Genomic DNA, 72,089 nt, shown 5'->3' on the forward strand with positions numbered 1-72,089 from the left:
CACTTCATGTTAGATATCAATTATGTATGAATAAGTAGAAGAGAAGAAAGCAAACATGAATAAAGTGGAGCGAGAAATGGTGGTCATACTGACGTGAGGCCAAATAAAGATATATACCTGAAAAGGATAGATCAAAGTAGTCTAAGTAGAGATGATGTAACTAATGCTAATTATTCAGGGCATCTTCACATGGCCTCAACCTAACCCAGATTGAGAAGAAGATGGGATTGAGTGAATTGGGTTCCCAATTGAGTCTGGTTTATTATGCACTTCTGGTTGGCATACAAATATGGTACCTGTTGCTGCTTTGAATAGGCCAAGGGCAACAATATAAATTCACTTCCATTAGTCAAGGGCTTGCTGATGTGTCTGAGGGATGATAGAGCCTACAGCCTATAAATTTGACCTGCAAAGGGGGGAAACACGTCAAAGGGAGGATGAAGCGTAAGTATGATAGCTCAGACAAGGTCATCAAGAAGCTAGAGAGCTCAAAGCAATAAATGCTAAGATGTCTTACCTCATTGTGACGCCATTTATTTATAACTGAATTCGCCTGGAGTTAGTTACGAGTGGACGACCAGGATGCAATTTGCCTTGTGTCACACATCGCTATCCTAGTTTTGCCACGTAAGCCCATGCCATTGGGCCTGCCATGTATGCCTACATCAGTACCCTTTTACGCAGAGATGAATATTGCATGCCATGAAGATACATTTTGTAAATTGCAACATGACTCCCTAATCCTATGGGGAATAGGAGGAATGCAATGGAACGAGAACTTCGGATCCTTTGATGCATGTTGAACCGCTTGGAATGAATATTGTCAGTGATCCAGTTTCATTAGTTGACAAAATGCATGCCTATGTCTGTGGGAAGAAGTTCTGCATGCCATGAACATCTAGTTGCATCAGTACAAACCTTGTATTTTATATGTATTTATATTCCTTCCAAACTGAGAGAATGAGTACAAATACAAATATGTAGAGGACAAAACCTTATTTTGTATGTATTTGTACTTGCACTCTTCCTAAATTGAACCTTAGGCTCGGTTTGAAATACAAATTTGTAGAATGCATAACCTTGTACTTGTAATATTATGTATTTATACTGTCTATATTTGTATTTGTGCTCTTTCCAAACTAAGCCTATTTGTACTCCTTCCAAACTGAGCCTAATAATATAGTTTAGGTAATATTTCTTAAAGTACCCTAAGGCTATGTTTGGTTTGAAGGAAAATGTAGGGAAGGAAGGAAAATGTAGGAAAACCTTTACAAACCTTGTATTGGTTTCCCTATCTTTTCCTTCCTTTCCCTACCTTTTCCTTCAAATCAAACATAACCTTAAAGTTTAGAAAATTGATTAACTTTACCTTTACCCTCTATTTGGTTTGAAGGAAAAAGTAGGGAAAGGAAAGCAAAGATAGGGAAACCCATACAAAGTTTGTAAAGGTTTTCCTACATTTCCTTACTTTTTCCTTTAAACCAATCATAACTTTATTGTTTACATATTATCTTAAAGTACCCCTAAGTTTTCTAATAATTATCATTGTCATTAAATATTAATGAAAAAATTTCAAATTTTCAAAATAAAATGCACCTGATAAAAAATTTTTCATTGACTCTAGTTTCCTGGCATTGTCGTATCTAATCAAGCATGAACCACCGGCCCTGATGGCAACTTCCTACATGTACAAGATACCCATATTGTAATTTCACCAAAACTGTCAAAATGAAATGGTGAAGGAAAGTGTGTTGTACCTGTACAGGTACAAGTCAAAACGGGGGTTTTAGGAGGTTAATTGGGTTAGACCGGCTTCATCAATGTGTTTCCTCCAAGTTTAGGTCACTGGTCCAATGCTGCTTGTAGAAGAACAACAGGCTCAAAGAGTTAGAAGGCAAAGGAATCGGGTTAAGGGGTACTACCCTAATGTAAGCTTCTTATTAGGTTAAAATAGAACCAGTCGGGGGTTAGGTTACCGGTTCAAACGACCATTCGAATCGAATGCTTAGACCGTTCTGACAAAAAAATAAAAAAATAAAAAAATGGTCAAAACTACTCGAACAGTTAGCCGCCTGGTTCAGCAGTTCGTTGACCAAAATCAATGGTTTTGGGGGGAAATCCAGTTTTTGGGGAAAACTAAATCGGTCACCTGACCGGTTCCCAATTTTTCCGATCTAACCATCTAGTCCGGTCCGATTTTGAAAACCATGGCAACAACGATTAAATACGATAAATTTCGAAAAGGAATTTTGGAGCGAAAACAAACAATACCCATACCATAATTTCACCAAAGCTCGCAAACAATGTCGAAATCACAGGTTCGCTCTATGAGCTGGCAAACAGAATGGATGTGCTTTGAGAGCTTTGTCGCTCTTTGATATATGCGGAAGGCAATCATCCAAACAGAGGTAAAAGGGTATTTTAGAAATTTTTGAAAAATATGTCAATCACGTGATGTCACATGTGATGGAGTGTGTCAGAAAGTTAACAGTAAAGGAGGTTTTAGACACTTGTCAGAAAAGATAGGGATACCTTAAGACAATATGTAAACAGCAAGGGTAGAGTTAGTCAATTTCCTAAATGCAGTTACCTAGGTAAGTTTTTCCTATAAAACACTTACCCGAGTAAGTGCATTTACCCATGTTCCTTTATTTCTCATGTAAACAAGGCAATGACCAATGACCATTTTAGCCATAAAAATCCATTATTAAAAGGGGCATTTTTGTCCCATTCAAGTGTTGGCAACTTTCCCCCTAGGTGGGAAAGTTGTTTACCCACCTAGGAGATGGGTATTACTTACCTAGGTAAGTGGTACCTAGGAAAATAAGCTTTCCCTAATCCCCACATAAATCTGAAAAAAGAACATGGGATTCTTGGTCAATGGGAACCAAAATCCCATTGACCAACTTTAATCCCTCTCAAAATCCAAAAAAAAAACGCCCCCTAAATGGGAAAATTATTTACCCACTTAGGAGATGAGTATCACTTACCCAGGTAAATAAACTTTCCCTGGTCCCCACATAAATATGAAAAAAGAACATAAGATTCTTGTTCAATGGGAACCAAAATCCCATTGACCAACTTTCCCCCCTCTCAAAATCCAAAAAAAGAATACCCCTTAAAAGTACTTTAAGAAATTTGCCCTATAACTTATTAAACTTTAAACTATAGCTATGGAACGCATGAACTTGTAAATTTGTTAATGGTTCAGGTCTCATTACAAAAAAAAAAGAAAAATGGTCAGGTCTACCTGATAGCATTGAACTAATTATTTAACCGATTAATTAGGTTGGTTCTTGCTACATGGCTGATGTCCTATTTTTTTCTTTCTTGTAATTTTTATATTTCATGTTTAAAATGGTAAATTTAGTAGATAATGTGTAAGACAATTGTAATTAAAAACTCTTGTTTTATCAAAAATACAGACAGTTTAATATTTACTGCCATTTTTATTAAGATTATACCATCAAAAACAAAGTTCTAATTATGATATGTAAATATAGATGACAAGTATAATCAGGTCAGACCCGATTATCCTGATTAATAATTGGTTTGATTCTAAATCTATCTTATAGAATCAATTAATAATTAATTCATGACTAGTCCACCTATCTCAAATGAAACCCGACCCATTGGAGTTCCATGCACTTCCATGAAATAGAACCAGCTGCTACCATCATGGCAAGAAGTGCATACAAACACCCCAATAATATTAGGACATGTTAAGCAACCGAAATAGCAAAAGGTCGAATTTGTTTTGATTTGGAAACAGGTTGCGCATCTTTTCAAATACAACTATACAACTGGCCGTTATATGCACTTCCTGTTATTTCAAATCAAAATCACAAAAAAGTTAAAAGATAAAAATCAACTTTATTCAAAATTTGAAATGCAGGTTCCTTCTGCCTATTGATATTTAGGGTCCATTTGGTTTGCAATTAAAATCAGAAGCGGAATCAAAATCCCCAGAATTGTAATAAGAATGATCTATTCCCATACTGTTTGGTTCAGGCAAGAATTGGAATCAGAATTGGAATGGGGAATGCCATTCCACCAGGAATCCCAATCAAACAATTAGAATCTGATTAATGGCCATTCTAATTCTGATTCCAGACTAGTACAAAGAGGTATTGATTCATGGGTGTTGGCTAGAAATTAAAAGCAAGTCATTTGCAATAAGAAATTTGTACATATAAACAAGGTACATTCCCAAGTAGCTTTATCTGATCAAACAGAGCTATCAAAGCACCCATTACCATTAGAGCATAAATTCATGGGTATTGGTGTTGGGTGCCTTCGAAGTAAACAACCACTATAAAGATTACAGCATGCGTTAAAGAAAAGCCACCCCTGAAAAGTCACCACCCACAGTGTTAGGTAGATCACTTTATTTACTGGAAGTTCCAAATCCCTTACCCTTTTCCCTTCTATATATAATTGCCCAATGGTTCAACATGGTTCTCTGTCAAATGCCTGCCCATTCTTGAATAATCTTTTGTCATCTTATCCTTCGTACGTACAAAAGGAACTTTGAGCCAATGGGCAATGGGCTGTCCCATTGCATATGCCTTGCCCATTTTGAGAATGTCCTCTTTTGGGGAAATAAAGTGTCTATTGGCCCAATACCAGTATGGGCTTAGGGAATTAGTGGAGATAGCAAATAAGAATATGAGGTCTTAGCCAATTATTTCCCTCAAATGAGAGTTATGATTCAATGTTGTGGAGTGATGTTTACAAAAAATAAAAAGTTCTCTGGAGAGAGAGAGATTAATTTTTCATTGTAGTTTGTCTTGGGGTGGGGTGAGGACTAGGGAGGTGTAAAAGGTAAATAGATGAAACATATATAAAGAACAACGGGACATAGAATAGAAGAGCTTTCAACTTTATAAGTTGGAAACTGTTATCAGATGTGTGTGGTATTGAACATTTGGGAGCACGTTTCCTTCTCTTACTGGTTTTTAAATACTTTTCAATGAAGACATCCTTTAAGAAACACGCATTTAACCTTTAAAAAACAATATCTTAGGTCTCCAGACTCAATAAGTTAGGAACTTAGGAGGGGAGCGGCCCAACAAAGTCTTGGGCCTGGTATGAGATGATAAGATATAAGATAGTTACTGATGAAGGAAGATTTGGCCCGACCTCACAGTTATGTGACACGTGGCAAAGGCAACAGCTCGGCACAAAAGCAAGCCTAAGGTGCAAGTACCAAGGGGAAAAACCAGCGGTCCAAACTCCCTATTAGGGGCCCGAACTCACCCTTGGCCCCAAACCAGAAAGTAATCCGAACTGGCCTGCATGCAACAGTTCGGGACATACTTCGCCGAACTGGCCTACCTTGCAACAGTTCGGGACATACTTCGCTGAACTGGCCTGCCTTGTAACAGTTCGGGACATACTTCACCGAACTGGCCTGCCTTATCAGTTCGGGATACACCTTGCCAAACTGGCCTGCCTTATCAGTTCGGGATACACCTTGCCGAACTGGCCTGCCTTGTAACAGCTCGGGATACACCTCGCCAAACTGGCCTGCCCTATAGCAATACAGGACATACCTCCGAACTCAAGACTTCGCCTCGCTCACCACTCCACCACATCGCCTTCAGGGCACAAAAACCAAACAAACCGTACTATGCCTAACACCGAGGAAGTCCATACCCGAGGGTGGCGCACCTGACTAACTTGGGATCTGAAGCTTGACGGCTGCACTCCAAACGGCCACCTACCACCGCCTCCTGACACCGCCATCTCTAGTTAGAGTGACGGTTCCGACAAAAGGCAGCAATGGTTCTGTCCCAGCAGAAAGGACGACGCCCGAATTGACAGATGCAAGGGTAATCATACCCGACCTAACAAGGGCCTCAGAGCGAGTGCCGAAGTGATTATAAAAGTCCCCCTACCCCCAACAAACAAGGTATGTGAACTTTGTGTCATCTAGTCTATACTTTGCCTTTGAGAGATTACTAACTTGAGCTTCGGAGTTATCTCGCCGGGTTCCCCCCGGAGTTCCCTCATCTTTTCCGTTTCAGGCTCCTCACCGCTCCAGTTCAGAGGCGAATTCGTTGACAGCTAAGACCGGCCGGATTTTGCTCCATCAATTGGCGCCGTCTGTGGGAACGCTTCTAAAAGCCTCCCTCTAAATCTCTCTTACCTACCCTTCTTTCAAAAACTCCAACACTAAAATGGCCTCCTCCAACAGTGTCTGACGTGGAACAAAAACAACCACTACCGGAGAACAACTCCATGTTCCAGTAGTGTGCATTGGGAAGTTCACCATCCCCCTTTCAGTGGATGGGATCCCAAGTTTGAATGTGCCACAGGCGGTGGCACCTCTGAACACTCCTTCGTTGAACATTCCTCTTCCACTCCCCATTGAAACGAACTTCGCGGAACCAACTGTTGTCCCACTAGTAGCTTGCCAAAACCAGCTAGATGATCTAATGCAATGCATGCGGGCAATGCAGGCCCAAATGCAGCAATTCCAGCAGCACCAACTCCAGCAACGCCAGGTGTTGCACCACCTCTCCCAACACCATTATCAGCAACAGTTCCCTCAGCTACCCTTGAACCAGCCACTTCTCCTCCCCTTGGCACCCTGTTGCAAAGCAGGTCAAGGCCTCCCCTCAAGGTGGACGACCTCACCAAGGAGAGGCTTCCCGACCACAGAACCCTCCTAATAGTCAGGCCTCATCCCCGGGCCAAAAGCAAAGAAAGATCACCCCCGCCTCGCAGCTCGCGGGTGGGTCAGGAACCTCGCCCACGAAGTCACCCCAATGCTCCAAGCCCGAGTTCCCAATCACGGAGAACCGCTTCAGTGCCTTGGCAGCAGGCCAGCATTCCGGGCCCATCGAGCTCGGCAACACGGAGGCCAGCAGCGCCAACACCAGGCCCACTCAAAGAAGGTGCCGGCGAAGTCGCCGAGCTGCTACCCGAGCTCAGAGGCAAGGAAGAAACGAGATCGGGCGAGGTAAAAACCATCCCCATTCTCTCAGTTCCTTCCTCCCTTTCAGCAGAACTTCTGGCAGTCCCCTTACCTAGAGATTTCAAACTCCCATGTTTGGACAAGTATGATGGGTCCTTTGACCCCAACGACCACGTCGGCACGTTCCAGTCGCAAATGCACCTCGTCAGGGCTAGCGAGTCATGCATGTGCGTGGCCTTCACCACCACCTTCAGAGGGGTGGTCCGCACCTGGTACCGAAACCTCGCTTTCGGGTCAATAAGAAGCTGGGCCCAGTTCGTGCAGATCTTCACCACGCACTTTGTTACCAGCAAGAGGTGCCCTAGAACCGAGGAAAGTATCTTCGGGGTAATCCAAAGAGAGGGAGAACCCATCCGGAGCTACATCAAGTGGTTCAATGAAGCGTGCTTGCAAATCCCTCGGTTAGACCCCGCGGTACAGCTCGTCGCGGCCAAAAGAGGGGTGACGCACAAAGAATTCAAATGGCACATGGTGGCCAGCCAGCCCGCAACCGTAGCCGACTTCCTCAAGCTCGCGGACAAGTATATGAGAACAGAGGAAGAGATCAACCAGAGAGCCGAAGGCGGGGTTGAAAAAAGAAAAAGAGAAGGCGAGTCCTCCAACCCTGACGACAGAAGAGGCCAGAACCGAGAGGCGAAGCCAAGCCAGCCGTCTTGAGCTCCCTTAGCAGTTCAGGCGGATTACACGCCGTTGAACACAAGGCGGACCGAGATCCTGATGACGATCAAGGATGCCCCTTACGTAAAGTGGCCACCTCGCCTGAAGAGCAACCCCAATGAGAGGAACAAAAATTTATATTGTAGTTTCCATAAAGACCACGGTCATAGCACCAAGCAATGTAATAATCTCTGCGACAAGATAGAGGGACTTATCCGTCGCGGGTACTTGAGAAATTTTGTACATTATGACAATAGTAATAAAGCGGGTCGGCAAGGGGAACACGGGAAGGATGTCCCCGAGACAAGCAGTAGACCGGCCGAAGCCTTGCAGTGACCCCTCCCCAGAAGAGAGGCCAGTCCGGGGAACCATCCACGTGATAGTGGGCGGTTCGGTGGTGGCAGGATGCACTTCGGCAGTAGCACGGACGTCAGTTCGCAAAGTAGCCCGAGAGGAGCAGAACCCTCCCAAGAGGCCAAAGACAGAAGAACCGATCTTTTTTACAGAAGACGACGTGCGAGGTGTTCACTACCCCCACGACGACGCGCTCGTCATAAAGCTAAGGTCAACGACTTCGAAGTCCGACGCGTACTGGTGGACTCAGGCAGTTCGGCGGACATTCTATTCAAATCGGCGTTCGATCAATTATAGTTGCAGAAAATCGAGTTGAAACCCGCTCACACTCCTCTGGTAGGCTTCAGCGGAGAGGAACTCAGGCCCCTGGGGAAAATAATAGTACTTGTGGAAGTCGGCACATGGTCGTGCGCGGTAAGACTCAACCACGATTTCTTGGTGGTCGCGACCCCCTCCCCATACAACGCCATAATAGGGCGACCAATTACGCATATTTTGCATGCAGTGGTCTCCACCTATTATCTGGCAATGAAGTTCCCCACGGACTTCGGTGTGGGGGTAGCGCGGGGCGACCAACTTGAGTCCCGCAAATGCTATGTTGCCGCCCTAAAGGGAAAAACCAAGGCAATCGACGACCTCGAACTAAAGCGACCTGCGGAGCATGGCGAGGAACGAGCTTCGCCCACTGAGGAAACAGTCGCAGCCCCAACCTCGGCTACAAATCCAGTGCGAACACTACAAATCGGTGCTTCCGTCAAGGAGCCTTTGCGAACTGAACTGGTGAGTTTCTTACTTCAAAATTTAGATATTTTTGCATGGTCCGCGGCAAATATGCCCGGTATTGACCCCGCCTTATAACTCACAAACTTAACACTAACCCTGTAGTCAAACCCATTAGACAGAAGAAAACGCAACTTAGCCCCAGAGCGTTGGAGGGCGGTCGATGAAGAAGTCGAAAAGCTCCTCGCAGCGGACTTCATAAGGGAAGTTCATTACCCGAGCTGGGTAGCCAACCCAGTGCTGGTGAAAAAAGCTAACGGTAAGTGGCGCATGTGCGTCGACTACACCGACCTGAACCGAGCTTGCCCAAAAGACTGCTTCCCCCTGCCCCGAATTGACCGCCTAGTGGACGAGACCTTGAGACATGAGCTGCTAAGCTTCCTGGACGCCTACTCAGACTACAACCAAATCAAGATGGACCAGTCCGACGAGGAAAAAACCAGCTTCATAACCGAGTTCGGCTTGTACTGTTACAAGGTCATGCCCTTCGAACTAAAGAATGCTGGCGCGACCTTCCAAAGACTTGTAAATAAACTTTTTTGGCCTTTAATTGGCATGAAAATCGAATGTTATGTAGACGACATGGTCATCAAAACACAGTTCTCCTAGGAATTAATAAAAGACATGGATTCTGTTTTCCAAATTCTGCATCAATATAAAATGAGACTAAACCCAAACAAGTGTGTCTTCGGTGTGGTATTGAGGCCAACCCGGACAAAATAAAGGCCATCCTTGATATGAGACCACCTCAGAAAGTAAAAGAAGTTCAAAGGCTAAACGGCCGCATAGCCGCTCTAAGCCGCTTCATGTCCAAGTCGGCAGACCACTGCCTGCCTTTCTTCAAGGAAATCAAAGGCAAAGGGTTCGAATGGACCCGAGATTGCCAGCTCGTGTTCGACGAGCTAAAGACCTACCTCGCCACAGTGCCAACCTTAGCCAGACTCGAGGAGGGCGAGGTCTTAGAATTGTACCTCTCGACGAGCGACGAGGTGGTCAGTTCGGTACTAATAAAGGAAGTAGATCGGGTCCAACGGCCCGTCTATTATGTTAGTAAAATTCTGCAGGGAGCAGAAACGAGGTACCCGTAGATAGAAAAAATAGCTTACGCACTGGTGATATCAGCTCGGAAACTCCGCCCGTACTTCCAAGCTCACACCGTCGTTGTCTTAACCAACAAACCCCTAAGAGAAGTCTTGCTGAAGACCGAGGTCTCCGGTAGGCTGACGAAGTGGGCCATCGAACTCAGCGAGTATGATCTCTAGTACAAACCACGGACCGCAATAAAAGCCCAAGCTTTGACAGATTTTATCGCGGAGTGCACTTTCATCCTCGAAACCCCTTAACAGGTTGAGCCCGAGGTGCCCAGTTCGAGCGAACCCAGAGCTCCCAAGCCAATAGAGTCTGAACCCCGTGAAGTAGTAGCTAATGTGGCATCTCTCCTGGTCAGGCGAAACGCGAACTAGGATGAGGAGCCCTAGATCCTTCACGTAGATGGTTCCTCGAACCAGCAAGGCAGTGGGGCTGGAATAGTCTTATGCGGCCCGGGCGACACAAAATTGGAATACGCACTACGCTTTGAGTTCGTGGCATCCAACAACTAGGCATAGTACGAAGCACTAATAGCCGGGCTGAACCTAGCACAAAAGGTAAGAGCAAAGCACTTAGTCATCTGCAGTGATTCCTAGCTCGTGGTCAACCAAGTTACGAGCGAGTATGAAGCGCACGATCTCTCCATGATCGCGTACTTGGTGAAAGTAAAAGAGGCCCTACTTGTTAGACAGTCTTGTATGCCCTTAGCTTCAATCGGATTTGATGTACTTTTGTTATTTAGTGGAAATAAATTACAGTGCATGTTTGATTCATGTTGTTTGGTGTAATTCTGTGTAAAACCCTAAAACTGGACACTTATAGAAACTTGTGTTAGTTTTAAATGTTCACAGCCATTGGATAAGTCTGGGGAGATTTATCCTGCCAAGGCTGATACTGGTGTGCCACCAAGTGTTGGGATGGCTTGTTTCGGCCATCAGGGTAAGACCCAAGGCACATGCAGTATGGGATTGCTTGAACCCTTGAACCGGACCAGATTTCCAGTATTGCCCTAGACCTTGGAGACAGATGGGAAAAACTGGAAAGTTACACCTGACCCCTAGACTCGATTATGACACATCACTGGGTGTCGGATTGGGCTGTCTTTGATGTGTCAATCAGTGAGATCCTTAGTGGGGGTCAAAACCTGGACATGTTGGGGCAGTCTGAGAATTCATCTGAGTGAGTGGTCATAGTGACAGGATCAGCCCCTTTGTCGGACAATGGTAATGATCGGGAATGCACTATCTCTGATGGAAACCAAACTACCAGTAGTTGATTTCAATCGTTGGAATTTTGTGTTGCAAAATTAAGATATATATATATGTATATGTACAACTTCAAAAGATTTGTAAAAGGTTTTAATTCCCGGGATCCATGTGAGTAGAGAGTGCGGCACTGTTCCTTGCAGCCGAGAGAGAGGTCTTCTCTTGTCGGGTAGTGCTTGATCATTAAGGGCTGAGAGGTTAAGTGTAAGACCATTTAGGATAATACCTGATGGGCTAATCTTGCACCTACCCACAGTCCCTGGGTTTTTATAAGATGGCTTGGCCCAAGGACCACTTAATGTAAGTGTTGGGCCCATAGGGTCCATGTGATGGGCTCAAGGGGGTCACTGAGTCTTTCAGTGAATTCGGCTGGGCCTTGTAATAGAGGCTGGGCCGAACCCATGTGGCTGGTGTGTAGATCAATGCTTGGGTCCCATGCCATACAAAGAAGCCCAACTGGGCAGTAGGTTGGAAACTAGTTAAACACTGAACACTTAATGGGCCAAAAGCCCATTTCGAACTGGGCTGATATGATCACCAGTTCATAGGGCGAATCTGAGATTAGTGTTAGTAAAAGGATTGGGTCTTTGACCTTATCCACTATAAGAGACCAAATTCAAATTAGATTTGAATCTGGTAACCTACTGATAAGATCAGGAGTTAACTAACTTAATCTGCAGATAGGATTAAGATTAACCTCTATCCAAATACTGATTTGGATTGGGATAACTCCCAAAAGTATTGGGAGGTTTCTTAATCAAGAAGAAAGAGGAGAAAACCCTAGCAGAAATATCAGATTTCGAACTAGGGGGTTTGAGTAAGCAAAAAACACATCCTGCAATCTGAGATTTGATCTCTCACAGACTCCAGAGAGAAGAGACAGTTCTACCCTCTTCGTCCCTGGACTTTTCCTCCTTCAGCCGCCGCCACTACCTGTTGGAAGATTGGATCTTTGCAGCAACAGGAAGTCAAGAAAGCAATTTTTGACAATAGTCTTGCAAGATAGACAAAAGGATTAGGTGTTCAAGGTTTCCAGAGGGTTCTTATGAAGAATCCAGTGTGTAGGACGCACCCTGCTGGTTCCGTTCCATCCACAGCTGTGTCATCTTCAGCAGGAGCGGATCTTGGTTACTTCTTTGGGCGTGAACACCAACTTTGGGAGATATTATTTCTCCGGATCAGGTATAATCCTTCTTGTTTCCTTTTGGTTCAGATCTGGTTTGTTTATGGTTCAAGTAGGATCCTTGAATAATGTATTTAAATTTAGGGAATATGATTCCCAGTTGGAAGAAGGTAAGATTTTTTTTTGAAATTCGCCCCCCATTCCGCACCCTTCTTGGCGTTCATTAGACAGATCCTACCATTCTTTCAATATGCATCCCAGGGTATCACCTATATCTAGGTCATGTATGAGCATGACTTGTTGTCAATTTCAATCAGTGATTTTCAACTCCTTGTGTACAACTTTTTTCATGTTTTGCTGAATTTTCTTTTCCATTTGTTCTAAGAAAAAAAAACAAAATGACAACACATAGTTGGGGTCAACAGATGGTTATTTTCAGTGTGGATGATCTCCAAGATAAGGCCCATCTGTTGGTGCTCAAAGCCTCAAACCCCAATTCAAGAACAAGAGATCCATAGAAAAAAGTGATAGAAACCTATAAAAACTTTCTTTAGTAATTGATTTATAGTTATCAGAGGTTATATGATCAAGGGTCTGAATGAATCCCTTAATTTTGATAAAATTAGCTATAGAAATCGCATACTGTGATTTACAGTTTATGAAACTGTAACTTTTGTGATTAACCTCTGTTTTGCAGGTGGTACGAACAGTCCATATTTTTTATTTGTGATTGTCTAAAATAAAAAATTATTAATTTCAGATCTCTCATGAATTAATTCTTAAATTGAAAATCAGTTTTGGACAATTTCGGACTAGATTGGACCAAAACTGTTTGGACCGAATCTGAGATTCGAAGGGGGCTGTTTTTCAGTCCATATTTCTCACACTGATTATTCCAAATCTGATGTTCAATTACAGGGATTAATTCGGCCCACCTGTAAAGCCCAGTTTTAAAGGGTTAAAACTGCAAAAGCACATTATTGTGAGAAAAGCTGTATGGGCCGAACTGCTAACTGCAATTCAACCCATACACCTAGTAAACATTAATTGTTAATGCTTTAAGTTTTAAATGGGTCATTCGATGGGCTTTACAGCAGTTAATTGATTGGATCAATTCTTCCTTTACATGTGATGTTTGGATGTATGATGTGCTACAACCATGGGCCGTAAGCACTTGGCCCATGTTAATTCGTTAGTGGCTCTTGCGCACAACATGGCTGAATGCACATCATTGCCATGGTATCCCTTAAGGTCATTGGATGACCCCTCTCTACTTGGTGGGCCCCACAACCCTGAAAAGGGATGCGTATGGAACCCCTAGCCGATTGAGGCCCACCAGAAATCTGGCTTTATGAAAGTCAGTGAAAGCCACTTTGGTTTGACCTAAATTAGAACTAGGGCGTAATTTTGTTCACTCCAAGCAAATATGAGTGTGTGTGATAGGGAGATCCATTTGATGGACTCTCTAAAGACCTTCCGTCATTAGCGCAATGATGGGTCCATCAGTAATGAGGAAACGCACCATAAAATTGGGCTATCCATTTGCTGTTGGTTCTGTTAGTGTTTCATTAGATGATAGGGGCGTCATAGACCAATGTGGGAGGGGCTTCACCAGAAAATGGGAACTCTCTCACGGTACCATGGCGTAACCTGAATATGATGGGTCTGCACTCACTGGATAGAAAGGTTTACCTGAAAACGGCTTTGAACCTTGTTTGATAGAGGCAAAAGGGAAGCTCATCTGATGAGTGGATATGATCCGTCACAGAAAGGTGGTGGGGTTATGCAGCTGAAACAGTTGGCTTCACGCACCCTATGTGATTTTCTACATTTCCAGAGACATTCCGTCGTCTCCGTCACTAAGAAGTGAGGGAAAATCTCAGAGATGAATAAATGGGAATGGAACATAGATTAAAAGCCATATCTATGTAGGTAACATGAATCAAACTAAGGTTGTGGACTAACGTTTTTGTTGTTTTATCATAAAATGGCAAACAGTCAATTTGCAAAGCTTCTAGACGATAACAAGCTTAAGGGCCCAAACTATGCTGACTGGTACAGAAATCTTATGCTGGTCCTAACTTCTGAAAAGTTAGATAAGGTGGTGAAAAATCCTGCCCCAGAACGTCTGGGTGATAGGGCTTCTGAGGCCCGTAGGAGGGACTACCAAGATTGGGAGGATAAGAACTCCCTAGCCCGCTGCTATGTCATTGCCTCATTAGACAACTCAATACAGAGGCAGTTCGATCAGATCGAACTAGCCAATGACATATTGGACAATCTAAGAACAATGTATGAAGAGCATAACCGTTCTACTCGACAGAAGGTCCTAAAATTGTTCATGACCGCGCAGATGTCCAAGGGGCAGAAAGTTCATGACCATTGTCTTCGGATGATGGGATACATTAACGAACTCGAAGCCCTTGGATCCGGGCTAGATCTTGGCATGCAAGTGGATGCCATCCTGAATTATTTGCCCTCTTCCTTCAATGCGTTCACTATGAACTACAATATGAATAAGCTGAATGTCAGCGTCCAGGAACTCAACAATATGTTGCAGAGGGCCGAGGATCTTTTAAAGAATGATGAGCCTGTGGTTATGCTTGCTGAAGCTAACAAATCGGGCAAGAAAAAGAGAAAGGCAAAGAAGCCCCAGAAGAAAGCTACAAAACCCAAGAAGTAGAAGAAAAACAAGGCATCTGATGTCTGTTACTTCTGCAAACAGACCGGCCACTGGAAGAGGAACTGTCCTGCCTACCTAGAATCTAAGAAAGGTAACATCGAAACTTGTGTCATAGAAAGTAATATGTTAGTTACTTCTGTGTCATGGAGTGTTGACTCTGGGGCTTCAACTCATGCGTGTAACTCACTGCAAGGGTTCAAAGCTAGCAGAAGATTGAGTGATGGTGAGGTGACACTATTCTTGGGAACGACTGCAAGTGTTGCAACTGCGGCGATAGGAACCGTAGAATTAGTTTTTAGAGAAGGAGTCCTTGTACTTAAAGATTGTCTTTATGTACAGAACTTGAGAAGAAATTTAATTTATGTTTCTAAACTGTGTGCTGATGGATATACTGTTTATTTTAGTAATATGATTACTGTTAAACGGAATAACAAATTCATCATACGCGAAGAACTGGAGAATGGTCTCTATGTTCTACATCCTTCTCTAGAAACTAACTTAACCGAAACTACGTCGGTCAAAAATCCCAAGAAAAGGTATCGTGATACAATTAATTCCACGTGCCTCTGGCATTACCGACTTGGTCATATCGGTATTGACCGAATCACAAGACTAGTAAAGGATGGTCCTTTAGATTTTCTAACCGTAGAAAATCTTCCCACTTGTGAGCCTTGCCTTCAAGGTAAGATGACTAAGCGGCCATTTGACAGTAAGCCTGAAAGATCTAGAGGCACACTTGACCTAATACATAATGATGTATGTGGTCCCCTGAGTGTTAGGACACGGAATCAACACGTGTACTTCATCACCTTTACAGATGATTTTTCACGATATGGTTACGTGTACCTAATGAGACACAAGTTTGAATCCTTTGAAAAGTTCAAAGAGTTTAGACAGGAAGTCGAGAAACAGTTAGGGAGAGAAGTTAAGGCCCTTCAATCAGATCGAGGTGGTGAGTATCTCTCTGACGAATTCAGCGACTACTTAAAGGACAATGGGATAGTGTCACAACTAGCTCCTCCTACTACACCACAACTCAACGGTGTTTCAGAGAGGAGGAATAGGATCTTGTTGGACATGGTCCGGTCACTTCTTGTACGCTCAGAATTACCCACATCATTTTGGGGATATGCATTAGAGACTGCTGTCTACGTGCTGAATCGGGTTCCAACCAAATCAGTTCCGAAAACTCCATATGAACTATGGACCGGAAGGAAGCCAAGTGTAAAACACTTGAAGATTTGGGGTTGTCCTGCACACCTTAAAAGAACAAGTGTGAAAAAGTTGGAATCCAAAACCAGATGTTGCCTATTTATAGGCTACCCAAAGGATTCCGTGGGTTATCTATTTTATGACCCAAGTGAACAGAAAGTGTTCTGCAGTCGAAATGCTCAATTCTTAGAATCTGAATACATCATGGACACTCACCATCAGGAAATAGTTCTTGATGAGGAGAGCTCACGAGCAGTGGGAGATGTCCCACAAGTTCCAGGTAGTGACCAACCTAGAAGCTCCACCCGGGCATCTAGACCACCAGTCCGATATGGTTATGACCAAGATACCTACCTGGTGGAAGCCTTGACTGGTGAAGAGGATCCTGTGACTTACGCGGAAGCTATGTTAGACATAGATTCCCAGAAGTGGGTGGAGGCCATGAGAGCTGAATTGGACTCAATGGAGACCAATGGAGTCTGGACTCTAGTAGATCCGCCCTCCGGGGTAAAAGCAATTGGTTGCAAATGGATCTACAAGAGGAAGAAGGGCCCCGATGGCAGGATTGAGACTTACAAAGCTCGCTTGGTGGCGAAATGGTATAACTCAGAAAGAAGGCATCGATTATGAGGAAACCTTTTCGCCCGTGGCCATGCTTAAATCCATTAGGATCCTGCTAGCTGTAGCAGCATACCATAACTAGGTCAAGTGGGTGCAGCGCCAGGCAGCCAAATACGTCATAATAGACAAACGGTTGTATGGATGGTCCTACACGCTCCCCTACTTGCGTTGCGCGCGACCTGCCGAAGCCGAGTTCATACTCCGCAACACTCATGAAGGTCTATGCAGCGAACACCTGGGAGGTAGAGCACTCGCCCAAAAAGCACTTCGACAAGGATACTACTGGCCAACGATGAAGGCAGAAGCAGTCGAGCTCGTCAAAAAATGCGACAAAAATGTCAGAAGCATGCCAATATCCACCATCAGCCAGATTCTGACCTCAAATACCTCGCCAGCCCGTGGCCCTTTGCACAATGGGGTATCGACCTCCTGGGGCCATTCCCGCCAGCAACAGGTGGGAGAAAATTCCTAGTGGTGGCAGTGGATTACTTCACGAAGTGGATAGAAGCCGAACCTCTGGCAACAGTTACGGCCTGAAACATACAGAACTTCTTTAGGAAGAACATAGTATGTCGTTTTGGGTTACCTCGGGTACTAATCTCCGACAACGGAAACCACTTCAAGGATATCAAGTTCCAAGAGTGGTGCCAGAACATGGGGATTCGGCAGAACTTCACATCAGTCGCGCACCCGCAGGCAAACGGTCAGACGGAAGTTATGAATAGAGTTATCCTGCGCGGACTGAAGGCACGTCTAGATCGAGCTAAGGGATTGTGGGCCGAAGAGCTACCAAGCGTTTTATGGGCTCACCGAACTACAGAAAAAACCGCCATGGGAGAAACCCCCTTCAACCTCACCTACGGCACTGAAGCAGTGATCCCGGCGAAAATCGAAGTACCAACATTGCGACTAGAAACATACGACGATCAGACAAACGGAGATGAGTTACGCACCAACCTTGACCTACTGGACGAGGTAAGGGACCTCGCGCACATCCGGACAGCAGCCTACCAGCAGTAGGTAGCTCGCTACTACAGTGCCAGAGTAAAGCAACGAAGCTTCCAGGTCGGCGACCTGGTCCTTCGTAAGATTATGGTGCCCGAACCCAGCGTGGGCAAACTTGGACCAAACTAGGAAGGGCCCTATAAAGTAAAGAGAGCGCTCGGGGGGGCATACGAGCTCAAAACCTTAGAAGGCAAACAAGTACCCCGAGCGTGGAACATTGTTAACTTGAGGCAATACTACATGTAAACCACCAAGCGAAGTGGACGAAATCGCTACAAGGTCTAAGGGCCATGACGCAAGCAAAGAAAAGTCGGGCATAGAATCCAGTTGGGCAAAAAATCAGTTCGCTACAAGAGCCTTTGCGCCGAAACAGGTCACGCGAGAACAATAAACCGGACAAGAAACAGTGGCATATTATTAGTTCGACAAAAAATCAGTTCGGGAAAAAGAACACTTCAATTGAAAAAATTCTATTCTGTTGCAAGAAAAAGGAGAGTACATTGGCCATCAGAAGGCACTTCAAAAAAAAAAAACACTTTTACATGCCCGGAGCTACTTCTCCGCCATCAGAAGGCACTTCAACAACACCCGAAGGCCCTGCCTCTCCTTCAGAATCCGGCTCGCCATCGGCAGCATTGGCCATCTCCTGAGTTATACGCGAAGTGGATATGGCACTAACATCGAGATCAGGGTACGTGTTCCGAATCATCCACCGGCTTAGTTTGAATCCCCTTCTGTAAGAATCCACCATCATGTCGTCAAAACGCGGAGAGGCAATATAGTCTTCAACAGCCTTTTTCTTGGTGTCTTCAATTCCTTGGGAAAAAATCTGTGTTTTCTCCCTGATGTCCTTCTGAAGATATTCAACCTGATGCTGCAGGTCCAATTTCAAGTCCGCCATGTGCTTGACAACTACCCCCATGGCCTCGGCATCCCGCTGAGACATCACCTGCCTGGCCATGGCAACGCGAGCAGCCTCTTCAGCTGCATAAGCGGCCGCCTCAGTAGCTCGGGTATTCGCCTCGGTGGCACGGAAAGCCTCTTCAGCAGCCTGAGCGGCAGTCTCAGCAGCTTGCGCCTGTCGCGAGCTCCTCTCCACCTGGGCTGCTAAGGCGTGAATTGAAGAATTCACCTACCAAAAGAAATAAGTAAGCGACAACAGCAAGAAGGATAGAAAATGAAGAAGGCAGACGAAATTTGACTTACCACCATAGCATGTGTTACGGCACGGCAGATGACCTGATTCAAAGGAAGATTCGTCCACGCCGCGATCTCCTCGGGGAATGTAGCCTCCCTACTCTTCTGAAGAGCGTAGTTCGGCGTCAACACGCTCCTGAACTCCCCTTGAGCTCCCGAACCCGAGGGCCGAGCCCGCGTATGAGCGGACCCAGAGTGAGCAGGAGCACTGGAGTATGCAGGAGCACCCGTATGAGTGGTCTCAGCGTAAGGCACCCCGGTAGCTTCATGCATCGGTGGAGTCACCTCGGGCTCCCTAGGCAGATCCACTGGCATGTGGCCTAGAACTTGAGGCTCCTCATCCGGGGGCAACTCGGTACGAGTTCGCTTGGCGACCCGCTTCCTCCTCTTCATGCCTTGGAACAGGCGCCCCCCACGAGTCCTCTCTGCGTCCATCACACCTATAAAAAAGAGTTCGACATCAGAAAAAATGAAGGAACAGAGCAAACAAGAAACCTCTGAGCTAGAAACCTACCCAAACTCAGGCCGGTCGCAATAAGCTTGGCCTCCGTTAAGTATTGATGGCACTTTAAACCTTGTCGTGCCCATTGCCGGAGGCCCTTCACCGTCTCTTTGTCAAGAGTGACACCAGAATCAGGAGCGGCCTCACCCCACCCGGTCTGAAAGGGTCATCATTGTGCACTTCGCACACCGAAGTAGTCCCGCTTTCACGTCGGGACCTTATTGGGAAGTTCGTGCAGAAGCTTAAAGCCAGGGCGAGGAGACAGGTAATACGCCCGTCTTCCCCCAGGAAGAGACCCGCTTGTTTCTTAAGCATTAAGATGGAGGAGAATATCTCCAAGTCTAAAGGGAAATTCTGCTTGCAAAAAAGGGAGACTGTCCCCACTAGGTTCCGAATGGAGTTCGGGTGAAACTGGCCAATGGTAACACCGAAGTGGTTTATAACTTCGACGAGAAGGGGGTGGAAAGGCAGTCGCAACCCCGCAGCGAGCTGCTCTCAAAAAATCACGATCTCATCAGGACCGTGTTCCCAAGGAAAGCTACCCGAAGGAATGAAATATGTATACCCCCTAGGCAGATTGTAAGACACAAGTATAGATTGGAGCCCCTCGGGCGTCATGGTCGAGGGACCAAACCTGTCTAGCATCCAACCTCGGCGAGAGGTAGACATCAAACTGCCCGAAGCGGCTAGGCCTACGGGTTCATAGTCATCCTCAAGTTCCACCTTAGGATCACTAACGCAGTCGGGGGATACGACTCGGTTTGTAGAACCTACATCAATCCTATTTGAAGAGTCGTTTGAGCCATCAAAGCTAGACGTCAAGGAAAAGAGGTGGATTCAGGAAGGTACTCACCGGAAGAAAGTTTTGGAGGCTTCGGAGACGAGAACAAGCCAAAAACCTTGAAGGCTAAGTAACCAGCCTAGACGCGAGCTGAAAAACGTGGACGCGAGCTGAAAAACGTGGACGCGAGCTGAAAAGTTGGATGCGAACTCAAGAGGCAAACCGCAGAAGTGACAAATCGACTGGGGACCCCCACTATTTATAGCTACAGTAACCAAGAACCGACAGTGCAGATCAAAGACAATCCGACAGCCCACATTCGCGTTGACCGCACGTCCCCTGAGATCGAGACGTGATTGGCGCACGTCTTTCCGAAAAGAGCATAACGTCGGCACACGTCTTTTTGAAACCGACATCGCGCCGACGCACTGCTTTCTGAAACTGACAACACGCCGCACATCTCCCTGCAACTGACAAAACTGCCAGCGCATGTTTCTTCAGAATGGCAGTGGCGCGCTTTTTTCAAAATTGAATAACCCGTTGTCACGTCCCAGTGGCACGAATTTTTGAAATTTAAAATAAACGCGCGCTGCCACGTCCGTCAACATTTATGAGCAGTAGGCACGTCTCCCGCTTTCTCGGACACTCCAGAAAACCGAAGAACCCTGGCAAAAGCAACTCGCGCAGTCAAGATTCGAAGGACGGGACAAATCCACCTACCACCTTGCAAAACTCCCCGCACCAGGGCAAGACCCTTGGCGCGAGGAGTGGGGGGCAATTGATGAAGGAAGATTTGGCCCGACCTCACAGTTATGCGACACGTGGCAAATGCAACAGCTCGACACAAAAGCAAGCCTAAGGCGTGAGCACCAAGGGGAGAAACAGCGGTCCGAACTCCCTACTAGGTGCCCGAACTCACCCTTGGCCCCAAACTAGAAAGTAATCCGAACTGGCCTGCATGCAATAGTTCGAGACATACTTCACCGAACTGGCCTACCTTGTAACAGTTCGGGACATACTTCACTGAACTGGCCTGCCTTGCAACAGTTCAGGACATACTTCGCTGAACTGGCCTGCCTTGTAACAGTTTGGGACATACTTCGCCGAACTGGCCTGCCTTATCAGTTCGGGATACACCTCACTGAACTGGCCTGCCTTATTAGTTCGGGATACACCTCACTGAACTGGCCTGCCTTATCAGTTCGGGATACACCTTGCCGAACTGGCCTGCCTTGTAACAGCTCGGGATACACCTCGCCGAACTGGCCTGCCCTATAGCAATACTGGACATACCTCCGAACTCAAGACTTCGCCTCACTCACCACTCCACCACATCGCCTTCAGGGCACCAAAACCAAACAAACCGTACTATGCCTAACATCGAGGAAGTCCGTACCCGAGGGCGGCGCACCTGACTGACTTGGGATCTGACGCTTGACGGCCGCACTCCAAACGGCCACCTACCACCGCCTCCTGGCACCGCCATCTCCAGTTAGAGTGATGGTTCCGACAAAAGGCAGTGACGGTTCTGTCCCAGCAGAAAGGACGACACCCGAATTGACAGATGCAAGGGTAATCATACCCGACCTGACAAGGGCCTCGGAGCGAGTGCGCGAAGTGATTATAAAAGGCCCCCTACCCCCAACAAACAAGGTATGTGAATTTGTTGACAGCTAAGACCGGTCGAATTGCGCTCCATCAATTACAAACAAGTTGGATCTTCTAGAGTCCATCAACAACATCCAATATGGAGGGAAGCGCAGGCCACTTCGCACTCGCAACTTCGCTAGGGCCAGGCGCAATGCATACTCATACCTTGTTGATCAGTCCACGGACATATCAAACTGGGCCCCCATGGACCAAGCAATTAAAAAAACTCCTATTAATGGAAGGTATAAAATCCACTCAAAGAAAGAGACCTTTAAAAATAATAACAAATTAATAACTGATGACATTCTCTGACTCAGTCATACATGTAATTTTTGTTATTTTATTATATTGATCCAATCAATAATAGCTCAAAGAGTCGATAAAATGAAAGAAAATAGATTGACATGACTTGATCGCTATATATATATATATATATATATATATATATCATTCACATCACTTATGAGAAAATGTGATTTATTATAAATTGGATTCGTTAGAAAAGTTAAGAATAAATCCAAAAGGATTTAGGTAAAAATAATAAGGAATGATTTAAGCACCCACATAATTTAATGACAACCAAGATATATGATAAAATAAAGCCAACCCCATATAATTGAGACAAAACTAAGAGGATGATAATTTCAGAGTTGAATCAAATATACCAAGATTCAAAATTTGATCAATTATATAGTTCAAGGCTCAATTTGGAAAGAGTGCATATACAAATATGTATAGATTCAATTTAAAAAGAGTACAAATATAAATATATGTAATACAAAGCCTTTTGTATTCTTAAACCTATATTTGCATTGTACAATTATGCATAATACATTTGTATTCGTAGTAAGGATAAAAGTATCAGTATCAGGTATTATATTGCGCAACTTGGCTATGAATACAGATATGTTCGAGAAATGCATGGATACGGATGAAAAATATGGAAATGCTTGGATACGCTAAGGAAATGCATACAAAATCAATAATTATATTAATAACTTCAAGTTTAATGTCAAAATAACTATAAATAATGTATAAATACATAGGAATTGTATATTTTAATGGTATATCTGAATAAATATATTACTATTCATCTATCGGGATGCATAGATATTATACAATCTTATTGATAATGCATCAATTTTTATTTTTATTAAAATCCAAGGCACAAAACATATGCAACCATTATATTTAAGTTATTATATCAATTATTTTTATTTTACTATTTTCAAGTTTTAACATCAACTAAAAATTAATTCACAAATGTTCAAAAATAATACTTTCATTTATGTAAACAATAAATATGTTTATATAAAATGTAAATGAAAAAATTAATAATTTATAAAAATATAAAATATTAACTTAAAATATATCAAATCTATTAGAACTTTGAAGATGCATACCATATAAAAATTCATAGATTTTAATTACTAAAATAACTATTCCATTATTATTATTTTACTTTTATGAATTTGTTAAATTTGAAAAAAAAAATAATTAAATATAGATTAGTGGATTTGATAGATTCAATTTATATTATATTCTCAAATATTTTATAAACAATACTTTATCTTTGTAATAATATATACATTGTTATTTAATGCAAATTATAATATTAATTAATAATTTATAAAATAATTATTATAATTTATCAAGTCTACACAAATAATTCTAAGTATTAAAATAATCATTCTATTAATAATATTTTTATCTGTATAAATTTATTGAAATGAAAAATTATTTATATATATATATATAGAGAGAGAGAGAGAGATTTGATAAATTATTTATTTTATTGATTAGTAAAATAAAAACCTTAAATATTATTCTTGTTAATTTGTACATTGAGTTATTGAATATATTATTTATTTAGATTAAATGTAAAAATTAATTTTAATAAAAAATAATTTATTTAATTTATTATCACAAAATAGAAGGTAACTTGATGATTAACATCTTTGTGCTCTTGGGCGCTAAATAACCTAGCAATGATTAAAATATTAACACAATACTATGAAGTGTATCCTATCGATATCGAAAGGGGGGGATACAAGATAGCACTACGGTATTGAGGCTTATGACACGGTATCTACCGATGAGCACCGATAGAGAGGCGTATCAAACCCGAGTGTAAGCGAAAATGGATTCACTAGAAAGGATTTTACGGGATGGACGAAAACCGAGTTTTAAGGGAATTGGGAAAGAAAAAACGGTAAAAACTTTTTAAAGGCTGAAAAAGGAAGGGAAATTTGCGGGAGAAAATCGGAGTCGTCCGATTGCTCATAAATGCCAGCCCTCGTACTTCGGTAGGGTAAGCAATTAAACATTGAACTCAGATCATCTCTTCTGTTTTGTTTCGTTGCACCTTCTATTTCTCTCATTCTACAAATTAGAATCGAATCTAATCTGTTTAGCTATCGGTTTTTGCCCAATATCTACGACTGGTTCTGCTTTCCCGTAGTAACAAATACAGTCTGGTCCTCGTGAGATCTTTGTGGGAGAAATCGTTCCTCAGAAATAATTCCTGTTACAATCTGGCTTTAGAGAGGTCAGATCTCTGTTTCCAGCTTTCTTTTCATGATTTTTTTTTTCTAGTTTTTCCCAATCTTTATTATTTGTTCGTGTGGCTCGATAATTGTTCTTTAATGTGTCTATGGGTATCATTTAAGACTGTTTTTCTTCTCTTTTTAGACTTTGTCTGGCTTGATATTGAACTCAAGATTTGTTTTTCCTGTCTTCCTTTTCTTCTTTTGATTTTGTATGGTGTGTTTCTGTGGTGTGTTTGGTGATATGAGGTAGGTGTATTGATCGGATGGTTTCTAATGTTTGATTCACGGGTGATGTTTTGTTCTTGTTTACCGTCGTCCTAGATGTCGTTGATTCATTCATTTTATGTTTTAATTTCAATAGCTCTCTCCCTCTCTGTTTCCAACTTTCCATGTGTAGAGGATTTCTTTCTCTCAATTGTAGTTTGTTCTAATCTGGAACAACTCCGAATTTCTTCTCAGCTCATATTCATTAAAATCCATTATAATTTTACATATGCAGCCAAATAAATATATAGGGCTCGGTCTTATATATCCCAATTTTACTCGGTAGATTGAGATGGTTTTTCTATCTTGAGTTCATGGTTGGAGATCGGGACCTATACATCTTTTTTATGCTTATTTGTATGTAGGTTGTCATGTTCAATTTGCATATGTTGGCATTATATAACTGACTTTAAAAGGACTGTACAAATTGTAGGAAAAAAAAGAGAAAAAGATAGTGCACCAACCTGCTTTATCTGCTGTATAGTTTGAATTTGCATCCTGTTTCTAAAATTAAATAGCTCATATATCCTAATATATGTTTGTATGTTCTAGAGAAAGCATTCTAAGTTTGTCTAGATGGCTGCCGGGATTAGAAATATCTAAATTATTGTATATGTACTACACCCTTTGGCACTCTTATTTGAATAAAAGCTCTATGGAATTCATCTGTTTGGTGTTTAGAAAACTGTGTCATCATTCATCAATAAATTGTTAATTCTTCAAAAAAGTCAGCACCACTGTTTAGGTTCATGCTTCATTTCCAAAATAACAGCAACAACTTGACCAGCCAAGTGTCTACTGAGCATTTGTTTTCAAAAAAAGAAAAAAAAAAAGACTAATCAAGTGTAGGCGACCCCATATAGTTGGGATAAGGCATGGATGAAGTGTCTGATTTACAAAGGGTTGGCATAAATTATCCACAGCCTTTTGGAACACCCCAAGGTGCACTATTTGATTCTATCAGATCTGTAGTAATCTCAAAACAGTTGCATACAATGATCAAAAGCAATATGGAGGCCCTTTAAGATGGGCTCAATTTTTAGAATTAAGATAGTGGAGGCTAGGAAGTTAATGGAATTAGTGACCATGGAGGTTCTTCACATCTCATTATTCCAAAACCAGCATCCTTATTTTTCAAGGAGCCATTGGAATTGAAGCAGTAAGCATCAGTATCATGAGCTTTCACAGAACCACAGAGATCTTCCCTACATTTCAATCCGTGTATTCTTTGTCTTATGGTTTGCAGTTCCTATTATGTTATTGCCTCTCTTCTGTCTTAAAAAATCATTATACTTCTATTCTGCAATCAATCTATTCTTTTGTTTACATTACCTAGCTACCAGTTGCAAAATTAGATATACATGTTATGCTATATCCGTCTCAGAGCTTATTTCATCGTTTTCTTCGGTGGCAGGTGTTCATCTCTTCTATATGTTTGGTATTTGCTTTTCTTAGTTGACAGAGCGTTTCTTTCACTCTGGCCGCTGCAACAAAATCATACTCTTCTCGCACCTCTAAGTGGGTGTGGGGTAATTATGACAGGGTGATTATATTGTGTGTGCTTAGAAGATCAAGATCATCCCACATTTGGAGATTGTGTCGTGTTTCAGAGGGTCTCTCACTTGACTATGGCTAATATTTTGCTAGGACTTAAGAGTCAGAAAATTTGAAAGATTGCCTACTTTCTGATAGTTGGTAATTGCATATTAGGCATCATCAACCTTTGTTTTTTGGACTAATTTAGATGTACAAGATACTTTTTCTTTCAATAGCTTTTCAATATTGAAAATACAGTTAGAGTGTGGATGAAGCTCTTATATATTTTACCAGGATGGTTAGGTTTTCATGCTTCCACACCCACATCCATTATCCAAGGTCAAAGGTATGTTACAGAATACTTCAAATCATTGAGGTCGAAAATGAAACTTAACAGAGACTATGATTTTCTGGTTTTCTGACTGGTGCATATCATTTCTCTTACTCTTACTAGAAAGCATTTCAACAATCATCTGCAACAATGGACAAACCTATAAAGGCCCCTAGCATCTCTTCAAGCTTAAGTGCTGAGCAAGTAAAGAGTTCTTCTTCTGTGGGCTGTTGCTCAAAATCTGAGGAAATGAGTAGTTTCAGCCATGAGGGCAATATGGCAGTTCATCACAGAGTGCACCTTCTTAAAAAGAGCCAGTCTCTGGGAAGTGGTTTGGACAGGGAGGGGATTGTTTCTAGCAGCATCCACTCTGATGATGAGTTAGATCAAGGATTTTCGTGTTATGGTTCCCAAGGAAAGAACTATAGTGAAATTCTTGGTGTTGTTGACCGAAGTGAGTTGATTGAACCATTTGACAGCAGGGACCCAGAAATGAGCTTGCATCAGGAAGCTATGGTCTCTGAACCTTCTCAAGCTAACTCCAACCTGGTGCATAATGAAACTATCTTCTCAATTGGAGATCCACAGCAGCTAGAAAGAGAAGGTCATGCAGAAAGCATTTTCTCAATGGGAGATCCAAAGCAGCTAGAAAGTGAAGGTCGTGAAGAAAGCATCTTCTCAATTGGAGATCCAAAGCAGCTAGAAAGAGAAGGTCATGAAGAAACCATCTTCTCAATTGGAGATTCAAAGCAGCTAGAAAGAGGTCATGAAGATTCTACGACACAGATATCTAGTGACCATGCCAATGACTCTGGACAACATACACCTACTACCCTACTGATGATCACTAAATCATGTTCCTTACCCAACCTGGGAGTCTATACCCCTCCCAATGAAGAAGGTTCACTTACGCCTGTATTCATAAGACCTTGCTGCAGATCTTATGAGGACCTGGGTAGTCTAGTTGCAAAGGGGAAAGGAGAACCTCATGCAATGACAGGTGATGAAAAAGATAATAACATATCTGGGAGTGAAAAGGATAAATGTAGTCCTATGAGTGGAGGCTGTGATTCTTATAATGTTATTAGCTTAGAGGAAAACTGGACAACACCAGGAATGGACAGTGTAGGCACGGAAAAAATTCTTCAGGGAGAACCATCAGTACGAAGGTGGGATGAATTGCCAAGCAAAGAATTCAAAATAAAGCGTATTGAGGAGTGGGTCAGCACAATTGATCTTAATGATTGCACCAGTCCTTGTGAAGAACCAGAAATACCACCTTATTCTACTGATAAGGTAAAGAAAGGTTCCAATGCATTGGGCACTGTTGCTGTGGCAAAGTTGGATACCAAGATCATTCCTGCCATGGAAGCAGCAAAGAACTATATCTCTTCTTTGACTGCCACATCCACAACAGCTCAACTAACAAATCTTGGGCTGGCTGTGATCCCATATCTTAGTGCTTTTGTAAGCCTGAAAGTGCTTAATTTATCAGGAAATGCCATAGGTAGGTGTGCTATAACACTATAAACTTTTTACTAGGCTCTTATTTTTATTATGTCTTTAGTTTAATGTGTTTTCCGAGTTGTTGGAATGCAATTGAAGTTTCTTTTTTACTTATTGCCAGTGAGGATAACTTCTGGTTCTCTTCCACGTGGTCTCCATATGTTAAATCTGTCAAAAAACAACATCTCCACCATAGAAGGCCTCCGGGAACTTACACGCCTCCGTATACTGGACCTAAGCTACAATCGGATATTCAGAATTGGTCATGGTATGACTTTTGATGAACTAGTATGTAGATATTCTTAGTTATTTCTTATATTGTGCCATGTTGGTGTCTCCTATTCAACTCTTCACTGTAGCATACAGTTTCATGTTATTGAGGGCCATAAAATTACTCACAATCATGGGTATATGCCATTTACTTTTGATGCTTAGTTACTTAATCATTTCAGATTATTTCAGTACATTTTATGATAGCCTGCTAGATTGTAGGTTGTAGAAATTCAGGTCTCACATGCAGAAATTTACTGCTTGTGGATTACTTTTAGTTGCTTTTATGCATCTGTTTGCCACCCATTATATATTTACCATATACATAGGGGGGCGTTCTTTTTTTGGATTTTGAGAGGGGGAAAGTTGGTCAAAGGGATTTTTTTCCCATTGACCAAGAATCCCATGTTCTTTCTTCAGATTTATGTGGGGACCAGGGAAAGTTAATTTTCCTGGGTATCACCTACCCGGGTAAGTGGTACCCATCTCCTAGGTGGGTAAATAACTTTCCCACCTAGGGGGAAAGTTCCCAACAATTGAATGGGACAAAAATGCTTTTTTAATAATAGATTTTTTATGGCTAAAATGGTCATTGCCTTATTTAAATGAGAAATAAAAGAACATGGGTAAATGCACTTACCTGGTAAGTGTTTCCCGGGAAAAACCAAAAAGTGAATGGGGCCTCAAGGAATTAATTTCAATTTGGTATTCAGATTATAATGAATATCATATGTGTCAATTAATAGATTGTTTTAGAGCCCAAACAATCTATTATTTGACATTTTAGAGCCCTAGTTCTCCAGCTAAAATGGATCAATTCCTGCTTTTGTTGGAATGAATGATGTCATTTCACGTTCTTGAAATGAACTCATTCAGTCAGTGTTTTTGAACCGCTGTTGACCCGGATGGTTGGACTATTTGGCTCAGGAACCGTCCAAGCAATCGGTTCCATTTTACCCCAAACCCGACCCCTGGCCAAAACTGTTGAATTGGTCAACAACCAGTTGACCCAGGTGGTTGAACCGTTAACCCATTCAATGGTTTTGATCGTTTTTTAATTTTTTTAATTTTAATTTTTAATTTTTTTTGTCAGAATGGGCTGTCGATTCAAACCGGATGGTCGAACTGTTGACCCAGAAACCTGTGGCCAGAATGGTTCTAGTTCCGGGTCGTTTTTTAAAACATTGTTCAAAGATACTCTTGACTTGATGAAATGAATCCACATGAAATAATGTCGCTGTGGATCAAACGCTATGCAAAATTAAAATAAAATGGTTCCATTTCATGAGAAATTCAAACAGGTTACAACTGTCTTGGTTTGGTTATGCTTATTCTTGCCTAAATGTGACCTAACACATCTTCGAAGTACTAACCTTCCATACTGCATAGCAAGTAATGGAAAAAGTTCTTATTTTTTGGGTTGCTGCTGGCTCAAGAATTATGCAAAATTTGGAAACTTTTTTGCCTCTGATTATTCATTTTACTACGCATGATTTATGAGTAATATTGGACATCAAAATATTTTGGCATATTAAAGGTGAAAGTTCATATGCAAGTTCACCATGTTGTTCACATCCATATTCCTGTATGCATGTTCTGTGTTTTTACCTATTGGCGTTTTTATGCTGAATACTTTAGTTCCTGATATTGTTTGCATATTTTTTGGGCCCTTGGTCATAAATATCATATTAGTGAATATTATGTCGGGTGTTATTAATATCTCCTGCTTGTTACCAATCAAAAAAAGGTCCTGTGAACTTATGGTTCTGAAAATTTCTGTCTTGTCTCATCCTTAACATCATACAAGCAACACTAGATAGACTTGTGCATAATTTTTCGGTGCTTAGTTATTAGAAGATTTGGATCCTAATATGTTGTTTCAGCTCAGCAACTCTGCATGATTCTGGATTGGATACATTTTATTGTCTTATATTTTACATACACCACTCTTGACCTTCATGTATTGACTCCCTTACATTAATCTATCTATTAATTCTCTGGTCATCTCAGGCCTAGCTTCTTGTTCCTCCTTAAAAGAATTATATCTGTCTGGAAACAAAATCAGCGAGGTGGAAGGTCTTCATCGTCTTCTCAAACTGAACATCCTGGATTTGCGCTTCAACAAAATCTCAACAGCGAAATGTCTCGGCCAACTTGCAGCTAACTATAGTTCCTTACAAGCCATCAGCTTGGAAGGCAATCCAGCACAGAGGAATGTAGGACATGAACAACTGAAGAAATATCTACAAGGTCTTCTCCCCCATCTGGTTTACTTCAATAGGCAGCCGATCAAAGCCATTTCTTCTAAAGAAGTTGCTGATCGCCCAACTCGATCAGCTATCACCGGACATAAGTTTGACAGTGCCCTGAGATCAGAACATAAGTTAGCACGGAAAGGACTTCATAGTATAGCTGCCTCTCACAAGCCATCTTCATCCAGCCATGGTCGTACTAGTCAGGTCGTGAGTTCACCAAAGCGATCCAGAAGTCGACATGGGCACCTCCCACCAAATGGAACCAGAGCCATTAATCATCGCCACCATCATCTAGACCTTGGCAACCAGCTCCTAAATTTGCGGTCTGATCTCTCTTTACACCGGAGCAAAAGCGAAGGAAACCTTGGAGCATCATGAGATGATGCCCATGTGTTTATGATTTCATGTTCCATCTTTTAATTTATCATTGGTGTTAGCATAAAATTGGATTTTTTTAGATACCACTGAACTCTATTCAGTCTTGATACCAACTATTTGGAACCGACTTAGAACGTGAATTTTTCAGATATTGGACAAATATCCACTTTAAATATAGATTTTTTGTTGGCCATAATAATTTAAGATAATCTGCTGTTGCATCTTGCAAATAATTTCCAGTGTTTGGAAAAGTGGACCAGTGATGCAGAGCTTTGGCTGGTTTGGCCATATTCTAAAAAGAAAAAACTATAATTCATAAAATAAGGCGAAAACTAGTCGACTAGTTTGTTTAATCAAAGAATCAAAGAAACGGTGAACTGGTCTTGGTTTCATATAACTGCCTAAATCACTAAATGAATGGAAATTTATGTCATCATGGTTTGACCTTGGTTGAATTTCTAATTAATAACTGCCTAAATCACTAAATGAATGGAAATCTGCTGTTGCATCTTAAAATTGATTTATGTATTCACCATATTTAGGGGGTGTTCTTTTTTCCATTGACTAAAAATCTCATTTCTTTTTTCATATTTATATAGGGGCCAAGAATAATTTATTATTCTGGCCTCTTGGGTATCATTTACTCTCTTTTAGGTGGGTAAATAACTTTTCCACAATAAGGGGAAGGTTGCCAACACTTCAATGGAACAAAAATGCCTCTTTTAATAATATAGATTTTTATGGTTAAAATGGTCATTGCCTTATTTTTTATTTTTCAAGAATACCTAGAAACAATTAGAGAAATACCCCTTCTAAGAGCTAAAGATATAAATGTTAAGTGGGTCTGGGGCCAGAAAAGAAAGGGAAAGTACCAGAACGCTCGGCCTATTAGTTATTAAGCAAACATTTAATAGGGGAAAGTAACAACAGATGGCAAATCCTTCCGAAAGCTCCTTTGCCAATAAAGGTCAAATTTTATAGGGCTTTTAATGCTTTGGCAGATTTCCTATGTATCCTATAATTTTTATTTTCCACGTAAATAAAATAGTGGCAGTTTTAGACATAAAAGCCAAAGGGAAAATCTATGATGCAAAAAAGATGTGTTATGGGAAGAGTTTTGACCAATCAAAAGCTACCCATGATTTTTGATAAATAACACCTTATTCACTATAACGTTCATGATTCCAGTTTATTAGTCAGTTGTTTTTCAGATATCATATATTTTCCATATTATAGTCGAACCCAATTAAAGAGGATAATTTTGTTCCATTCAAGTATACGTAGCTTCCCCCTAAGGGGATGCTCTTTTTTTGGATTTTGAGAGAGAGAAAGTTGGTCAAAGGGATTTTAATTCCCATTGACCAATAAACCCATGTTTTTTTTTCAAATTTATGTGGGGATAAGGGAAATTTTATTTTCTCATATATGGGGATTACTTACCCGGGTAAGCGATACCCATCTCTTAGGTGGATAAATAAATTTTTCACATTTGGGAAAATTTGTCAACACTTGAATGGGACAAAAATGCCAATTTTAATAATGGATTTTTATGGCTAAAATGGCCATTGCTTTGCTTACCTAGGAAATAAAAGAACATGGGTAAATGCACTTACCCAGGTAAATATTTCCTACCCAGGTAGTTGCATTTACCTGAGTAAGTAACTTACCGAAAAGTAGGGGTGTCAATTGGATTGGATTTGGTCCAATTCAATCTAGTCAAATGTTAGTCTATTATAAATGGACCAGGTCCAATCCAATCCAATCCAATGAACGTTTTAAACCAATTTGGACTGATCCAATTCAATGTCTGGACCGTCCAATCTGTTCAAATACATTTTGATTTAGATTGGTTTTAATCCAAATTCGGTCATTTGACACACATATTCTTATTTTATATTAATGGACCAGATATTGGCTTAATCCAACCCAATTCAGTATAAATTTGTTACAGACAGACCAAGTTCAATCCAATCTAATAATTATTTTGAACCGGATAGGTTCAACCCAATGTCTTTTTGGTCTGTCCAATCCGACCAAATTGATTTTAAGCCGGACAGAATCCAATCCAAAACCGGTCCATTAACACCTATCAAAAAATGAACAGGGCCTAAGTGGAAAATTTAATTATGCACCTAAGAAATGGATCCGAATCCAATTTGTGTGAAACAACAATACATTTGTTATATACTTGTGGACTAAATATTGAGTTATATGGGTAACCATATTATAACAGCAGATTCTATACAAAATTGGTTACTTGAATGGGCAAAATGTTGACATGATTTATTTGGAAAACAAGAAATTAAGTAATTTCTAATAAAGTTGAAATTAATATAAGGAAATTATGTATTAGAATTCATGTTATGATTAATTTATAAGAAAGAACTAATATGGGTATGGACAATGAAAGGCAAGGCACAGAAATCGGAGAGCCATTGATGGAAATGTCCTCCTGAAAGATGGATCAAGGTCAACTCCGAAGGAACCAGAAAAGGCAACCCAGGGAAAACAGGTGCAGCACCAAAGGAAAGTTGGTTTCACAGTACTCCAGGTGAGTAGTGAGCACCACCAATGAGATTGCAGAACTATGGGCCATCCCAGGATTGGAACAAGCCTGGAGGAAAGGATACTGACACGTCATCCAATCTGACTCCATGTCATGTGTACAAACCATTCAAATAAAAAAAAAAAAAAAAACAAACTAGAGATCCACACACATCTTTCAGAGAATCATGGAACTTCTCCAGAGTGTGGCGAGTATTGAGAACCAAATGCCTGCGCTGACTATTTAGCCAACAAGGGTATATATAAATCTGAGAGATTTACTTGTTTTGTTAATCCTCCAGCGGATATGTGTCAATTGTTATAGGAGGATAGGTTTAGTAACAGAAGTATAAAACCATGTTATAGTTTGGTTTCTCAATTTAATATAATATAATACCAGTTTAATAAAAGGAAATGTCTAATATAGACATTCAGGCCTTGTTCGTTTATTAAGAGGCTATTTATTTGTTAAATTTATTCAGGTAAATGAAGCCTCTCAACTTTTACTTTTTTATTTGCCTCACCCACTTTTTCAGGTAAATACTTAATTTTTCTATCTTTTGTCATTTTTACCTTTTAGCATATTATATTTTAAGCATTTACTCTCCATTTGAAAAAACTAACTTTCCCAAGTGGGAGAAGGTTGACACTTCCCTGGGCAAGTGAAACTGTGATACCCAATGAAAACATAATTACTGTGGGTTTCACCTAGGGGTGTCAATTGGACTGCATTTGGTCCAATCCAATGCGAGTTCATTACAAATGGAACTGGTCCAATCCAGTTCAATGAATATTTTGGATATTTTGGACCAGTCCAGAGACTTCAATCTGTTCAAATTCCTGTTAATTTAGATTGGTTTCAACTCAAACCCGATCTTCTTATCTTCTATCAATGGACCAGATATTGGCTCAATCCAATATAAATTCATTATAGACGGACCAAGTCCAATCCAATATGTCATATTGATCCATCCAATCCATCCAAATGGATTTCGATTTGGATGGAGTCCAAATCAAAACCAGTCCATTGACACCCATAGTTCCACCTAAATCCTCAAAGAAAACATGGGTAGTCAGTCAATCGGAATCACAATCGCATTGACCAACTTCCTGGCCTCATAACAAATCAAAAAACCATTTTTCCCCACCTAAATACAAAGACTAAGTTGTTAAGACCTTTTTATTTCCATATCCTTGCAAGGTGCAACTAGACCTGTTCATAGGCCAAGCCGAGCTGGGTTCAGACCAGTCTTTGTCTCTATATTAACAGAATACAGTCAAGCTCAAGCTTGGCCCGACCATCAAGCCTAGCCACCTAGGTCTTGAGCCCAATCTCAACCCACATATAAAGCCCAAAACGCTGGCCTGGCCTGAAGCCTAGTCAGAAAATTGAAACAAAAGTTTCCTTTTTTAGACAATAAAAAACTAATTTATTTATATTCAAATAACTCAAAATCCAAAAATAATAAAAAATCTTGAACTTGAAAAAAAAAATGAATAGAGAAAAAACATATTATATGTATACTTTTATTATATAGAATACATTTTTTGTTATATAGTATATAATCAAATTGGGATCAAGCTTGGGCCAGACTTTTTTTTTGAAAAAGCCCAAAACTAGTCCGAAAAAAGTCAGGTCCGGTAAGCCTACGGGCCTAAATTCATGTCAAAGGCGGACTTGCAACTACGGATCTAGTTGCAACCAAGGTTCTAAATATCAATATGCTCAATACGCCAATAGGGGCGTATTGCCGTATCGGGGAGTATCAGTCCTTTTTCAACTTTTTTTATTATTTTTCAAAAACCGGTCAGGGGGGCGGGGGCTGTTTAAGGCTCCTCCACCCCCCGAACCGGACAGAACCCCTAGCGCTTTAACGTGAATGGTTGTAAATTAAGTCAGTAATCTGTTTCGTTTGTAATGGAATTCAGGCAACAGTAGTCTGCCAAACCTCATGCTTACCAACCAAAGTAGTAATTAAGCAAGAATTATGCAACGAAATTTAAATGGTTTTACAACACTGAAACTCATATTTCACAAAGGAACGCAGTAAAACCTTTTTCTCAAGAGAAGACCTACAGAATCTAAAGAAAATCCTCAACCATATAAATACCATCACCAATCATCCCACTGCCCACTGTTGACAAGGATCAAAGGATGTAGATAGAAGAGAGGGAGAAAGACGGCAGCAACACTATCAATGTCCAATTTACATGGCATGAATCCACTGCAACAAGATCATTTCATTTCTCAAATACCTCGGCTTTCCCTACCCCCCCCCCTCCCCCATTTAGTCAAACCCTCCTCCACTTACTGCAAGTCTGCAACAAAGGTTGAAACCTCCATGCAGATCAGATTTAGCACAAATCAGTCAACCATTACACAAATATATATATACAAATAAATTGCAGGCAAAGCATGTGAAATTAAAATGAAATATTGAAACTCCAACATTAAGAATGACATAATATCATTAATTCTAGTCTGCAGCTAGGCTAAGATGGACAATTTGGAAATATGATGAGATATGCAAAATAAGAACACACTCTTAAGTGGCCACATGAATAGACTAAAGCTGAATGAAGATGTATCATCAATCCTGCAGAAACAACACCTCAAACTGTGGACTAGAAATACCATACCTGAGTTGGAGGCTAGATGACTTTATGCAAGACATCTATCAAAATACAGTTTATTATCCACACACACATTTGGTGCATTTCTTTATTGGCAGAAGATTTTCAATTTGGATTATTATCCACACACATGAGAACCTCTTAAAAGTTCTTCAAGTCAAAGTGGTAAACACAACAAAAGGAATTGAAAAAATGCTGCTTTTGATTTCCAACAAATAAGTGCACACATATTACCTGTTTCAAGAGGACCACGCCATGACCCATGCACCTTCTTAAGTATCTGAAACAAATCAATAAGCAATACAAAAACGTTAATAAAACATGAATAACATTATCACTTTATCAGCTCAAAAATCTAAATAAGAATTTCACAATTTAATGGAAGAACACAGAGTTTTAGGCTTTCAACGTAATATTAGATATCATACTTTGAACTTCCTCAAACACAAAGTGAACCAAGAGTGAGATCAATGCACTTTTAGTTTGACGAATTAAACTATGAAAATGGAAGGAAAGGATTTATTGAATGTTGCTATTCTAGGCTAGCTGTGGCTGTATTTTGGGACCTTGCTATTCTTTGATCTTATTACCAATTTAGAAGGATGAAAAAGGAAAAGGAAAAAAGAAAGAAATGAAAAGGCTATGCGAAGTTGGGTTTGTTTTCCAAAAGCACTTTTTGGTTGTTAGAACCACAAGGCAACTTATATAAGGTGTTGTTTTATCAGTAAATTTACAGAAGGTGCTTTACCTAACAAAAATACAAAGTAACATTAGCCAAGTTACTCTCAATAAAAAATAAATAAATAAAGCTTACTTTTCTGCCCTCAGTGGCAAATGGATCCCAGATGAACAAATTCCAATTTAACCAAGGCAGTATACGACAGGGATTAAATTTATTGCTTATAAATTGTCAGTAAGCAATGCTTCTGCTTGTGGATAATTTTAGTTGTAAATGGATAATGGTAACAAGAAAGGATGAAGCCGAGTCTTAAAGAAATACTAGTAATTTTGAATATTGAAAAACCACAGGAGGGTTTCAAGCGATAAAATTCTTTAGGAGTCGATACTCACTTAACAGTATATTTTGAGAGCATTATAGGCATGCATGAGTTTTGCTTTAGTTTATATGTTTTCTGTTTGGAGAGGCAGCACCTCGCACCTCTTTAAGGGGATGTCATGTAACCAATCTTTGAGTTAATGGAAATATGATATTTTATCTATCAAAAAAAAAAAAAAGATGCCCAACAAGAAACCAAAATTAAGAAATATTACCAATCTTTGAGTTTTTCTTTACTTGGGATTTTCTTCTTCTAGATTTTCTGCCTTTGGGGCTGCAAGAATTGGGTTGACATAGGCCAGGCTGGGTGACCAAACTGGCTTATGAGCAAAACGAATAGGATGTGGGACATGGAGAAAGATTATTGGGCTTGTAATCAGAGAACTAACTAGAAGTCTTGGGGCACTTTAGCAAGGGAGTTTTGAGGATATGCACTTAAAAGCACGTGGTTAAGGCCCAATGGTGCTGCCTCACTGGGACATCAGGGCACCCTAAGATCAACCATCTGTATCACCTCTGCTCATACTCATGCAAATTGACTCACCCATCAGTTGAACTAATGCATTTCTAAGATGAGACTTGCAAGGTTTTTATAAACTATGCTTTAAGCCTTAAATCCTTTTTTATCAGCATAAGCCTTAAAATCATTTACAATGAGAAATAGGTAATTCAGAAACTCAAGAACACCAAGAACGAAGTAGACTAAGGAGGAGATAGGGATAAAGGGGTAGAAAAAGAGAGATCAGGGGAAAATTTACTGGAATGAGCATAGTAGGTTGTCCTATGCATCAGCACCCAGAAGATCTTTTACTTTTAGGAATTGCACATAGAAGAAACCCCAAAGGATCAAAAAACAATACCATAAAAAAAGAAAAGGTCAACAGAAATCAAGAGGATTATTCTTGAAAAGGCTGGGATTCTCCCCTTTAAGTAATACAATCAGTTTATTTATCTATCAATAAAACAAAGCATTATTTCAAAAATTATCTTCTTTAAATGAATAAATTAATGGAACTAATATAGATTCACTTCCCTAATCTAATAACTCAAACACTCTTAACCTTTCCCTTAGGAAGGAGGGGTAGGAGAATAAAAAACATTCAGTGCCCTAAACCATGTAGACCAACGATTCATGACCTTAGAGCAACATACACATGCTATTGATCAATGCCAATTGTATTTTTTATAAGGGTTAAACACTTAAACTACCCTTATGGTTTAGCAAATGGACACAAACCAACCCTACTGTTTAAAAAATTACTTAAAGTACCCCAGACATTTCTGACAATGGACAAAATCCTCCCCTATCGTTGGTGCGCCGTTACAATCTGTTCGCATGTGATGTCACGTGACATATATAATTTTTCTTAATTCGAAAACCACCCTTTTGCAATCGATTTTACCCTTCATTATTCTTTAAATTTTCATCTACCCAGGAATCAAATTGATATGAAATTGTAATTTCGATGAAGCGGTTTCACTCTTCAACAACAGGGATTACTACAAGTGTCACGACTTTCTCAAAGCTCTATGGAACAAGACAGAGGAGCTGAAATGAATCATGATCCATGGGATTCTACAATGTGTTGTGGGGTTCCATCACCTCTTTAACCAGAATCATATAGGAGCAATGATGGAACTGGGAGAGGGTTTGTGTAAGCTTCAGAAGATGAACTTTACAAGTGGGCCTTTTCATCAGTTCAAGCAGGAGATTTCTGCAGTTGGATTTTATATACCAGACTCAGTTAGAGTTAGCTTGCCTGTCCTGACAATTTTTGCATCACAATGGATGGCTCAGAGCAGTCACATCAACTTCTTGGTGACTTTGCTGCTGGGCAGTGCCTATTTCTTTTAAAGAGTGATAATAATGTTCTTAACAAACAACAAAGATGACAGTGATAGGTGTGTGGTTGACCACCACCACCGTCAATAACATGGTGACGCTAGAACCCAACGAGTGCCCAATGAAGACCATCCTATACGATGACCCAATATCAACCCACCCACAACTTCTTTAATGCCTCAAATTCCTGATTCAACAACCAAAACGCCAATTTCAATAACCCATGAGTTACATACCCGCCATTGAACATCTGCATTCCCATTATTTTGGTCCATATAAATGACTAAGGTCTCATAATTAAACCATCAAATCTGGCATCAAGTATATAAGAACAGCAATTCTAAACAAATTCCAGAATGCGCTCTTATCTAATAACCAAATTTCCAATTACAAGATCCACGAGTTCTTAAAAGACTAATGGATGCATAAACCTACCGCAAACAACTTTAATCACCTCCAGCCTTTTGATAAATGTAAATCAACCCACACTTTCCACAGTAGTGTCTATCCAAATGGTTAGCCATAAAAATCCCAGCCTCACATCCTGATTCGGGCACTCCTTCCTCAGCTTTTGAACTTTGCCCGAGTCATCAAGCTTGTAGAACTGAAACACAGCGAGCTTATTCACTCCTCCTCTGAGTCGGAGAACCATGTGGAGTGCAGGTTCCTCCAGGATGTTGTAATCGGCCAAAGTGCAGCTGTCTTCAAGCTGCTTTCCTGCGAAGATAAGGCGTTGATGATCAGGAGGTAATACCCTCTTTGTCTTGGATCTTCACCTTCACATTGTCAATGGTGTCTAAGGATTCAACCTCTAGGGTTATGGTCTTCCCGGTTAGGGTTTTCACGAAGATCTGCATGGTTACAGATCGGTGGAGACCAAAGGAGAAACAATTCCCAATCTGAAAGAAGGGATGGCTGCATTCCCAAAAGGTCTGAGATAATAGAAGGTTGCGCAGGTTAGTCTTGCCCCCCACACACACCCTTTACTCTGTCAGCCCCAACAATCATTTTCTCTTCTTTGAAACAGAGGTTCCAGCAGCTTCAAGTAAGCAGCAAGCAGCAGAGAACAGAACTAAACGGTAAAGAGCAACTTACAATGACGGTGATGGTGGGAGAGTGTGGAGCAAATTACAGTTCTTAGGGCAGATCTGGGCGGAGAAGACATTTTGAAAATTTGAAGAAAAAATCAAGGGTAAAGTAGTCTTTTCAATCTTTCCATTACAGGTTCCTAACAGTTGCCATTATCAGAAATGTCCAGGGAACTTTAAGTAATTTCTTAAACAGTAGGTAGGTTTGCATCCATTTGCTAAACCATAAAGGTAGTTTAAGTATTTAACCCTTTTTATAAAAGGTAAAGTCATTTTGAATCACGTTATGTTTGCACTTTGCAACCTACCCTTGTTGATAAGATTACTAATAAGTTTTTTTTTTTATGAATGATAAGATTACTAAAGGCTAATACACAGAATAATACAAATATAGTATTGGACTGTGCGAGAGCAAAGAAATGCAAAAATATTTGAAAAAAAGGAAAGAAGCAAGAAGTGGCACATTGGGCGAAGAGCATGAAGCTGTTTTCAGACTTCAAGGTTGAAGATTTTTTCAGAGCTTGGGGTGCTATTGCTGCATCCTCATCTACAAGACAAATATCTGTTAAGACTTGGTCTCTCCCAATAAATGGCTGGAAGAAACTGAACTTTGATGGGAGTTGTTTGGGTAATCCAGGTCCTTCAGGTATAGGGGGGCCATTAGGGATGAAGAGGGGAAAATAACTGCTTTATACTCCGGTCCTGTGGAGCAAGGTGATTTGGCAAGGTCAGAGTTTTTGGCTGCAGTTTATGGGGTTGAGAAGGCAAAAGAACTGAGTATCAGTAGGTTGATTATTGAGGGATACTCGAAAACTGTGGTAAAGTGGCTGCTTAAGGGGGAAGGGGTGAAATGGCATTTGAGGAATGAATTCATGAGATTTAAATGGCTATCAAAGGACATGTCAATCCGAGTGAGATAGGTGAGGAGAACTGCCAACAGTTTGGCAGATAGCTTAGCCAAGCAAGGGGTGCATAGAACACATGTTTTGGGCTCAAATGTAATCTTGGATTGGGTCAGCTTCTAAAGCTGGTTTTCTTTTCACGACTTCTTGTTGTAACCTGATTTTTTCTAATTAATGAAACCTTTTTTTCTGTGTTGCCAATAAAAAAATACAAATATAGTCGATCTCATTAATGCTAACTTCTGGAGAGTTTAATTTAGGCACTCATGCTCTAGTGTTTGCTCTACTCTGTGGAAAATTAGCACTGAACATCATACCTACAATTTCCAACCCAAAAAGCATACTAAACTGAGCCTTATCTTAAGCTTCCAACCATTTCGTCAGTGACAGAAAACATGTCTTGTCAGTCGACTAAAAAGTTGAAAAAAAATCAAATAACCATGAATTTAGAGGATCCTCTTCAAAAAAACCATGAATGATCTGTATTTTGGCCAGAATTTGCTCATTCTTCACCTGAATTGCATGATGCAAGGCATGTTTTCACACATTAATCTTACGCCACAACTACGGCAACAGACTCAAGACAGATTTTTCTTTCTTTCTTGTTCAAGTCCAAAGTCCCCAAGATAATGAACAAATAAGCAAGTTACCTGCATGGATGTTAGGGACCTTCAGTCAGATTCTTTGTTAGAATAGGTCATGACGCACACTCCTTAAAATCCTCCCAAAAGAAACCTCAATAAGAAAACTTTTTAATAATTATTAAACTAAAGACTCTCCTTTCCCTTGTGGGGGGGAAAAATCTACAGACGTGTTTATGGTGTCCAACATGCAGTTCTTGTGGAAATTCAGAGTATGGTTGACATGACTTCATGTTTGAATTTCTTCGAAGCATTCTATTTTAAAGGAGTACTTTGTAAATATAAACTTTGCATGCCCTGAAGTGTTCCCTTGGCAAGAAATAATATTCCATAAAGTGGGCACTATCTCATTCTAGATCTCAAATCTACCCACTAAAGGAGGTAATGTCCTCCCCACTTTATTCCAAATGACATTTGATGAGGGGTGATTTGGCCCTCCAACGACATCGCGACACATGGCACCACAGAACCATCAAATGACACCTCAGCACCATGTAAGCATCAACCTCAGAAGTACCTCAGACACATTGCATCTATCTCGGCCTCTTGACCCCACCTTGGCAAGATGACCTATGGATGCCTCGGAAGGTGTCAGGTCAGCATAAGAGGCCACCTGCCTCCGCCGACCTGGACGATATCCAATTGGCGACTTGTACGACGTGACGGAAAACCTACTTCATGAGCGGGCTATTGTCTTTGACTCCTTTGGGTTCACATCGCCACGTCAATGGAACTGACTCCCGTCCCGCCCAATTCGGAGGCAACTAGATAAGCATATCGCTTCATGTGAAGTCCACTTCTAGGTGTAAAACCACCTCCAAACCAGATGGGTCGGTGATCTCAGACGTGTTACATGAAGCCCACGACAAGTTGCACCTATATGAAGGCGTCCCATTCTTCAATAAGGTACGTGGGATTTAGCTCTCAAAGCATACCAGCTATCTTTCTTTCTAGCTCTCTAAATATACCTTGCTAACTTAAGCATCGCCCACCTCGATAAAGCAACCCGAACACTCTGACTGTTCTCTTGTAGTTTGGCCAGCCGACCTCACACACCGACGTCCAAGCTGTCATCCAGCAGGGATAAACCAGATCACGCAACATCACCATTGGTTTCAAATTTTTAAATTAAAGAGTGGAATTCAGATCAAAGCATAACAATTAATTTCTTCCTCTAATCATTAACACAAAAAAGCAAGAATAGAAGCAATAATCCTAGTAAGTCATTACAAGGTTCCAAGTTAGATGGACAAGCCAAAACAAAAAATAAAATAAATTCCAAGGTAAGCGCCTCTTTGGCAATATAGGAATGAGATTAAAAAAAACAGTAAAGTTGTTATGACTGGCTAGGGAAATGGAAGTGAAATTCCAATGGATTCAGAGGATAGAAAACAGTATGGCTGATGTATTAGCTAAGGGGTGGGGAGGTAGCATATTTTCTAGGCACAATTGAAAGGGAAGTTTGATTGGAGAGAGAAAAACTTTTTCTCACTTCTATGAATGTATGAAATTTGTACTTTTTTAGTTTCTTTACTAGAATTTTTTTTGATAATTAAATAATTTTATTAATCAGCAATAGACAATAGTACAAAGTCCCCAAGGAGAGGCACGAGTTGCAACCTCTCCAGGCTAGTTAAGTACAGATTTCCAGATTAATAACCACTTACAAAGAAGCACAAAAAAGATCTTTCCTATAGACCCCCTGTTTGGCTAAAGCACCAACCATAGAATTAGCAGACCTACTAACCCATTTTACCTCAACTCTCATATTGTTGGTTAACCACTTTACTTTTTTTATGAGATCTTTGTAGCCCCAAATGGTGGTATCCAGGTTTAGAAGCCACCTTCTAGTGGAAGTGGGGGACTCGACAAGGGCAGAAATCCTTGCTGCAGTACAAGGAATTCAGATCGCTAACCAGCTTAGGGTGAAGCATCTCCTAGTTGAAGGGGACTCTCACCTAGGAGATGCTCCACCCCAAGCTGGTTAGCGATCTGAATTCCTTGTACTGCAGCAAGGATTTCTGCCCTTGTCGAGTCCCCCACTCCCACTAGTCCTGAGAATAAGGAAATTATGTTGCTGTCCTTATTTCTCAGGATACCCCTATACCTGAAGGCCCGGGGTGCTTTGGCTGCTTCCATCAAAGTTCAGCTTGATGACACCTTCCAAAGGCGGAACCCATTCTGACAGAATTCTATTCTTCTTTGTTGAAGTGTTAGCTATTACTAGCCATTTCCTACACAACTCATCAAAGGAGAAGTCATAAAAAATATCCATGGTTTTCAACCAACGGATTGCTCTTGTTAGGATGCAGTCCTTCATTTCATCTAATCCTCTTTCCTTCTCTAAGAAAATTCTTGCATTCCTTTCCTCCCAAAGAGTCCACAAAGTGGCTGCCCTGACACATTTCCACATGACCTTACCTCTTCTAGTGTGCCAAACAAAAATATATGGGTTGAATAACAAGCTTAAATCAGAAGGCATAGACCACCTACCTCCAAATAAACAAAGGCTCCAACTCCATATAGTTGTAGCAAAGGAACAAGAGATCAACAAATGGAAACAGTCCTCATTCTCAGCCTTACACAAGGAACACCAATTTGGGGAAGGACAAAAGAGAGGGTCTCTTTTTTTAAGTTTTCCAAAGTATTCATTTTACCATAGAAGACTTCCCAACAGAATACAACAATTTTTGGGGGAATTGTTGCGCCCAGACTTCTTTGAAAGGGTATCCTTGGGAAATGGGGTTAGAACTGAGGGATTTTAGAAAGGAAGAGCAAGTAAATGTACCTTTTGGAAAAGGAGTCCAAACCTTTGATCAGAAGAAGTAACCCTCTACGAAAACCAAAGTCCCAATTTAAAGATAAGGGATTTAACGGGCTCGGGAGAAAAGTTGCAATTGGCTCATTTTTGTGAAGGGAAAGGGAATAGAGAGAGGGAAAACGATCTTTGAGGGGTTGACTACCCACCCAAATATCCTCCCAGAACATAATAGCATTACCAAAACAAGCATCATACCTAATAAATCTGAGGAAGCGAGGGAGAATACCATGTATAGCCTTCCAAGGTGTAGTAAGGGTAGCTCGGCAAGATATCCCAGAATCCCAACCATTTCCTGATCAACCATGAATGCTTGCCACCACCTCATGCCATAATCTCTCTCTCTCTCGGGGCCATCTCCATAGCCACTTCCCTAAAAGGGCTACATTCTTCAGCACTATGTTCCCTATCCCTAAACCCCCTTCTTCCTTTGGTTTGTTAACTATCTCCCATCTGACCAAGTGATCATTTTTCACCTCTCTTGGTTCCCATGGAAAGTCCCTCATTCTCTTCTCCATTTTCTTAGTCTCCCTTGGAGGAATCCTAAACACTGAAAGGAAGTAGGTTGGAAGGTTGGCAAGTGTAGCCTCAATCAAAGTCAGCCTAACCCCCTATTGAGATGTAATTCTTTTTCCAAGCCGCCAAGCACTTATCAAATTTCTCCACAATAGGGGCCCAGAAACTACTTTCTTTAGGGTTGGCTCCTAAAGATAGCCCTAAGTATGTCAAAGGACAAGAAGAAGTATTGCAACCTAAGCATTCTATCTGGATCCGGTGCCTTAGCCCTATCCAAAGAAAAAACATCTTGTTTAATTTCCTCTTCCTCAATCATTCTTTCTAGCCATCCCCTATCTATTTGGTTCAAAGTTGGCCAATTCTCCTCCCCCACTATCAACCGATTCTCTAAGGGTCTTTGAAAGATTGATTTGAAATGATCCACAATCCTATTGTGGCATCAACCTCAAACCTTAGTATCAAATTTTTCCTTCTTCTCCCATTAGCCAAAGCATGAAAGAATTTGGTACTCCCATCCCCTTCCTTGATCCACCTATGTCTAGACTTTTGTCTCCAAGAGATTTCCACTCAACAAAGTCTCCTCTAACTCCTTTTTCAGTTTCCACCTCATTTCTCCGGCTTGCTCATCCATCATCCCTTGGGATTCTTTTGCATCTAAATCCTCAATTTGAACCAATAATCTAGCTTTTACCTCCTCCACTCTATTCCATTCTTTTATTTTGTCTCTCAACCTTTTTAATTTTTTATGGAATCTAACCCCATTCCATTTCACTTCTCTCATCTCTTCACTCCACCATTCCTTAACCTTAGGCAAGAAGTCTGGATGTGTCAACCACATTTTCTTAAACCTGAATGGTCTAGGTCCATTACCAAGAGGTTCTTGTCCTACTTCTATAGGGCAATGATTAAAGGTTATCCAAGGTAGGGCCTTAACCACCAAACCTCTCCAATGGATCTCCCAACCCTCATTAAATAGGAATCTATCAAGCTTCGAGCAAGTTGGGTTTTCTTGGAAGTTGGACCAAGTGTAGGTAGCCTGTAGTAAAGGAAGCTCTCGTAGCTCACAGAAATTAATGAAGTCATTGAACTTCTTCATACTAGTTGTAATGGCCTACCTGGGATTACTTGACTCAGTTGTGAATCTTATCGCATTAAAATCTCCTCCCCCCCAAACACCAAAGGCCTTCCCATAAACATTGAATTCCATGAAGCTCCTCCCATGACTCATTCCTCTCTCTGTGATTATTTGGATCATACACATTTGTTAGCACCCAAATGAATCCATCTTCCACCATTCTGAATTTTAGGGATACAGTGAAGTTTCCTATTAGCTCCTCTACTGGTTCTATGAGGTCCTCCCTCCACAAAGTTACTATTCCCCCTGAGGCTCCCCACAACGAAGCTAAGCACCATCTTACCCCTCTTATTTTCCAAACCTCTCTAACCCATCTTCTATCCAATTCAGCTAATTTTGTCTCCTGCAACATCACAACATCAGGTCTTTCTCTCCTAAGTATCTCCTTAATCGATCTCCTTTTTCTGGCACTACCCAAGCCCTTACATTCAAGCTGATTATCTTCATTACCTTTCAAGAATTTAGCCCTCCAATATTGTGTTCCTTCATTTAGAACCCTTCTTTCTTTCCCCTCTACCACTGAACTCGATATCCCCTTCAATGTCCATTATTAGTTTCTCTACTTCAGAAATTTTCTTCTTTTTCCTACCCTTATTTCCCACTGACTTCCTATTCTGTCCTTTATTTCCTAATTACTGCCCCGATCTATTGAATTTTGCCTCTGATTCAGGGTTTTCTGGAGCCACCTCTGTCATTTCCTCCTGTTTATATTCCTCCAACAGGGCACAAATCTGCTCCCAAATCCATTCTAATTCCTCTTGTTTCCTCTCTAACAACCGAACTCCCTTCTCAGATCGGACTCCGTCATTATCAATCGCCACTCCCCTGCTACCAATTGGTTGGTCTAGTTGAGATTCCAAGACATCTATTACAGGCAAAGAACCCATATTAGTATCTAAAACCAAATGGACAGGCTTACCTGGATTTAGCAGAGTTGGTTGCATGTGGACCAGCTATTGGGTATCAATTCTTGGAGTCAGGACTAGGCCCTTCCCCTTTTCCGGACTCAATTGTGGAATTGGACTAGGTACAACCAATACTTTCTCACCCTCTACAATCAAAGAAGCTTCACTTCTCTTTCCCTCTGTGTGAATCCTTAGGTAAGGTTCCAAGTTCGATTCCTATCTCTCTGGCCTAATGTCCTGACTAGGCTGCACATATGGAGTAGACTCGTTTATTGGCAGGGATGCAATCTGTCGTACCTCTTTAAGTGTTCCCAACTCCACTTGTCTTTTGTATGGCATACCCAGTTTGGGAAAAATCTGTTCGCCGCTGCTAAGGCTCACTCTTCTTTGCATTTTGACATTACCAGAGTCTTGCGAGTCCGTCTCCTCCTCTAGGAATAACAATTCAGTGTTTAGGCTACCCTCTTCCAGTATGTCTTTTGGTTTTTGGAGGTCGATACTTCCCAAGCTGATGGTTTCTCCCGAATCTAAATCCAAATCAAAAGGTTCTTCGTCGCCTGTCAATCTTTCCGAATCAGAGTCAAAAACCTCACTGCTCTTCACACACCAAGGGTTTCTGCGTTCCTGTTCCTTGCGAGGCATCTTCTTCGAGGGTCTCCATTGTAACGAGTTGGAGACCTTTGTGGAGTTGTTCGAGCGAGAGAAAGGGCTCAAAGAAGCCGATGGTATGTAGTTTTTACTGTCTACCTAAGGAGTAAGCCAAGTCATGTACTCCTTTAAGTTGTCACGCGCCCCCTAGCTCTTGGGTCTTTTAAGAGTAGCCCACTTAACTTTTCGAGCCTACTAGGCCTAGAATTACCATTTAGAAATGGGCCTACTGGTTGGACCCCCGTGCGAATTCCTAAAGCTACCAATACCTCTGCCCGACCCGATGAATCACCTCCCTTCTCCCATATTGCACTTAGACCATTCCTCTCCTTTGAAATAAATTGCTTAGCACCACAAGCAACTGCCTGAGCAAAAGAAGCGTTGGTTTTCCCATCGTTGCCTTGTGTAACATGTCTAATACTTCTATTAGTTTCCTGATCCAAGTCTTTTGGGCTGCCTAAAGGCTATGCTTCCATTCTTGTGAAAACTCCTTATTTCTTTTTTCCAGCCAACTTCAAACTGCAACGTTGTCACGGTTTGACATAGGCTTAGCCTTGCCTACGCTTGGCGGGCTTACGTTAAGGGACACCATCATAATTTTCGCCTATAAGATTTTTGGGAAAAGTGATGTTATCTTCAGGCAGACCACCAAAAGCTTAACATACTCTTTGACGAGGGGTAGTTGACCTCCTTGGGTGCCTAACCTTGGCACTCCTAGACCAACATCCCTTGTGGGGTGGCCCTGGTTGATGGCTAGCATGGCTACCAAGTTCCTCATGGGCGCACACATGCTCATGGGGGCAATGCATGGACCAACATTGCGCCACCGACTCTCAAGGGAGGATTGGCATGCGGGCATGGCTCAAGCATGATCCTTCACCCCGCCAGCCCCTTGCCCAAGCTGAATGAGCTATCTCATTGCCCATAGCGCACGGATGTGTTCCAGCCCAAGCAGTTGCCTATCATCATCGGCACTCATGTGCCTACATCATCGGCATACAAGAGTCCCTTCTCATCGGCGCCCAATTGCCTCTCATCATGGTCGTCCCCCTTTTAGCACGTAAGAGGCGCCTCCCATGGACCGGCCAGAGCCAGCCGAGTGCCCCAGCCATACGACTTGAGGTCATGATCCAGTGCTACTAACCTTGGTGGAGCCATCTCATCAAGCAACTCCTAACCTTGGTGGAGCCATCTCTTCCGTTGCAGAACTACCCCCATGACCGCTTCAACTGGCTCTATGTTGATCTGCTCTGATACCAATTGTGGCAGCACATTGTGGGGTGCGGTCCCTAGGCACTTCCACTCGGGTATAAGCAAGCAAGCATACACATCAGGCCTAGTAAGAGGCCATTCATCGTGTCCCCATTCCAATGACCCCAAAACAGTGCCCTTGCGGGGGCAGATGCATTGGTTGCTATGCTCATACGGGGGCAGACGCATGAGACATTACATGAAAGGCATATTGTGGTGGTTTGAGTGGAGGAGTGCCATGCTTCCTCATGGACATCAGTTGTTGTTCATTTCGGTGAGTTGTGGGCGGTGCGCCTACATCTTGGTTTCATGACGGATGAGCCATTGTTCCGTAGCTTTGTCTGAGGCACTACTAAGGTGGGGACAACAGTCCGAAATTGGTTGGTGTCGACAGTTAGTCAAGGAATACCACTGAAGTGACAGTTTTGCATCAGATTGGTCCTTGGTTGAAGCATCAATATTGGAATGATAGGAATGTGGGTACACTGGCCGTTGGAGCATGGCGGCCCTACACCGGCAATGCATCGGAGGACATGCTCAGCTCATCACAAGGCAGAAGATTCGCAACAGACAACACACATCACATAAGGCGAGTGTATGTTTGGCAACATCATGGGAAAAAGTTGCCACACTTGCGCACAACTCGGTCAGATCTCCTTGAGGGAGCAACAGATTGGGGCCCCCTCGGAGCGAAGATGTAGCCCGAACTGGCGAGGTTAAGTGTAGTTTCGAGGGCCAAAAGAGCATAAGCCATGGCTAGGTTTGAGTAACCCGAACACAGCGAGGTGAAGTCTGCAGGCCAGCATGGTGAAAGGGTACACCCAGGACACACGCCAACAACAGGAGTAGACTTCGATAACACCACCAAAAAGCTACCAAGAAGACGGTCGAGCCTTGGGGTAAAGATGATACATGGGGCGGACCTCCGCGAAGCACACACATCCAATTACTTCGAGGGCCCTTCTTTCACACTTTCAACGGCATAGCCATTAAGCGGTTTGAGTAACTTCAACATAGGGGGTGAAGTCCAGGCAAGCTGGCATGGTGAAATGGTTCCGTCCCCATAAATGGACAACAATATAGGCGAGACCCGAGTTGGCCAGGCGAGCCCAGGAAATGGCACAGAAGTGGATGGCGCGGGACACAGACGCCCATTCACAAGAAGAGCTATTGTCGAGGGCGACAATGGATTGAGTGGGGAAGCCTGTCACGGTCTGACACAGGCTTAGCCTTGCCTACGCTTGGTGGGGTTACGTTAAGGGACACCATCATCATTTTCGCCTGTAAGATTTTTAAGAAAAGTGATGTTATCTCCAAGCGGACCACCAAAAGCTTAATGTACTCTGAGGAGGGGTGGTCGACCTCCTTGGGTGCCTAACCTTGGCACTCCTAGACCAACATCCCGTGCGGAGTGGCCCTGGTTAATGGCTAGCATGGCTACCAGGGTTCCTCATGGGCGCAAAAATGCATGGGGGCAGTGCATGGATCGGCAGTGTGCCACCGACACTCAAGGGAGGTTTGGCATTGGGGCCTGGCTCAAGCATGACCTTCACCCCATCAGCCCCTTGCCCAAGCTGAATGAGCTATCCCGTTGCCCATAGCGCACAGGTGTGTTCCGGCCCAAGCGGTTGCCTATCATCATCGGCACTCATGTGCCTACATCATCGGCATACAGGAGTCCCTTCTCATCGACGCCCAGTCGCCTCTCATCATGGTCGTCCCCCCTTTAGCACGTAAGAGGCACCTCCCATGGACCGGCCAGAGCCAACCGAGTGCCCCGGCCATGCGACCTGAGGTCATGATCCAATGCTACTGACCTTGGTGGAGCCATCTCATCGGGCAACTCCTAGCCTCGCATCACACAAAAGCTTGTCCTGGCCTACCTTGGCCTGGACACCGCATGGGTTTCTTCCGCTGCAAAACTACCCCCGTGACAACGTAGCTACAACTCCTCCACCTCTTCGTCTTCTTCCTGCCTTGCTTCTCTCCAAAGGGTAGCTTCAATGAAGGATAGTAACCACACTAGGAAGAACAAACCCTCCACAGCTACATTCACCTTCCTCGGTATATCTTCTGGTTTTACACCACCTAGTAGAATAGTTGCAGTTCGCACTGCAGGTCTCCCCAAAAAAGACCATCAAGGCGAGCTCCACACAACGCAATTGAGTTTGTTGTTTCTTGATTCCAGAGATGGAATGGCAACCCAATCACTCAAACAGTTACATTATCTTCCATTTGGAACACTTTTGAATTTGATGAAACCGACCATTTAAAGACTGAGAAGGTTCCCAGATCATCTCGGATACTTGGTGCACTAACATTTACCTAGTTTTCAAGAGGGTCCAACATTGCCTTAGCAGGATCGAATGAGGCCACAATAAAGGTGCTTCTTAGCTCCATCTTGCTCTTCAACATTTCTGCAACTTTCCACCAGTTTGTCACCACCCCTTCAGCTTTAACCACTAGCATTCTTTCCCATTTTCCTTTTGTCCCATCTACTACCAATGAAGGGTCCCTCCTACTACCCGATCCTGAGAAATTTTCTTTCCAATATTTCTGCTTCCCTTTAGAAGCTGCATCAGAGATGAACTCTTTCACCCACTCAATCATTTCTGAGCCTTCCACAAGGATCGTGGCTCTCTTCTGTTCTCTTACTTTCAAACCCAGTCTTCCTTTGATCCGTAGCTCTTCGAAGAGGAAATCTTTGGCCTCTATCCTTAGAGCTGACCTCCATTTTACTTTCTCCATGAAATCTCCCTCCGCTTTCTCCACGAAACCTCCCTCCTCTCTAGTCATCATACCCACAAAGAGGAAATCTTTAGCCATTACCAGCATTGGTAATGGCCTTTGCCTTAATAGAATGTTGGCTATTGGTAAAAAAAATAAATCATGCTAACTACTACAAACTCTATCACAAGATGATTAAACTCAAAAGAACAAGCATAGATAAGACATTAAGGAATGGTTTTGAGTGGAAAATTACCACTAGCACTAAAAACAATAATCATCAGATCAAAATGTCCACCACGCAGGACAATCAAAGCAAAAATGATATATGCATGTGTATGTTTCCAAAGAAAACATTATCAAATCCTCGTGAACTTTCTTCATCAAAAGGTCCATTGCAATGAAGAAAAAACTCCTTGGTTTCAATAGAGCTAGACTTGAATGTGATTCTCTCACCCTAGTTTGCTTTTTCTGATAAAGTAGATATTCCATGGATACTATAGCATTGGATGTATATGTTGACAGAGATAAAAACTAGTGAAATAGCACAGCTTTGGGTTCATTAACCCTATACATCCCATGTGACATCTTAGAGTTTTCTGTCATCATCATATACTTTTGGTCACTTTGGGGCGTCCAAATAATCCAGATACCTAAAATGCCATTCTAAATGAATTTGAAAACATTTTATTTAACTACCAGTCACAAAGTAACAGGAACAAAAGATCAGCAAGAACTATAATTTTTTTTCACTCTTTAGCTGAGCGAGGAGTGACATCTTAGAGTTTTTCTGTCATCACCATATACTTTTGGTTACTTTGGGGGGTCCAAATAATTCAGATACCTAAAATGCCATTCTAAATGAATTTGGCAACATTTTATTTAACTACCAGTCACAAGGTAACAGGAACAAAAGATCAGCAAGAACTAGAAGTTCTTTTACAATTAGTATATGGATATTTACTTCACAACATTATGGTAAAAATTTAAATATAAACATTTAAATGGTTTGGGCATTGAAACAATAATAGATGCTATTTTACATTATTGAACAAGTTAATAGGTATCAGGAAAATCCTTAGTTAACTAGACCAAATAGATACAAAAATATTAAACAGCTCCTACCATTCAAGACCAACAGAAATGATAATAAACAAAATCGTACCAAGATGAAAACTTGGATCTCAGAATCCATCCATCTAGGCTCAACTAGACAAGAATGCAGCACAATAGAAATGAATAACAAAACCCACAGGACTAATGAGGTTAACACGGGAAATAAAAAATAATGAGCAGGCATTCCCATGTGAGTAGTACACCCAGGAAGGTAATACTGAACAGAAAATCAGGTCATATCAGAGGAAACATGTTTGCACAGAAACTTACTATCACAATAACCATAAAAGTAAGACAAAATCTATAGCAGATTCATGTGTAACGTGTGCGTGGCACCAGACTGGCCACAGGAAATTAGTCAATCGTGTTCCCAGAATTACGTTACACCCTATTTGAATCAGGAAACAAACAAAGAAACCCAACGTAAAATACCCTATAATGGACAAGTAAAAATATTTCCCCTAGACAAACCTACTACGAACTATCGTCTACCAGATACAAGCTTGTAAGCCATCGAATAGAAGCACCAAGCACCAATTACAATCCATTATGAGAGAGGTATTCTTGCTCTTTATTTTAATTGGGTTGAATAAATGAATGAACCACGGAATAGAAGCTCCAAATCCCTAAGCGAATAGATATCAGCGATGCGATCGTCAAAATAACGTAAATAGGATATATGAATGAACAAATAGAAGAAAAGGACTAACCTTTATGTTTGTCGGAGGCATCGTGATATTCCTGCTCCTCCTCCGGCACCAAGTGAAGCTCTACCTCCGTATCGGCCACGGCCTTGGCTGCGGCCTCAGGGTCAGCTGCGACGGCTACAGCAGAAGCTCCATCCTTCTCATCAGGATACCGAACGACGACCACGGGACAGATACAGTGATGCACGCAATAATCACTGACGCTGCCAAGGCGTCCCTTGCTGGTGCGCTTCGAGGCACCGAACCCTCGGCTGCCCATAATCACGGCACTCAACCCTAACCTCTCGACCTCCAAGCAAAGCCGCTCCTTCATATCATGGTCCTTGACGATATGAAGCTTAAAAGGAATCCGTGCTTCTACCAGGGGCTGAGCCAGATTGGTGACCTTGGTGGTGGTGAAGGCGTCGAAGTCATCTTCGAGCTTCTGTTGGGACTCATCGTTGGTGTCGACGGACAGGTCAATAGAGCCCCAGTCAGCACCATAAAGAACGCCGGTGGTCCGAACGTGCAGTAGGATCACGGCATCACCTGGGCGGAGGTAGTTCTGGACGGCCCATTTCACAGCAAAGGCACTCTCGTCGCTGAGATCAACTGCGATCGCGATCTTACGGTGGGCCCCGGAGGTGGGTGTTCCAACCGAGGGGAGTGGAAAGCGTGGGGAAGAAGGCTGGATAATAAGTGCCGGACGGTCGGATTCCGGCTTGGTTTGTTGTGGAAGCATGCTGATAAGTATAAGAGAGGGAGAGAGAGAGATAGAGAGAATCACCGTACTGGGATTTTCTTACTGCTTTCTTTTCTCTTTCTTCTTCTTTTTCTAGTGTGTTTCTTGTGTCTCCTGCTGCTGATTTTCCCTGTGTGTAGGTATAACAGGGGGGGAGGGAATGATGATGATATAGAACAGAGAGCGGAGGAAAGAGAAAGCGGCGGGGAGGATTATTTGGGAAACTGACGAACTTGACGGGTTTCCTACTTTCCTTTTCGACGAGAAATAATTAAATGCCGCCCTGGCCGCGTGAGGAAAAGATGCTATAGAATATAGGATCTTTCCAAATGACCAGACTACCCTTTTTTTCCTTTTCTGTCTTCTGCTATAAAATAATCACTTTCCTAGATGGACTCTGAAAGATGATTAGGCAATATCTAATATCCCAAAGAGTTTTGATCAGATCCCAATAACTTTGATTAGATTGCTCTATCGGTTGATTTGATCGATCATAAAGTCATTAAATTGTTATGCACTTCCGTTAGGTTTTTGCCCGCAATTTATAGGGGTGTTTTTATACATCCTAAATTAAATAAACCCTATTGGAAAAGATTTTTACATCGACAATCGGTGTAAACTTTTGTCTGTTCTCTTACGAAAATGAATGCTTTACGTCCTAGGCTGCGTTTAGAATCGGTGTAAATTGTGTAAAAATTTATATAATCATGATCAATGTAAAATTCCATTCCAATTTAGTTTTATATGTATTTGAATGGAGTAAAACTTTACATACTAAATCATGTAAATGCTCATGGAATGAAGTTCAATATTACTATAATGAACAACATTATTATTGTTACTATATACATACCATACTTTTTTCATTTAAAAATAAATAAATAACTTTTTGTTTTTGATAAAAAAGCAGAATATCAATAAACACAAGCAATTTGGAAAATTGAACAAAAAGAGGCACCGTCAACCAAAATATCCGATTCAACTAAAAAGGCAAATATATCCGATCAATAACACCAAAGTGGAGGGTAGCAAAAGCTAATACATTCTTCCTTGCAAACTGAAACTTGTCTTGCAATTAAGCGAATGGGGGCTACTCTATTCCCATTCCCGGTTCCTGATTCCTGAGTTCTTTATGAATTGGATTCTTCTTTGAAACAAAGCTGATCCTGACTGATCAATTCCCACATAACAACTTGAATTACTGCATCCATCAAAACCAACCCGGCGTCTGGAGAAAACAATGGCAATTGCATGCTTATTCACACTCTACTCACTCTTCGCTTCACAAAAGCCGGCCGGCTAGCTGCTACTGCAAATGAACCTTCCCTTGATGGAAGTGGAAGCCACCCTCCATCTCCATCTCCATCTCCTGCATGCATGTTCATATTGATAGATTAATTGCAAACATTCCATAGGATTGGCATTGGCCCATTATTAAAAACAGAATTATTATGAATAATTCACACTTTATAACATTTCTCTTTTTTTTCTAGCATAAAAAATAACAATGCCAACCCCTGCATAATTACTAGAGGAGAATGCACCGTCAACCCAAATGCTAAGAAAACTTGCATGGGAGGCTCCGGGATGGTCTGCACTTTTTTTGAGGGCCCAAGCTGGGCGAGTTGGGTTCCTAAATGCTCAGGATCTGCACAACTAACCTTTACACCCTAACAACAGAAGAGACTAGGTTAGGGATTTTATTTGAATGCAAAAGAAGATTTATATTTCTTCAAATTTGACATACTATAATAAAATTAAAATGTAGAAAAAGAGTCTTCTTATCATCTTTTGAAATCGAATTACCCTTCACTTAATGAATGATCGAGGCCCAAATTGAAACTCTGACTTCCCCATCCCCAACTGAGATCCTAACCAAATCCAAATCAAAGATACAAAGTCATAATGAAGGAGCACATGATCCATTGTTTCTAGCTGAAGATGACCGATAGGACAACAAGAGTCAATGATTACTAAATACATGCAGGTTATTATGCAAAACTCTCCACATAATAAATAAAAATAAATAATCATGGTAATGGCTCTAATATTCTAAACCATATTCTAGAGCATGATGGTAAGCTAATTTAACTAAAAAACTACCATTCTTCTCTAAGAGCCAAATGATTCTATCTTTCACATCCTCTTTAGGGATGTAAATCTTTCTAATTTCTTAAACTAAATTAGAAGGGAAAAGTTGCTTAACCTACCCAAATCCCAATCATGTGAAGATGGATTCACAAGATCACTCTTACCTTCTCAATCAAGCAGCCTTGAACCTTGCTAATAGAGACTTTAAAATCCATGACTGAAGGTATCCAACGGCCACACCATACATTAACTGCATAACCATTACCAATTTGCCAAACCATCCCTTTTGCTAGCATCTTTTGACCTATCATTAGGCTTTTCCAACCCCCAAGAGGCAGAATGTGGACACCTAGCATTGAAGAGAGAGGAGTAGTCCCTAAAATTCAACTCACCTTCTCTCTTGGGCTTGCAAAGTCCCCCCTATGAATATGGTTCACTTCCTTGCAAAACTGTTTAGAGAGTAAAAAAAACTGACAATGTATAGACCGGGAAAGTTAAGGACAAATTTAATTTTAATTAAGACCTCATTGCGTGTAGTAGACAAGTACTCCTTTCGACCACTAGCCCTCTGAGAGACCCTTTCCACTACATGATTGAAAGAGGCTCTTCTTAATCTTCCACATCCAGAGGCAGCCCAAGGTAGACACCTAAAAGTCAACCCTTTTAATCTTAAAAAACTGACATTAACCTTCGTAACTTGGGATGGTATTAGCACTAAAGGAGATCTATGATTTAGAGAGACTAACCTTTTGACCCAAAGCCAACGCAAATATCTTTAAGATAGAATTTATTCCCCTTCAAAAAGATGTAACTATCGCCTATAACGAAAAGATGCAATAGCCGACAACCCCTATTCAATTAATGCCCAAAATTTTCTATACCTCTTGGGGGATGTAGACAAAGCCTCTGAGACTATGAGAAGAAAGTATGGGGAGAGAGGGTCACTCACCCTAACAGAACCCTCTACAAGACTTAACTACCCTTACAGGAGATCTATTAATCAAAACTCGGTAAGTCACAATAGATACAAGGAAACCAAGTTGATCAATTACCACTTTTATGATTATATTGGGCCTAGTGTGGATCCAAGATTGGGTTAGAGGTAACTTTGTTATGAAAAAGTATTTAAACAATAATTACAAGAAAACCAAGTTTGATGAGTTAACACTTTTATGATTATATTGGGCCTAGTGTGGAGCCAAGATTGGGTTAGAGGTAACTTTGTTATGAAAAAGTATTTAATAAGTGATAATGGGTAATTTGGTCCTCTGAATTATATCAGGACACGTGGCTTTCAAGTGATACTTCGGCGTTGGGTAAGCATATCACCTCAGCAAGTTGACTAGTAACACCTCACCTAGGGCCGACCTAAGGTACCTCAGCTTGGCCGACTTAAAGGACCCCCGAACGAGGAGCGACCTCCCTCAAGGACCGGCCGAGCTAAAAAGGGTAAGATTAGCAACCTATAAGGCGTGCTCACTGACTTGTTATATAGATCTATTACCAGACTGAGTCCTCCAAAGTATCAATGTTCGATCGTTAGGGCAGCCTACCCGCATCACGCGCATTAGAGAAAATCAGACGTACCTCAACCCTCTACGTAGATTACATAATCAACGTAAATACTCTCTCCCAACTTAGTGGAAACGAATCTTTGGGAATATAGGACCCATTACAAAAGGTCTCTAATCCCTCAAGCCTATATAAAGGCACCATCCTCCTCAAAGAATGTACATGCAATTAAGCTCTTGTACTCTCTAATTTTCTTAGCATTCTAAAGAACTCTTCGCTAACTTAAGCATCAAAGTGCCCACCCTGGGTAAAAACATCCCAAGCACTCTAACATCTTTCTCTTGCAGAACTACCTAGCTCGACTAGATTTAGCTCAACCACCAACAAGGGAAACTTCCAACTCAGCGTCCAAGTCACCTACCAAGTGAGAGTAGCCAGATCGTGCACCATCAATTGGCGTCGTCTGTGGGAACGCTATGAAAAACTAAGTTCTCACCTCCCAACACTTCTCATAACAGCATCAATGGCTTCTTCAAGCAAGCAACCAACCAACACCAATAACAACAATCAGGTCAATTGGGGATAGGACCAGCTTGGACTGATTCCAGATGCTCAGTGATAATTAGACAAATCAATGTGCCATTGACTCTCCTAGGCATCCCTCCTACCCTAAAACCGGCCTTTTCACCATCTCAAGTGAATGCGCCTCTTCCTACAGTCGACCCCTCCCCGGCTCCTACTAGAATTGACGTGTGCCAGGTCCTTGAGTTAGTACAATGTGTCCAGGGGATGAACTCCAAAATGAGGGCCTGGGAAGATAAGTTCTCCACCTTGATAGGGGGCAACAATAACAACAAACTCAGTAACAACACCAACGAACACAATAGCGGTAGCAACAACAACATCAGAATATTGAGCTAAACCCTAACCTAGCTCTTAATCAAATTCCTGGTCAAGTCCTTAACCAGGTTCTTGACCAAAACCTGAACCATCCCCCGATGAAAGGACAAAGCCGAGCTACAACGCCCATCGGAACTAAAGCTGCCAATTCATTCGAAGGGTCCCGAAGGAGACACTGCAGATATACTCACCGTGCATCAAAAAAGAGTCAGCTCACCCCGTTTGTGAGCAAAATGGATAGAAAAAATGAGAACAAGGAAGCCAACTAAGTAGGCAACTCATCTGCATGGAAAATATCTTGCACCCCACTGCTGATTGCCAGATACTCATAGCTCCAAGGCCTAAAGACTTTAGGGCCCCCAACCTCGAATCTTACGATGGGACGACAAACCTCAAGGATCATGTTGACAATTTCTAGGCCTTAATGCAACTACACAGGGCCAACGATGCGAGCGTATGCATGGCTTTCCCGAAAACTCTCTGATGCACAACTTGGATGTGATACTAGGGATTAGCTATCGACTCCATAAAAATCTGGGACTAGTTCACCAACCTGTTCATCACTCACTTTACCACCAGAAAAAGGTGATCCAAATCTGCAACCTATCTACTAAACGTCATGTAGGGGTCAAATGAGGCATTCTGCAAGTACATCAAAAGATTTAACCTGGAACGTCTCCAAATCCCCAACCACGACCCAGTGGTACAGCTCATCGTGGTAGTGAACAACATCCACCATCCAGACTTACGTTGGGAGATCGAGCAGAATCCTCCAACTTCTATGGAAAAGTTCCTTGCCGAAGCAGATAAGTTTACAAAGAAAGAAAAGGTGCTGGGATTCCGATTAAAACTGTTCGGGAAGAAAAAACGAGTAAAAGAATAAGCACGAAGCATTAAACAACAACAAAGGAATAAGTCACCAAAGAGAAGTCAATCACCCCGTAGCAGGTGAAGCAAGTCGCCAAGAAGAAAGAACAAGTCTCCCATAGGAGTTCAGGTTCAGGCCGACGATTGAGAACCCCGTGTGTACAATATAAAAACTATGCTGCTATCAATGCAAAAATGGGTGAAATTTTAATGCGTTATAAAAATAACAAGAGTATGTAAGATGGCCACACTCAAACGTTGAGATGTGCATGTGGGGCGCTATGGGGCGCGCATATAATCTCGGAAATGTAATGTGCGGCTGCAGTGTGGTCTAGTGGGTAGGGTGTGGGCAGGAAATGAGTAGAACCGTAGAAGAAGAAGCGGGCTTGTGAAACGTGAAACTCAACTTCCTTGTTCAAATCGATTTTGCTACCGCCAAAAGATAGAGACGAAGACATCCGTTGTTACATCGCAGTCGACGGAAAGCCAATTATAGGGCAAAAAGGAGAAGAACCTAAAATCAATGGAGCGAGGGATGATAAGCGTGGATCAGTGGAGTGAAAGGAGTCAGGCCTATTTCCTGACTCATCTCCATTCAGATCACACCAAGGGCTTATCTTCCCAGTGGAGCAAAGGCCCACTCTTCTGTTCTCCCGTTACAGCTAAGCTTTTTCCCGTTAAATTTCCCGAGTTCGACTTCTCATTGCTTAGGGTTTTGGAAATCGGTTCATCCCATTTGCTTTCTTTGGTCTCTCCTACCACTGGATCGAAGACTACGGTTCAGGTCACAGCCATTGATGCTCATCATTGCCCTGGTAATAAGAAGTTTATTTAGAATAAGAGCTTTTAGCTTTGCTTATTCGTCATTTGTTGCATTTAAATATCGAAAAATGAATTGTTTTTCAAGTTTATATTCTTTCTGGCTCACGACCTTTTCTTTTCTTTCTTTTGGAACTGAACATAACGGTAGACCACGTTGGAAATTTTAGTTTAATGCTAAAAAAAAATCTGAGACGGATATTAAAGCTGCAATATCATTATATTCCTATTGGGCAGTTATTAATGGTCTGCTGTCATGCTTATGTATTTCATTTGTTTGTTTTTGGCAGGGGCTTCAATGTATTTGTTCCAAGGTGAATTCGGCTGTGTGCTATATACAGGTGATTTCCGTTGGGAAGCAACCAGTGAAAGGGCTAAGCTAGGGAAGGACAAGCTCCTCAATGCTCTTGGGAATGACAAAGTGGACCTTCTTTACATAGACAACACATATTGTAATCCATTTTATTCCTTCCCCCCTCGAGAAGTTGCTGCTCAGCAGGTTCACTTTAATTTCTATTCCTTCAGGCTTCTGATTGCTTCTAATTAATAAAATAGTGATAAAAATTGTATGATTAATTTAGTTCATTATTTACTGCACAAGTTGATCGGTTAGGTCTGAGAGTGACCACTTTGCGCAAGAAAATGCTGAAGGTTAGGTCTGTGTCCAGTCTATCCATCCCAAGATGCCAGGACCCGGGATCAACATTGAATAATGACTAATGACGCTTTGCAAGTTGCTCTATTGGCCAAGACTAGTTAACCACACATTAATAAACTAGCTCGAGGTCAAGTTTCCTTGCACAAGAAGATTGTATAATAAGCTAACATTAAGCATTAAGACGATATTGGTATTTCCATAATGTTAATGGTTGGAGAAAGAAGAGTGGACAAAGAACGTTGTTAATAGTGTTCTAAAGTCGTTAACTAATTTTTCCCCCTAAACATATCAGTAATTACTTCAATGTGTTTTTCATATTCCTCTTCAGATAAAGTGATTCATTAGGGGCCATTGATTGGTGTAATGGTAAAATGTCAAGCTGAAGGCATGAGAATATGGGTTTGGGTATGAGAGTGGACACTTTGTGCAAAAAATGCAAAAGGTCAGGTCTGTATTCAGTCCAACCCTCCCAAGGCCTTGGATGGCCAGGACAAAATTGGGTTATGTTTCTTAGCTAGAAGTGGTTCATAATTTTGGGATCATAAAAGAGAAGATATATGCATGTTCTGCTTTTGTATCAATGCTCACAGTTGAAGTTATATGAAGATGAATGGAAATTTCAGCAAGAAATAAAACTATTTTTAGTCATCTGAAGGTTCAGGTGATTCTTAAAGAAAGTAAATAGTAGTGTGCTTGAGAAGATATAACAAGTTATAGATTTGAGAAAACTACAGACATAGTTGTCAAGGTGTTGCCTGTATGCATGTTCTGCATTTTGTATCAATGCTAACATTCACAGTTGAAGTTATGTGAAGATGAATGAAATTTTCAGCAAGAAATAAAAACTGTTTTTAGTCATCTGAAGGCTCAGGTGATTCTTAAAGAAAGTAAATAGTAGTGCGCTTGAGAAGATATAACAAGTTATAGATTTGAGAAACTAATAGACATAGTTGTCAATGTATCACCTAGGTGACCTTATTATAATATCATTTATATTGCTGCATCTTATTAATGTGTGTTAATACATTCTATATATATTATTACTTTGTTTTAGTGTTTTACTATTATTGAAATTTAAAATATCAAAGGGTTTTGAGGAGAGAAAAGAAAGAAAGAAAGAACAGAAGTATAGAGATTTTCCCCCCTATTCTCTCTCTCTCTCTCTCTCTCTCTCTCCAATTAAACAAAACAGCATCTCCATCCTTTCTTTTTCTATTTTACTTTCCACATTTTGAGAGGAAATTTGATGTTCTTCACAAAGAGAATTGCTATTTTTTAATTAATATGCATGCTGAGTGGTACTACTGAACTAGCCAAAAGTTTTTTACCAAAAAAAAATCTAGCCAAAAGTTAGTTCTTTAATTTTTTTTATTGCCTAGGCAACTAGGCACCCCAGTGCTGCCCAGAATTGCTTAGGCGCCTTGACAACTATGCTTACAGAAATTGGTCAGTCAATTTAGCTTCTCATATGGCTATAACTTTAAACACTAGCACTGGTGATTTTCTATTGAAAAAAAGCACTAGCATTAGGGACATCTGCAAAAGTTTCTTTCAAGTTGCTACTGCCAAAGTGTTTTTGGAAATATGAAATTGTTGGCTTGTTGCTTGTTCCACTTCTATGTCTTGAAGAACATGGTAGTAAAGAAGTGAGCTCCTGCATAACTGGTTTTCCTCCTTGGTGGCTGATTAACAGGTTGTTGACATTATTGAGTCTCACCCTGAACATGATATAATCATTGGAATTGACACCCTGGGAAAAGAAGATCTACTACTTCACATCTCACGGACTCTAAAAACAAAGGTTTTCTACTTTGCCTTACCACTTTATGAAAAAGACAGTGGTGATTATAAATGCCCTGTAGACCTCATAGTCTAGCACATGGTGCACATGCAGAAGAATGATTCCCATCATGCTTCTAGTGGAGATTCTATGCTGAAAATGTTGACATTTATTGACCACCCACTTTTTTTTTTTATTACTTTTGATGGTTAGAGGAAGAGAAAAAAAAAATCTTGATGGAGTTCACTAGAAGACAATGTGCACCGTCCTCCCCAGGCTAAAACTGTTTGTTTGGGACTGTTAACCTTGACAGTTACTAGGATATGCTGAGGCTGATTATAGGTCCTATTACTGAGGTACAATATTCCAATAAAGTAGCATTTTTTACAAAGATAGAGATGTTAACCTGTGGTATCACTTGATGGTGGATGCCCTTGGATACTTTATCATGGTTCAAAAGTGCTGATATGATGACTTAATTGTTGTCAACTTTACCTTTATCAAATTCTGTTATTTTCTAGTTTTAGTTAAATATTGGCATTTTATTTGTTCTATTTGAGAAGAAATAACAAGATTACACTATAGAGCTTTAATAGTGATAGTGACTGCTATTTCAGGGATAGTGGTTTCTAATGGCTGTTATTTATGCTATTAACATAAAATCTGATGCTTGTTATTGTTTAATAGAACCTGCAATAACCATAAGTGTTTTCAAAACCAGACCGGAAAACCGGGAACCGATCACCTGACTTGTTCCATTTCACCCCAAAACTGCTTTTTTGGTCAAAAACCATTGATTTGGTCAGCAAACCGCTGACCTGGGCAGTCGAACCATCGACCCAGACAACGGTTTTTGGCCTTTTTTTATTTTTTTTATTTCAATGTGAGCTGTCCGTTCAGTCCAAATGGTTGGACCATTCGACCCAGGAACCAGACCCCAGAACAGTTCCTTGTCCAGTCCGGTTTTAAAAACCTTGGTTTCAACCACTCCAGATCTGCTACCCAGCAAGTGTCGCCACGTCCCTACCCACAGAACACCACTGCTGTGTACTGGGAACATCTCCCCACGAATGACGAGGGGTATTCCCAATGCATTAGCTGTAATGTGCTGTGGGTAGGGATGTAGGAAGAGATTGTGGGTAGCAGATCCAAGCCTGGTTTCAACAAGAGTCGTTTTAACTACTAATAATGATGTTCAAAGAGTGTAGAGTGCCTTGATCTTTTTCCTTTACATATTTGAATAATGCTTCTTACAAAGAAGGTTGGCCTTGGCACAATGGTTGGGTTGCAACATTGCGACTTGTGTGACCAGGGTTCAAATCCTCGTGCATCTGTCCCTCCCCAGACCCAGCATTGGTGGGAGCCTCGTGCACTGGGCTGCCCTTTACTTACTAAATTAATGGCTGAGTGCTATTGAATGTGAACAATCATTGAGAGTAGCCACTTTGTGCAACAAAAAGAAAAAAAAAAGCCCAAGGTTAAGACCATATCCAGTCTACCCCTCCCCAAACCCCAGATAGCTGGGATCAATATTGGGTAATGCCCTAAAGTTTCATGGTGTCAGATTTCTGTGACACATTATCATGCATCTATGTTTCTTAAATTCATAATTTAATATTAATATCTCCAATAAAGAAGGTTAAGAAGAAGTATTTCTAAAGTATGACTAAAATTTGCGGCTTCTATTTATTTTTAAATGCCAAATTTGCAGCTATTATCAATGTAAGATCAAATTTCAGTATTAATCATGAATAGATAAATAACATCTTAATGTTGGTGACTTGCTTTTAAGGGGTTTACCAATGGAAGCTTGTCTTATCTCTTTTTTTTTTTTTTCTTTAATGGCTTGAACCTTTTCTATGATGGATATTTCTTTTTTGCTGCTATAGTTGTTTTTGAATATGCTATTGTTATTCTGATGCTGTAAATGCTGAATTTTCACTTCATATCTGTTATAATTGCTCTTTAAAGATCTGGGTGTGGCCAGAACGCCTGCAAACGATGCACCTTCTTGGCTTATATGACATCTTCACAACCGATACTTCTCTTACTAGGGTGCGTGCTGTACCTCGTTACAGCTTTAGCATTGATACTCTTGAGGGACTAAATTCAATGCGCTCAACTATTGGCATCATGCCCTCTGGTCTTCCATGGGTGTGGAGATACCTTGAAGAAAATGTTGATTGTCCTGCTTCTTCTTTCACAATTTGCCATAGTGCTGGAAGCAAAGGGAGTACAAGTGATGGGCTTCATGTTGATAGATGCCAGTTGAACTCAAAGTCAAGCTCTGCCCGAAGATATCATCCTTATGCATATTCAGTTCCATACTCTGATCACTCTTGCTTTGGTGAGATAGAGGAGTTTATTAAGCTTGTCCAGCCTTCCAAAATAAGAGGAATAGTTTCTTCATCATTTAGTTACACCAATCCACTTTACCATTTTTTCCACCTCTGTGGAGTAAGTCAATTGCCTGAGCAGTTGGGCAAAAAAGTTCAAAAAGAAGACGAAGAAAATGCCAGAACTGTCCAAACCAAATCTGCCATTGGATGCAGTGAGTACAGAGAGACAAAACCAAAAAGAGATAGGACCCTGAAGGTGGGTAATTTACGTGTGTACAGGAGCAGGATAAGTGTGCTTAGACGAGTAAGATGTGGCGCGAAGATTGTAGAAATGGATAATATTGATTGATCAGATTTAAATGCTACAATCATGTACCATGAATATAGAAAGTAAAGTAGTGTTGTATGCATTCAACTCGTATTCTTACTGGTTGCATTTGAAGCCTTGAATTGTTGCAAAAAATAAAATACCATTGAAATTAAAGGTGCATGGGACCCGCGTGTAGTTGATGTGCACTGGCATTTGGCAATCAAAGTTCAAAATATCAAAATGTATTGGGCTGTATCGGCTGATATACATCATATCGATGACCTCCTGATTGCCCCTACAGTGAGTGCTTTGGGGTCTGACCTGGTTCAGGGGGTACATAGGCTTTAAACTGACCCCCTAAACCAGTTTGAAAAAACAAGGGAAGCTTGATTCAGGCCGATACACCCCAATTGCTGTATTTTGAATCTTGTTGGCAATGAGCTCATTTTGATTCAAATTGATTTGAGTTGATTGTTAACCATATGATTTTGGCGTTTGCAGTGAATCCTCACTGTTCTTCCAATTGGGGATGAGTCAAAGCGTGACACCGTGACCTTCCCAGTAACCTATGTACGTGGAGAAGGCAGGAATTGTGTTGGTTGTCACCATCCATCTTTCTAAGGCTGCGTTTGGTTGCACTGCAAATAAATTTACACCTATGTAAAACCATGGCTGTGTTAATGATTTGAGTGTAAATTCTGACCAATTTTTTGTTTTAAATTTTAGTTTATCTTGTTTGATTGCATTACAAGTGAAGTAAATTAAGACATGAAGTAGAATAAATCAATGGTTTTTGAACCGCTATTGATTCGGACGGTCAGACCGTTTGGCCTGGGAACCATTTAAGCAATCGGTTCCATTTTACTCCAAACCCGGTCTTTGGAAAAAAAATTATTGAATCAGTCAATGACTTGTTGACCCGGGTGGTCGAACTGTCGACCCGGAAACTGGTGGTCAGAACGTTTTTGCTTTCGGGTCATTTTTTAAACAAGAATTTGCATTTATTACATTTTCACTCCCATGCATTTATACTAGTGCAAATAAATTTGCACTGAGGCATTTGGTTTCATTACTGTTTTCTGAGAAAACAGTGCCACATCGCAAGGTTCAAAGTATTGATACATATTGGCCTGTATCGGCCAATACATATCGTATCGGAGCCTTCCCGATACGCCCTTATAGGGGGTGTTTTGGATTGGCAAGTGATTCAAGGATAAACCGGCCTTAAACCGGCCCCTCTGAACCAGGTTTGAAAAAAATAAAAAAAAGAACAAAAAAAAAACAGAGTACCAATACAGGCCGATATGCCCTATTGGCGTGTCACCCTGTATCAATGCTTTGAAACTTACCACGTCGGAGTCACATTGGCAATTCATCCTCAACGGCTGAATCATTGTTTGGCTGACTGTTTTCTCCCACAATGGCAAAAATGCATCATTAAAAAATCGGGTCATTTGTGGAAATGACATTTTTGACTTTTTATTTGCTTTCTCCGTTTTTCCAAACATTGCGAATTAGCAATACATGGTTGTTGATATGGCACTGTTTTATTAGAAAATAGCAATGAAGCCAAATACATCCAAGCATTGTTATTTTTTGAGAAAACAGTAGACTATTGTATTGCCATTTTCTGAGAAAATCCAAACAACGAAGATATGGCAATGAAACCAAACACCACCTAACTTGTTTATTTTCACTTATGGTATGCAAATTTGCCGGTGCATGCAAAGCATTTGTTGAGGTCTAATGGAAGATAGAGAACATAATATCCTTTGCTCACAAGGAAAGAAACAAAATTAGGGGAAATCTAACTAAAACCAACCCCATAAATTTTAATTTTATCATACACTCACAACAATTTAAAACCTCAAAGTTCCAAATTCCAATTCCTTACTTGTGACACCATATCTTTGATGAGGGGTAATTTAGTCATGAAGTGACACTACAGAATAGCTGGGTGACACCTCAGCACCACATAAGTAGACCATTTTGGACACTTCACAACTTCGGTAGGCTGAATTGCGAACAGCTAGACAGGACCTCAGGTTAGTGTAAGAAGTGACTTGCTTCCACCAAACTGCCCTAACCCCGATTAGTGATCTGCTTAACGTGCCGAGCATTCTCCCCCCTTAAGTGGTCATTCACCTTCGAATTCCCTGGGGTCATGATGCCACGCTGGAAGAATTGGCTATCACCCCTCCACCATTTCGGACGGGATTAGATAGACATTACCTGCCTACACGGAGTCCACCTCCAGGTGTGGAACCACCTTCGAACCGGATGGGCCGAAAATTTCAAACGTGTTTTGTGAGGCTCTTGGCAGGTTGCCTATATAAGGACCTCACCTCCACCCTCATGAAGTATGCGCGATTTAACATTCACAACTCTCTAACTTTTTATCTCTCTCAAGACTCTTCATTGACTTAAGCATCAAAGTGTCCACACCAAAAAAGCGCCAGATCGCGCATCATCACCCCTAAACTATCTGACAATACCCCTAAAATTTAAAATCCTACTTAAACTACCCCTAAACTTTTAGAAACATGGCACATACTATCCATCCGTTAATTATCCAATCCTTCGTGTATGGATTAAGGTGGTCAGTGCTATATCTTTACTTGATACAACTTGTGAACTAGTATGGCCGAGAAATCTCCTACAAGAGTTGGGGTAGTCGATTACCGCTCCGATGAAGCTATATTGTGACAACCAAGCTGCAATTAACATCTCCTCTAACCCAATTTTTCATGAAGAACAAAACACATAGAGGTTGATTGTCACTTTGTGAGTCCAAACCGCAATTTTGAAACTAGTTTTTTGAGATTTTTTTTTCCAAATCTGACTTTTGGTCCACCCTCTATTATATCTGTTAATTGGGATTTGGAGAAACAATCAGAGTGAGTCACTATTAGATTTCACTTAGTAATATAAAAGCTCTTTTTTTTTCTTCTGAAATTCTGTCAATTTCATGGTTTAATAATGCATTATTTACCATATAAACAAGAATTGTACACATTTGCAATAACCTCTATTAAACAACAAAAGTTTTGTTTGCTAATTTCCCCATTTTCAGAATTTCTCGAAACTTCATTTATCTGAAATGTTTCAAAATTAGCTTTCATATCTATCTAATTCTAGAAGATACTATAAAATACAGCATTCTATTCATCTCTATGTCACTCTCATCATTATATATATATTTTTACATCTTTATGTGAAATTGTCTAGAACCCACCATCACTTTTTATGAATTCTCTTAAACTCATCACAACTTTTCAAAACGTCCAAAACTCACCATGTTACTAACTTGACGTTAAACAGACTAATGGGAGCTAACACATTACCATTTTACCCTTCATAGAAAAATATAAAATATATACCTATATATTTTAATATTTTAACTACAAAAACATGAAAAAAAGGAAAATGTTCAAAAAATATTTTCAAATATAAAATACATAAAAGCACAGAAGTTACAAAATAAAATAAAAAACTATAGATGTTGAAAACAAAATTAGAAAATAAAAATTGTAGAAAAACACAGAAATTGCAAATAAATAACAAAAAATACAGAAAAATTTATAGATTGTAGAAAATAGAAAAATGTAAAAAAAAATAAGTTAGTAAAAAAACATTGGAAATTATAACAAAACACTAAAAATGCAAAAAAAAAAAACAAGAAAATTGAAAACTAAAAAGGACAAAATAAACTTGAAAAATATAAAGATTGGATAAAAACAAAAATTGCAAATATACATAAAATGATAAACATTTAAAAATATCAACTAAAAAGCAAAAATTAAAGAAAAAGATTTTTTTAATTATATATTTTAGAAAAAAAATTAAAAATTATAAACAAACTAATAAAATGATACAATTTTTCAAAAATTAAACATTGAATCTGAAGATTGTTGCAACAAAATTTCAAAAAACTTTTCAGACAATTAGATAAACAATTACAAAAATATTTTTTTTGCATAAATTTGTAGAACCCTCGATGGGGATTTACATTCCATATTCAAAAGATTACGTTACAAATGTTTCAAAACATCAAAAATCTTTGAAATTTATGATCATCTTCTTTCAAATCTTCAAACTAGTAGATTATCTTCTTCAAGATTTGAGTAAGAAAGAAGGCGATGTAGTGACTACCTTCAAGATTTGAGCGAGAGAATGTGGTGTGACAACCATATCTGAGCGAGAGAGAGAGTGATGTAGTGATTACATTCAAGATCTGAGTGAGAGAAGGTGGTGCGGCGGCCAAATCTAAGCAATGCAATGACTACCTTCAAGATCTGAGCGAGAGAAGGTGGTGTGGCGGCCAGATCTGAGCGAGAAACAAGGTGATGCAATGATTACGTTCAATATTTGAGTGAGAGAAGGTGGTGGGGCTGCCAGATCTGAGCGAGAGAGAGGGTGATGCAATGATTACCTTCAAGATATGAGCGAAAGAAGATCGTGCAATGGCCAGATCTAAGCGAGAGAGGTAGAGAAGAGAGAGAATGAGAGAATTTCAGTCTAACCCTAACCTTGGAAAGTGTTATTTATGCTGACATGGCCATTTATGTTAAGAAACACTACGGTGCACTAACGGAGAGTGAGTTTTGGAAAATAAAACTCATTTGACAATGTGAGTTTTGGATGTTTTGAAAAGTTGTGGTGAGTTTAAGAGAATTCATAAAAGTGATGGTGGGTGGTTTTAGACAATTCCCTTTTTATTTTATTTGATAGTTAAAAAAATAGATAGAAACAGTAGTAGAATAAGAATAGGAAAACTCTACATCAGTTCAAGTAGTGGCGTTAGTAGTGGTTGGATGGAAAGCAGTTAGAAAGGATGAAGACTACCAGGATATGACTGTAATGACAACAATGGGGAGAAGAAAAATAGTTCAAAAATCATTTCCAGTTAAAGGTTTTTGCTAATATAAGTAACGTATAATATTACTTATAAGGTTTTTTTCTAATATAAGTAACATATGGATGGATTTGAAGAGAAAATCCTTGTGAATCCAAACGATATAATTAGGCGAAAACTTGAAGAATAATTGAGGGCAAAAGAGTCATTTTCTCTTATTTAACGGCAACGGCAAGGCATAATGGAAAGTGAATCTTCAAATGTTCAAGAAAACTCTAAGCTGAGAAAACATTACTTAAGACCAGGTTGCAGAACAATTCAACGACCCTAGTGATTTTTTAACATGCTAGTGTTTTAACGAGGCACCCCAGTGATATTTATGTCTTTTTCACCAAACATTGATGTATTCAAAAATCAATTTGGGGTCGTTGAGTTATTATGCGACTTGGGTCACAGGTAATGTGTTCTACTTTAAGGCTAAGTTTGGAAGAATAAGTACTTATTTTGAGCCGGAATTATACCAATAAGTACTTATTTGTATTTAAGAAATAAGCCTGAAATAAGTGTTTATTCTAAGAATAAACATTTTTTAAAAATCCTTTTTTAAACGCTTATTCAATAAATGCTTATTTCCTTTCTGGCTTATCTTGGCCTGTCATGTCAGTTTTAAAATATTATTTGAAAAAAAATGATAATTTATTAGTAAAGTAATAGTATTTAAAAGTAATGATTCCTTAATTAAAATCTCTATATTAAGTTAGTTGGTTTGAATGAATTGCTTTAATTTGAATAACTAATTATTTAGACTTATTAACTTAATTGCTAAAACTATGGTAGCTATTTAAATATTAGCTATTTAAACTATGGTAACTTACTTAAAACTTTTGAAATTACCTAAACCCTAAACAATAATTACTAAAACTTTTGAAAGTTTTAAATTAAGTTTTCTACTTTATAATAATAATAATAATTAATATTTAATAAAAAACCTAAATGAAGTTGTAATGCAATTAAGTTGTAGGAAAGCATTGGACATTAGTTTATCTATGGTGCTATATTAATACACTACCTCTCATGTCAGCTCTCTCTCTCTCTCTCTCTCTCTCTCTCTCTCACTCTAAACACCTACACTTATACTACATGTGACAAGAGAGTGAGACCCATTTGCAATGGGATCTCCTTCAAGTAAAATCTCCAAAGAAATACCGACCTGCAATAGGTGAGAGAGGGAAGGTAAGTAGGGATAGCTCAAAATAAGGAGACCAGATATGCTCCTCACACAACTCTTCTCACATCGATCTCATTGGCACATTTCACCTTACATTGGGAACACCTTCCAAACATAAGTGTTATTATTCATAGGAGATGTTCCAATACAAGGTGGGACGTACCTGTGAGGTTGGTGTGAGGCACGTTTAGGGATGGCAAATTTTCCTATCCTCGACGGGAACTCAACTTCTCCGACCCGATAGGATCGGGTATAAGGATTGTTTTGGCAGAACGGGGATGGAAATTAATAGGAATCCCCGATCTGGGTTAGGTGGGATGTTAATATATATTTAACATATATATTAAATGTTATTTATATTAAATACATACTATTATATTATTTCTATATATCAAAACATATTCAAAACATTATTTATAATTTAATTTTTTATTTATTTTAAGTAAATTTATTTTTCAAAAAAAATATTGTTATCTAAAAAAATTCG

The 72,089-nt window shown here is 40.7% G+C and overlaps 3 protein-coding genes and 1 pseudogene across 6 annotated transcripts; 2 read left to right on the forward strand and 2 right to left on the reverse strand.

The window, feature by feature from the left end:
- Nucleotides 1–24,152: 24,152 nt before the first annotated feature.
- LOC148875649 (Outer arm dynein light chain 1 protein) lies at nucleotides 24,153–31,199 on the forward strand. Of its 2 annotated transcripts, XM_088964974.1 has the most exons (6): nucleotides 24,155–24,449; nucleotides 26,129–26,409; nucleotides 26,545–26,596; nucleotides 26,705–28,088; nucleotides 28,209–28,355; nucleotides 30,368–31,199. In XM_088964974.1, the coding sequence occupies exons 3-6, from the start codon at nucleotides 26,546–26,548 to the stop codon at nucleotides 30,988–30,990; spliced, it is 2,205 nt and encodes a 734-aa protein (XP_088821100.1). In that variant the 5' UTR covers nucleotides 24,155–24,449; nucleotides 26,129–26,409; nucleotide 26,545; the 3' UTR covers nucleotides 30,991–31,199. The 2 variants fall into 2 exon arrangements, with proteins under 2 accessions (XP_088821099.1, XP_088821100.1); XM_088964973.1 differs by having other exon boundaries at nucleotides 24,153–24,449; nucleotides 26,129–26,596.
- Nucleotides 31,200–35,487: 4,288 nt separating this feature from the next.
- Nucleotides 35,488–54,532, reverse strand: LOC148875650 (universal stress protein PHOS34-like). 2 transcript variants are annotated; one of them, XM_088964976.1, is made up of 3 exons: nucleotides 53,526–54,532; nucleotides 36,403–36,448; nucleotides 35,488–35,853 (listed from the first exon to the last, which is right to left on the reverse strand). In XM_088964976.1, exons 1-2 carry the CDS (start codon nucleotides 54,241–54,243, stop codon nucleotides 36,441–36,443), a joined length of 726 nt encoding a protein of 241 aa, XP_088821102.1. In that variant the 5' UTR covers nucleotides 54,244–54,532; the 3' UTR covers nucleotides 35,488–35,853; nucleotides 36,403–36,440. The 2 variants fall into 2 exon arrangements, with proteins under 2 accessions (XP_088821102.1, XP_088821101.1); XM_088964975.1 differs by having other exon boundaries at nucleotides 35,488–35,872.
- On the reverse strand, nucleotides 39,398–40,030 carry LOC148875651 (ubiquitin-ribosomal protein eS31 fusion protein-like; annotated as a pseudogene).
- A 5,277-nt stretch (nucleotides 54,533–59,809) lies between the features above and the next one.
- On the forward strand, nucleotides 59,810–65,627 carry LOC148875652 (DNA repair metallo-beta-lactamase family protein). Of its 2 annotated transcripts, XM_088981916.1 has the most exons (4): nucleotides 59,810–60,428; nucleotides 60,723–60,931; nucleotides 62,784–62,891; nucleotides 64,842–65,627. In XM_088981916.1, the coding sequence occupies exons 1-4, from the start codon at nucleotides 60,137–60,139 to the stop codon at nucleotides 65,556–65,558; spliced, it is 1,326 nt and encodes a 441-aa protein (XP_088838042.1). In that variant the 5' UTR covers nucleotides 59,810–60,136; the 3' UTR covers nucleotides 65,559–65,627. The 2 variants fall into 2 exon arrangements, with proteins under 2 accessions (XP_088838042.1, XP_088838048.1); XM_088981922.1 differs by lacking the exon at nucleotides 62,784–62,891 and having other exon boundaries at nucleotides 59,937–60,428.
- Nucleotides 65,628–72,089: the final 6,462 nt, after the last annotated feature.

The sequence above is a fragment of the Nelumbo lutea genome, chromosome 1 (genome assembly GCF_056320005.1).
Source record: "Nelumbo lutea isolate HS-2025 chromosome 1, American lotus-T2T, whole genome shotgun sequence".
Classification (NCBI taxonomy): Eukaryota; Viridiplantae; Streptophyta; class Magnoliopsida; order Proteales; family Nelumbonaceae; genus Nelumbo; species Nelumbo lutea.

Coding starts and splice junctions, on each gene's coding strand:
- LOC148875649 (XM_088964973.1), top strand. CDS start 26,546: ATGGTTAGGTTTTCATGCTTCCACACCCACATCCATTATCCAAGGTCA. Junction 26,597..26,704: donor TCCATTATCCAAGGTCAAAG/GTATGTTACAGA, acceptor TACTCTTACTAG/AAAGCATTTCAACAATCATC. Junction 28,089..28,208: donor TTTATCAGGAAATGCCATAG/GTAGGTGTGCTA, acceptor ACTTATTGCCAG/TGAGGATAACTTCTGGTTCT.
- LOC148875650 (XM_088964976.1), bottom strand. CDS start 54,243: ATGCTTCCACAACAAACCAAGCCGGAATCCGACCGTCCGGCACTTATT.
- LOC148875652 (XM_088981916.1), top strand. CDS start 60,137: ATGGAGCGAGGGATGATAAGCGTGGATCAGTGGAGTGAAAGGAGTCAG. Junction 60,429..60,722: donor TGATGCTCATCATTGCCCTG/GTAATAAGAAGT, acceptor TGTTTTTGGCAG/GGGCTTCAATGTATTTGTTC. Junction 62,892..64,841: donor CACGGACTCTAAAAACAAAG/GTTTTCTACTTT, acceptor TGCTCTTTAAAG/ATCTGGGTGTGGCCAGAACG.